The sequence below is a fragment of the Lactuca serriola genome, chromosome 3 (genome assembly GCF_051521515.1).
Source record: "Lactuca serriola cultivar US96UC23 chromosome 3, Lser_US96UC23_V15, whole genome shotgun sequence".
In the NCBI taxonomy this organism is placed as follows: Eukaryota; Viridiplantae; Streptophyta; class Magnoliopsida; order Asterales; family Asteraceae; genus Lactuca; species Lactuca serriola.
Genome location: NC_136410.1, coordinates 266,546,438 through 266,618,526, shown reverse-complemented (window position 1 = coordinate 266,618,526; position 72,089 = coordinate 266,546,438). Strand labels below are relative to the sequence as shown.

General features: G+C 42.0%; 2 protein-coding genes across 2 annotated transcripts; both read right to left on the bottom strand.

The window, feature by feature from the left end:
* Positions 1–1,781: 1,781 nt before the first annotated feature.
* LOC145093972 (metalloendoproteinase 1-like) lies at positions 1,782–2,887 on the bottom strand. Its single transcript, XM_079032224.1, has one exon. The coding sequence runs from the start codon at positions 2,870–2,872 to the stop codon at positions 1,931–1,933; it is 942 nt and encodes a 313-aa protein (XP_078888350.1). The 5' UTR covers positions 2,873–2,887; the 3' UTR covers positions 1,782–1,930.
* Positions 2,888–49,185: 46,298 nt separating this feature from the next.
* Positions 49,186–50,085, bottom strand: LOC145096232 (uncharacterized). The gene has a single exon (XM_079033989.1). The coding sequence runs from the start codon at positions 50,083–50,085 to the stop codon at positions 49,186–49,188; it is 900 nt and encodes a 299-aa protein (XP_078890115.1).
* Positions 50,086–72,089: the final 22,004 nt, after the last annotated feature.

Sequence of the window (72,089 nt, the reverse complement as noted above, 5' to 3'; positions counted from 1 at the left end):
GACGAGTTGAGCCCCCCCCCCCCCCCCCCAACTTGTCGAGTCCAAGAGTAAAATATGATATTTGACTTGAAATTAAATGCGTACCTGAGACATGGTGTTAGGCACTGATAAATCTTATTTATTGGTTCATACTAACGACTATGAAAATAAATATAAGTTAAACTTGAAATAAAATAAGTGTAGCTTAACTTATAGAGCGAAAACTAATAAATTGCACGGGCAAAACCCCCAACAGAAAGCTTCTATTAACCGAGCCTAGATGCCCAGGGTGCTGCTAAACTAAAATATTCTTGAAATCCTGAAGGAAGACCTCAAAAAATGATCTACGTAGTTGAGAGAGTAATTAGAAAAATTATAGGGAGTGAATAAGTTGAAGAAAGCAACTTGTAGGCAAAACCCAGGAAGCATGACGCACACATGATCGGGTGCGCATCATGCACTTGGTTAGGGGTGCTGACATGGGTCCTCTCAGGTGCTGACACATAGCGAATTCTTGTGGTATGTCAGAGGGGCGCCACACACGCTTATTTTCAGTTTATTCAAAAAATCATATCTTTTTCAAACGATCTTCGTTTTTGACGTTCTTTATATCCACACATAGCTATCGACGAGGCCTACAACTTTCATTTGGACTCTGTCGGATAGTTTCCACTTTATTTTTCAAGCTATACCTTTAACAGGCTTAAACTGTTAAAGCCCATATAAAAATCATAACTCTCACATACGACATATGTTCTTGGTTGTCTTTATAACGATGAACTCCTATTAAGGAGTTCTTTGACACTCATTTAGATTTTTTTTCCAAGAATCGATCGACCTTGATTTCATTTTCTGTGTCGTAGACTGCTATGCTGAAACTTAAAAATTTCCTTTTTACGATGCGCAAAGTCGTGTCGGTTTAATCCGAAAACTATAAATAAACATAACTTATTCATACGAAGTTAAATTTCAGAGTTTTTTTATATGTGCAGAATCTTTGTTACATACATTGTAACTTTCGTTAAAATTATTTATCTTAAATAATCTTCTATAAAAATGTCGTTTTTATAGCTTTTTATATTTTAATTGTCTAGCACGAATCTTCGGACGTTACACACACATACACACACACACACACTCTCTCTCTCTCTCTCTCTCTCTCTCTCTCTCTCTCTCTCTCTCTCTCTCTCTCTCTCTCTCTCTCTCCTTCAAGTCACACCTCCGCAGTCACCATATTTTTTTCGGTGACTACTTTTCTATCTCCTTCCTTCCTTCCTTCAAGTCACACCTCCGCAGTCGCCATATTTTTTTTTCGGTGACTACTTTTTCTATTGATCATCTCCAACAACCACCATTAGTCATCTCTAACAACCACCATTAGTCATCTCTAACAACTAGCGTTAGCCACCACCGGCACCAACTCAAATAAAAAAAAAACAAAAAAACCTGCAATCAAAATCAAACTTGATACACACTTTTGGGCAATCAAAATCGAACTGTAAAAACTTGATCCACTATCTGCATCTAAAACAACAACACTAATACAAATTAAGTCCGAAGTCTTCAACAACAATAACAACAAAAAAAATCATGACACAAAAAATCTCTCTTCTTCGTGATTCATTTTCTTGGAGGCCGGCCAACCCCATCGAATAGGGTTCCTATCATTGCATATCCTCAATACTAATAGAAAATATATATTAGTTGAGGTTATGGGTAAAATATAAAATACGTTACCGATATAGTGATATAAAAAAGTAAATTTGTATGTTCCTATTTTCCACAATTGCATCTCACAAAAATAGACAAAAAAAATACATATATAAAACAAACATAAATATATTGCAAACAAGACAACATTAATCCAAATTAAGGCCGAGGTATTCAACAATAAAAAGCCAAAAAAGAAAACCATCACACAAAAACCTCATTTTCAGAAATTGTTATATCCTTAAAACCCATATAGAGCCCTAAGCCCTCTAACGTCATCCGAACTCAAACCTTTCGTTACTCCTGACCTAAACGTAGCCCACATTATCGCATTCTGAAATTGGCTATGACCAAGCCCAAGTAAGTGGCCTATTTCATGCAATGCCAAAGTCTCCACGTCATAAGCATTCCGAACAGCTCCCACTGCCCAACGATCATCGGCATCATAATGGAGTCTTCCATCTGTAGGTGCAAAAGCATGAGCCAACACACCACCAGGTCCATCAAATGGATTCCCATCTCCATGAGATCCACGTGCAAAACTAATCTTTAAGTCAGCGCTACGATAACTTCTAGCTCTTGAGAACGTGAAGTATCGAGTAGCAGTAGCCCATTTTCTAAATGCTCGATCAACAGGAGGCATGAATCTGGTTGGGAAACGTGATCCGAAAGCATAAGTTAGATGCTTTTTACCCCTTGGCCATTTTGGTCTTCCTGGAAAGAATCTGTAATGGGAAACTGTGTGTAAAGAGTTATTTGTGTTATGGTTATGATGAGTTTCTTTATCGGGAAACCCACAACGAGGCATCACCATCTTTGATACCGTGGGCTCGTCGAGTGTCCCAGTGGCATTCAGATGGTAGTAAGCTTGGTACGACTTGAGGGCTGCCTCAAGCTCTTCGTCAAAATGATCTTCATCAAGATCTGGGAGATTAGGGTTTTTCTGGTAGTTTAGGTATCCAAAACGCGCAAGATAGACTTTAAGGTCACGAACACCGGTCACTTTCTCTCCCTTACGACACCCTTGCATGGATTTAAGAAACCCAAAAGGTGATGGGTTAGTGTTATTACCCAATAACCCATTTGGTTGTAGATGAGGGTAGTGCAAATGTGAAAGAACTGGAAGCAAGAAGGTAGCAAGAAAGAAGATACATGAAAAGGAAAGAAAGAGCTTAGACGCCATTAGAAATTAAGACTATGTTTTGAGACACATTTACAAGATCATAGTTGAGCTTTATTTATAGTGAGTTTGTCTTATGCTTTTTACTTCTTTATTATTGTTTTTTAATCCATTACAAGGGGTTGGAAATTCCTTGATGTTGGACACCTGGGTTCTTTTTATTTTTGGATATGATTAAAATTTGATATTATAAGTTAATCTTCCGATGATTGAGAAAAAAAGTCAATAAGTTGACTTCCACGATCAAGTGACATGCCCGCATGAACATAAAGCTTCGAGGTCACGTATTATAATCTTTATTAATCTATCTATTCTATGATAAAACTATTAATTCTAAATATCAATTTATCTATCATAAAACAACGATGTAATTTATAGTATTCGATATTCATCATAATTACCATTTAATCGGACACATATTCCAAGTATTTTATCAAATAGTTTTATTAGATATATAGTATGATCCTTAAATTATATATGTTATGGTGGTCGTGAGGGTCATGCACTCATGCAGAACAAATATATTTCTATTAAGTCTATAATAAATAGAAAACAATGTGGTTTACTAACCTTTGGGTTCGATTTTCGTGGTGGTAAACGTAGTTGATGGGTGTTTGCGGTGGTGGTGGTGAATTGTGTTTGAAGTGGTTGGAGGTTTTTCTAACGGTTTAAATAGTTTGTTACGCATATATGACATTAACCTTCCGATGTACCTACAAACTAGGGTTATAGGAGATTATAATGGTATTTTTTAAATAAAAATTAGAGTACATATCCTACGATTTGATAACATGGTTTTGAATGCAAGGGAATTATATTTTTAAATAGTTTATGACATTAACCCTTCTTATAAATGGGTTGAAGGAATTCGCATATCATTCTTTCTTTTTCCTTTTTTTGTTAAATGATCAAATATACTGCCATTGTTATATATTTGAAATAAATTTAAAATTAAAAAACTAACTATTATTGAGAAATTAAAGATTATTCGAATTTAATTATTGTATTTCATTTCATTTCATTTCCCAACAACTAAATATATTTCCAAACACTTTTGACAGTCTTATAACAAACCAAACCTCCCCAACTATCTTTCATTTCAGTTAAAATATAATTTGCTTCACTATCTTTCATTTCTAGTATCCTAATAATATCTTAAAAAGCACGTGTACAAATACCATAAAAACATTGATCTCATGAAGACGATGTTACAAATACCATAAGAACTAGATATGGTTACAACCCGTCATATTTTTTTGATTATACAAAGTTTTAATTTCTTTGTTGTAAGGAACACTAGTTACAATCTGAAAAATTCCTTCATTTCATTCTTGCTGGCTAAAAACATTTGAGAAAATTACTAAACTAGCAATTTTCCTTAATGACTTATCCACGCATGAGACGTGACACCCCCCGCGTGATCTTGAGTTAGGAGCAGTAATGTTCGCCCTCAAGATTTGGAGACATTATCTTTACGAGGTCCGTTGTACTATCTACACGGACCACAAAAGCTTGAGACACATTATGCATCAGGCAAACCTAAACATGATGTAACGTCTGTGTTTCTGGGCTTGCCATTTTTAGCAATATAATAGTCTAGGTTAACCTTTGTAACCCGTTTTGAAATAATAGAAGAGTATTATTTGAGTATTATGTGTTTTGTCCTTAATTGCATAATTATGTGATTTGATTAATTAAGAATAAAAATAAGCGTCAAAAACTAAGTGTAAAATAAACTCGATATCTTTACATAAAGATGTAGTGGCCGAAACGAGGTTTCCGAATATATATAGAACGCCCAAATCTGACTTCGTATGAGGAAGTTATGATTTTCTGAAGTTTCGACTTAGCGGTATGCAGCCCGAATACTCGATTTGAGATCGAGCGGGTTTTAGCCAAAACAATCTAAACGAGAATCGAAGATCTCGTTGTTAGTAGCGAACGATGGAAAGTTAGGCGAGAACGGACGCCGGACGAACAAGTTATTAATTTATAACGAAGTTTTCCTGTCCCAGTCTACTAAAAATAAATTCAAAATTTGCCGACGGAGTCTAAACGAAAGTCATAAAGCGTAGTCTCACCTACGCGTGGATATAAAGAACGTCGAAAACGGAGTTCGTATGAAGTAGATATGAATTTTCGAAGTATATTAAATAATTAATATATATATATATATATATATATATATATATATATATATATATATATATATATATATATATATATATATATATATATAATTTTTAAATCCGACATTATCCGAAAGGGAGTCCTCGGACCTATCCGAAGTACGCCCAACGTACAGCGAAGCATGACGACCTTCGCACTCGAGTTCTTCGGATGACGCATGCCATGACGATTCGGAGGAGTACGCCCAACGTACGTGCGAGACTCAGCCTCTATAAAAGGCATGCGAGGGCAGCCGACTCCAATTGCCAAATTTTCTTCTCTTTCTCCAGTTTTGCATCGTTTTGCGTACTAGAAGTACCCCGAAGCCCCGGTATTATTCCCGAGCCCCGAAGCAAGTTTCGAAGCCCCGAGGATCCCGAGAAGTGCGATTCCCGAGCCGAAGCTCTGCCCACGAGAAGTTCGATTTTTGTGAAGATCTTCTAGATCTACCGAAGAATACTACTTCTGCAAGTCGTAGTGTTGTCCGATCATCTTCTGATCAAGTGAGTGTGTAGTTACTTTCTTCTAACGCATAATTATGAAGTATTTTATACGAAATACGTGTTATGTGTATAATTTTGTTGTTATGTGTATGAATGTATATTCACTCTCTTCTATCTCATAGATCTGATTTATTTTCTATGAAATACGTGTTATGTGGGTGTGCATCATCTGTTATGTGGAATATATATTGATTGAACATGCTATACAGGTTTTAAACTATGTATAAAAATATATATTTTTATCTACTAATATGTTGGGTATAAAATGGGTAGATAGTTGATGTGTGTTAAACAGACGAGAGGTCTCGATGTTGTTGTTGTTGATCTAGTTATTCAGCGGAGTATGGATAACGACCACGGACTCTTTCTAGACAATCCAGTGAAACGCTAGCAGGTTCATAACCTGTAGGTGTTGTGAACTAGGGATGAAAGTGGGTCCAAACCCGGACCGGATGGACCCGGACCCGGAAAACCCGGAACCGGTTAATGGGATTTTATAGAACCGGAAACCGGACCGGTATATAGGAACCGGTTCCGGTTCGGTTCCGGGTATGGTTCCGGGTAAAGTGGGTCTAGAACCGGAAAACCCAGAAACATCAAAGTGGGTAGGTTGGAACCGGATAAAGTGGGTTTAGACCCGGAAAACCCGAAAAAACCGGAATTTTTTGGTAATTACTTACTACTTAGTGGGTTGAACTTTGAAAATTTTCATATTGATATCCCGACTTTGGGAGGCTGTAACTTATTGAATACGAAACCACAATTAACAAAATTAGAGTCTAAAATCATGTACAAACTCTAAAATACACTCTGGAAAAACCCGCATGTCAATCCGAATTTAAACGAATGAGATATACTTGTGTTAATATTTTCACATAATACAAAGTACAAAAACAAATAGCTGAAAAGTTGAAAATTTTCAGTTTTGATATCCCGACTTCGGAGGACTGTAAATCATTGAATGTTAAACCAAAAATGACAAAATTATAGTCTAAAATCATGTACAAACTGTAAAATAGAAGTTGGAAAAAACGACATGTCAATCCGACTTCAAACGAATTAGATATGCATGTTTTAAAACTTTCACCAAATACAAAAAAACTAAAAAACTAAAAACTTTCAGCTTTGGTATCTCAACTTTTGAGGACTGTAAGTCAATGAATATAAAACTAAAAATGACAAATTTATAGTCTAGAATCATGTACAAACTCTAAACTACATGTTGGAAAAAACCGTATGTCAATTGGAGTTGAAACAAATAAGATATGCATCTTGTAAACGTTTCACAAAAAGTGGTTCCGGCCCTAAAAGTGGTTCCGGTTCCAAAAACCGGTTCCGGATTTTAGACCCGGTTTACCCGGACCCAATGGACCCAAACCCGGATTACCCGGAACCCCGATAAAGCCAATTTTTAAACCCAGAACCGGACCCGGTTCTATATATTCCGGTTCTAACGGGTCCGGTTCCGGTTCGGCTCCGGTTCCGGTCCGGTTTTCCGGTTCTAAATCTCATCCCTATTGTGAACGATGTGTTCACCGGTGTACTCTATCCCCCTCATGGTTGCCTTTAGGATATCTATTTTTGAGGCAACCCCTTAGCAGTAATGTCCGTCCCGATGAAAATCCTAGATTAGGTCCCTTGAGATAGATGTTGTTTTAGGGACGTAAAGTGAGGATAACGGGAATGGGTAATCGGGACATTGTTGGTTGGTGAAATTAAATATAATTATTTATTGTGGGTTGAAAACCCTATATGCTCACCAGGCTCCCAAGTCTGACCCACTCAGTTTTACTTGTATTACAGGAAGTGGCGCAAGGGCATAAGATGGATAAATCATTGAGTTGTTTTGCTTACAACTCTGTATATGTATATATTTGTTGAATGACTTGTAATGTTATCATTTATGTTTTATGGTCTGTATTGGAACATGACATCCCAAGTTTTGATTATATAATGAAAATGCATCTCTAGATGAAATGCTTTGATAAATATTATTTTATCATATTTTGTTTTGGAAACAAATTCCGCAAATCTTTTAAATCAAAAGGATTTACTCTGAAATTATTTAAAAAACATTAATGAAACCGGTCTTTTCTGGCCGTGATTTTGGGGATGTCACAGTTGGTATCAGAGCATTAGTTTAAGCGAACTAGGAATTTGTAGGATTTCTAGACTTAAACTTAGAATGCTAAGTGAAGGTTGTTAGATGTGTGTCTGTTATATTTCAGACACGAGCACTAGTTTATTTTAGGAAAGTTGCCTAAAATGCTTTTATGTGCTAAATGTTATATGTTTCCATATATGATATTATTTGTTCGGATCTATGGTCTGTTGCCGACCGGATCTGGAAACCTTATGTGTGTAGGATTCTAAGCGTATGGTTACGATATTATAACTAACATGTAAACGTTTCGGAGTGATAAGGATGATTTGAATATCTATCATGAATGAGGATCTAATTTCACCTTATTCGGTGTGTAGATCAAAAATGGTGAGAACAAGGAGTGGCGTTGGAAATGCGGATGAAAACAGGAATCAACCGCCAGTAATTGAGCAAATACTTGTTGTAGCAGCAGCTCCAGAACCAATAACGATGGTTGGGGTGCAAGCCATGATTCAGGCTATGTTATCCGAACAAAGGGATGAAATGCGACAGATGTTGCATGATAATAGGGATGAACCTATCATACCTATTGAGGAACCCGAACTGATTCCCGAGCAATCGGAGGAAGGGAACAATAGTCGCATGGTGAGTCAAGTTGGGACTCAAGGAGAATGAAGAAACGATCCAGAAAGGAGAAACAACAAGGATGGGTGTATGTACAAGAATTTCTTGGGCGCCAAGCCGCCAAGTCTTTCTGGAAGCCCGAAGCCTATTGAGATTATGGATTGGATCTCCGAAATTGAGATGGTCTTTGAAAGTTGCGACTGTAGCAACAAACAGAAGACTGTCTTTGCAGTTAGACAACTGAAGACTGGAGTCTTGAGTTGGTGGAAGTTGTTGGCAGATGCTATGCCACGAGGAGAAGCCCTGAAAATGTCATGGGAGGAGTTCTTGGAACAGTTAAGGGTACAATATTGTTCAGAGATTGATCTGATTGATCTGAACAATGAGTTCCAAAACTTGAAGAAGGGGAGGATGAGCATAGATGACTATGCTACTGCATTCACTGAGAAAATGAAGTTATTTCCATACCTAGTGCCAACGGAACTCTCCAAGATTGAGAGGTTCACCAATGGATTGCCTGCCGACTTTGGTCCGACAGTCAAAATGGCAACTACTCTGAAAACAGCTGTTCGAGCAGCTAAGAATGTGGAGGCCCAACAGAAGGAAAAGGGTCAAGAAAGAATAGATGTTGGTGAAAAGAGGAAGTTTGATGGAACTTCAGGGTCCAACAAGAAAAACAAGTTCTCGAAGTCTAGTTCTAGAGGAAGAGGAGGGGAAGCGAAATGGTGCGACAAATGTAAGAAGAAGCATCATGGAAAATGTGAGGTAGTGACCACGTGCTACAAGTGTGGAAAGCTAGGGCACTATGCCAATGAATGTACCCTCACTAAGAAAGTTTGTTATGGTTGTGGTGAGGAGGGACATATGTCGAGGGACTGCCCGAAGAAGAAGGAGGCAACTAGAACCAACATTCCGCCAAAGCCGAAGGCGAGAGCATTCAAGATGACACTGGAAGCTGCTAAAGATGAAGCTGATGTCGCTTCAGGTACCTTTCTCGTAAACAAATTCCCTGCCCAAATTTTATTTGATTCTGGAGCCAACTACTCCTTTATATCGCATGAATTTGCTAGAAAGCTAGCTTTTCCTGTTGATAGACTAGATAATGCTTTATTAGTCAAAGTTGCTAGTGGCAAGTTTGTACCAGTTAGTCATCGTATGAAAAACATCTTAATTGACTTGAATGGAAATAAGTTCCACGAGGAATTATTGCCTATAGAACTTAATGGTTTCAACATCGTGTTGGGAATGGATTGGCTTAGCGCCAATGACATCGAAATTTTATGCAAGAAGAAAATAGTCAAAGTAAACCCACCTGGGAAGAATCGTTTATGGTGTATGGAGATAAAAGCAGAGTAAATTTTGGAATCATTTCATTGATGAAAGCCAGAAAGTGTTTGGCTAAAGGATGTACGTCATATCTAGCATTCGTGATCGATGCTAAAAAGGAGAAAAAGGTGATGCAGAGCATTCCTGTCGTGTGTGATTATCCGGAAGTATTTCCCGAAGATCTTCCCGGATTACCGCCTTATAGACAAGTGGAGTTTAGTATAGACTTGTTGCCAGGGATGAAGCCAATAGCAAAACCACCTTATCGATTAGCACCAACAGAGATGAAGGAGCTGATGATGCAACTTCAGGAGTTATTGGACAAAGGTTTCATTAGACCTAGTTCATCGCCCTGGGGAGCTCCAGTGTTATTCGTAAAGAAGAAAGATGGAAATATGAGGATGTGCATTGATTACAGAGAGCTGAATAAAGCAACGATAAAGAATAGATACCCGTTGCCGAGGATTGATGACATGTTCGATCAACTACAAGGTTCAAGTTATTTTTCAAAGATCGACCTGAGGTCAGTATATCATCAGCTGAATGTAAGAGAGCAGGATATAGAGAAGACTGCATTCAGAACATGATATGGACACTACGAGTTTTTGGTTATGTCGTTTGGACTAACCAATGCTCCAGCAGCATTCATGGATTTGATGAATAGGGTTTGTAATCCGTTCCTTGATAAATCCGTGATAGTGTTCATTGACGACATTCTGATTTATTCAAAGAGCCAAGAAGAGCATGGCAGACACTTTCGAGAAGTGTTAGAAGTTTTGAAGAAGGAGAAGCTGTATGCAAAGTTCTCCAAGTGTAATTTTTGGATTCGAGAAGTCCAATTCATGGGTCACGTGGTCAACCAAGAAGGTATAATGGTTTATCCAGCAAAGATTGAAACTGTAATGAAGTGGGAACAACCAAAAAGTCCCACGGAGATTCGAAGCTTTTTAGGATTAGCCGGATATTACCGAAGGTTTATCCAAGGCTTTTCTTCGATCGCTAGTCCATTAACAGCTTTGACCCACAAAGGAGCTGCTTATGCTTGGAGTGATAAGCATAAAGAAGCGTTCGAGAAGCTAAAGAAAAAGCTATGTGAGGCACCGATACTTTCTCTACCCGATGGATTTGAAGACTTCGCTGTTTATAGCGATGCGTCTGGGGTTGGATTCAGTTGTGTTTTAACCCGGAGAGATAAGGTGGTCGCATATGCGTCTCGACAATTGAAAGAGCATGAAAAGAACTACCCGACTCATGATTTGGAGTTGGCAGCGGTAGTTTTCACTCTGAAAATATGGAGGCATTACCTCTATGGCACGAAATGCAAACTTTTCACTGATCATAAGAGTCTCCAATATCTCTTTAATCAGAAAGAATTGAATATGAGGCAACGACGCTGGCTAGAGTTACTTAAGGACTACGACTGTGAGATACTTTACCATCCCGGTAAAGCTAATGTTGTTGCTGACGCTCTCAGTCAGAAAGTCAATCTTGAAAGGAAAAGGCCAAGAGCATTGAGAATTAAAGTTGTCTCGACAATTGTGGAAAGTATAAAGAAAGCTCAAGAGGAAGCTTCTGAGAAGAATGACCGAAAGGAAGAACGATTGGGCAAAACGTTGGTGTTCGGTATAAACAGTCATGGACTGAAGGTGTTCCAAGATTGGATTTGGATACCTAAGACAGGAGGAGTCAGAGATCTTATGATGGAAGAAGCTCATAAGACCATGTACTCGATTCATCCGGGTAGCACTAAAATGTATAGGGACCTGAAACCATACTACTGGTGGCCGACGATGAAGCTTGATGTTGCAAAGTATGTGGCTGAGTGTGTGACTTGTGCGAGAGTAAAGACACAACATCAGAAACCGTATGGGAGTTTAGAACCATTGCCTGTGCCTATGGGTAAGTGGGAAGACATTGCTATGGATTTTGTCACTAAACTGCCCAGAACAAAAAGTGGTCACGACATGATTTGGGTGGTCGTTGATCGATTCACTAAGAGTGCGCATTTCATAGCAGCCAAGGAGAAATAGTCTATGGAAAAGCTTGCGAATTCTTATGTGAAGGAAATTGTGAGGCTTCACGGTGTTCCGTTAACGATTGTATCGGATCGTGACAGCCGTTTCACCTCGCGATTTTGGAAAAGTCTACAAGAGGAATTGGGTACCAAGTTGTGTTTAAGTACAGCTTACCATCCGCAGACAGATGGTCAGAGTGAACGGGCGATACAAACGCTTGAAGATATATTGAGAGCATGTACCCTGGAATTCCAAGGTAACTGGGATGAACATTTACCTTTGGTAGAATTTTCCTACAATAATAGTTTCCACTCGAGCATAAAGATGGCACCTTATCAAGCTTTGTATGGACAGAAGTGTCGTACGCCGTCTTGTTGGCTTGAGGCTGGGGAAAAGCAGTTTATGGGACCGGAGATAGTCCATCAAACTGCTAAAAAGTTGAAAATAATTAGGGAAAGAATGTTAGCAGCTCTGGATCGTCAAAAGAGATATGCTGACAACAAGCGAAGACCAATGACTTTTGAAGTTGGAGATTCGGTTTTGCTTAAAGTCTCATCGTGGATGGGACTTATAAGATTTGGTAAAAGGGTAAAATTAAGTCCAAGGTTTATTGGACTGTTTAAAGTTCTTCAGAGGATTGGGAACCAAGCTTACAAGCTCGAACTACCAGAAGAACTGAATGGAATTCATAACACTTTTCATGTGTGTTGTTTAAGGAAGTTCACGGGAGAAGTTCCCGACATGATTCCACTTTCGGAGTTGAGAATCGATGAGAACAAAAGGTTGATTGAAGAACCAGAGGCAATCGTTGACCGAAAGACTAAGAAGTTACGACGCAAGATGGTCGAGTTAGTGCTTGTCCAATTGGAAACACACGAATGGGCCAAATCTCACCTGGGAGATGGAGAGTGACATGATGGGTCGCTATCCACATTTGTTTGTTGATGGGTGATTTCGGGGATGGAATCATTCTAAGGTGGAGAGAATTGTAACGCCTGTGTTTCAGAGCTTGCCATTTTTAGCAATGTAATAGTCTAGGTTAACCTTTGTAACCCGTTTTAAAATAATAGAAGTGTATTATTTGAGTATTATGTGTTTTGTGCTTAATTGTTTAATTATGTGATTTGATTAATTAAGAATAAAAATAAGCGTCAAAATTTAAGTGTAAAATAAACTCGATATCTTTACATAAAGTTGTAGTGGTCGAAACGAGGTTTCCGAATATATATAGAACGCCCAAATCTGACTTCGTATGAGGAAGTTATGATTTGCTGAAGTTTTGACTTAGCGGTATGCAGCCCGAATACTCGATTTGAGATCGAGCGGGTTTTATCCGAAACAATCTAAACGAGAATCAAAGATCTCGTTGTTAGTAGCGAAACGATGAAAAGTTAGGCGAGAACGGACGCCGGACGAAGAAGTTATAAATTTCTAACGAAGTTTTCCTGTCCCGGCTACTAAAAATAAATAATAAAAATAAATTCAAAATTTGCCGACGGAGTCTAAACCAGAGTCGTAGAGCATAGTCTCACCTACGCGTGGATATAAAGAACGTCGAAAACGGAGTTTATATGAAGTAGATATGAATTTTCGAAATTTATTAAATAATTAATATATATATATATATATATATATATATATATATATATATATATATATATATATATATATATATAATTATTAAATCTGACATTATCCGAAGGGGAGTCATCGGACCTATACGAAGTACGCCCAGCGTACAGCGAAGCATGATGACCTTCACACTCGAGTTCTTCGGATGACGCATGCCATGACGATTCGGAGGAGTACGCCCAGCGTACGTGCGAGGCTCAGCCTCTATAAAAGGCATACGAGGGCAGCCGACTCCAATTGCCAAATTTTCTTCTCTTTCTCCTGTTTTGCGTGCCAGAAGTACCCCGAAGCCCCGGTATTATACCCGAGCCCCGAAACAAGTTTCGAAGCCCCGAGGATCCCGAGAAGTGCGATTCCCGAGCCGAAGCTCTGCCCGCAAGAAGTTCGATTTTTGTGAAGATCTTCTAGATCTACCGAAGAATACTACTTCTGCAAGTCGTAGTGCTGTCCGATCATCTTCTGATCAGGTGAGTGTGTAGTTACTTTCTTCTAACGCATAATTATGAAGTATTTTATACGAAATACGTGTTATGTGTATAATTTTGTTGTTATGTGTGTGAATGTATATTCACTCTCTTCTATCTCATAGATCTGATTTATTTTCTATGAAATACGTGTTATGTGGGTGTGCCTCATCTGTTATGTGGAATATATATTGATTGAACATGCTATACAGGTTTTAAACTATGTATAAAAATATATATTTTTATCTACTAATATGTTGGGTAGAAAATGGGTAGATGGTTGATGTGTGTTAAACAAATGAGAGGCCTCGATGTTGTTGTTGTTGATCTAGTTATTCAGCGGAGTATGGATAACAACCACGGACTCTTTCTAAACAGTCCAGTGGAACGCTAGCAGGTTCATAACCTGTAGGTGTTGTGAATGATGTGTTCACCGGTGTACTCTATCCCCCTCATGGTTGCCTTTAGGATATCTATTGTTGAGGAAACCACTTAGCAGTAATGTCTGTCCCGATGAAAATCCTAGATTAGGTCCCTTGAGATAGATGTTGTTTTAGGGACGTAAAGTGAGGATAACGGGAATGGGTAATCGGGATATTGTTGGTTGGTGAAATTAAATATAATTATTTATTGTGGGTTGAAAACCCTATAATTTCACCAGGCTCCCAAGCCTGACCAACTAAGTTTGATTTGTATTACAGGAAGTGGCGCAAGGGCATAAGATGGATGAATCATCGAGTTGTTTTGTTTACAAGTCTGTAGATGTATATATTTGTTGAATGACTGGTAATGTTATCGTTTATGCTTTATGGTCTGTATCGGAACATGACATCCCGAGTTTTGATTATATAATGAAAATGCATCTCTTGATGAAATGCTTTGATAAATATTATTTTATCATATTTTGTTTTGGGAACAAATTCCACAACTCTTTTAAATCAAAATGATTTACTTTGAAATTATTTAAAAAGTATAAATGAAACCGGTCTTTTCTGGCCGTGATTTTGGGGATGTCACACATGAAGCAGTGCTGTAACACCCGGTTCCTGGTATGTATTTTAAATTAAACTTTCATTTTTGCAAAGGAACTCGACGAGTCGGAGGCCCGGAATCGTCAAGTAGGAACGAAGGATTGGACGTGGAATTGACGCCTACTTGACGAGTCGAGAGGCCTCGACTTGATGAGTAGGGCTGCCAGAGTGAAACTCTAAATTCGAGGGTTTGCATCCTATTTAAACACCGCCTCAACTACAACCCCCATCACCTCCAAGCCTTATTCACAAACCCTAATCCATTTTGAGTGTTCTTGAGCCTTTGTTGTGTGTCCTTTGTGACTTGAAGCTTGAGAAGGAAGAGGAAAGCTTGGGGATTCAAGATGAGGCAAGTAGATCCAGAGTTTAGGATGCATTTCTAGCTCATTTGAAGTATAAAGTCTATACCTTGTCTATTCATCTATTAGATCCCTTCATGGAGTAGTTTAGGGCTTTAAGGAACCATTTTTGGAACCATTCATGGATGCAACCACGTTTGGGTTCAAGACTTCAGGTCCAGAGTCCTTGAGGGACTCCATGGCATAAGGGTGCCAACTTTATGGCTATGGTTGTCCCATGCATCATAAGAACCAGTTTTTAGATCAATTTGAGCTAAATAGCCTATGCATGAACATAAAGTTTGTAACTTTATGTGTTATATTGACCCTAGGAGGCCAGATCTATGTTTTGGATGCATTAAGCCCTACTAAAATCGGTTGTATGGAATTAGACTTTGGGGGACTCAACAAATCGTTCTTAGGACTCGTCGAGTTGGGTCGTGGTTCCCCAACCTTTTCTGTTACTGAACAAACTTGTTGAATCTGGAAGAGAACTCGACTAATTATACGTGTTTATGAACTTAAGGATCAAAGAACTCGACGAGTCCAAGGATGAACTCGGCGAGTTGACGGCAAAATGTCCCAACTGATATGAAGAGGAACTCGACGAGTTCAAGGATGAAACTGGCGAGTTATGAGTGAAATACCCCGAATCTATATGAAAGAGAACTCGACGACTCAAGGGAAGGACTAGACGAGTTCAAACAAAAAGTCCTGAATCGGTCATGAGGAGAAACTCGACGAGTTAAATCGCGAGTTCGAGATTCTCTGAATCATGGAACTCGATGAGTTGACAGACCAACTTGGCGAGTTGAATCAACCATAAAGTTGACTTGGATCAGAAGGTTGACTTTGACTAGAGTGTTACCTTTAACCAGAGTTGACCCTTAAAGGGGTTGTAAGTATGAAAGGGTAATTAAAAGAGATTGTTATGTGTATGAGTTTGAGGAGAGTTAAACCCAGCACCGAGGACAATTTAGCTACTTCACGACATTGAGGTGAGTTACCTTCCAGTAGGAGTGATTCGAAGGCACCAATGTCGGCCCACTAGTAAGTGATTATAGTTGGGATGATTGTCTTTGTGATAATTGTCTAGTATGCCACTATCTGTTATGCTTTATGTGCTAGTATGCTATGTTATTATATGGTAGTGGTAGGGGTGAAATAGTCCCCAGTTACCGGTTGAAAGAGACCGAAGGGGAGCCCAGCACCCAGATACGCTAGGTTGTATATGATTTATATGTTTATGCTATGGTATTATGTGGTAGTAGTAGGAGGTGAAATAGTCCTTGGTTACTAGTTGAAAGAGACTGAATGGGGAGCCAGCACCCAGATATGCTAGGCAGCTACCGGTTGAAATAGACCAAAGGGGAGGCCAGCACCCAAATATGCTTAGTAGTTATCGGTTGAAAGAGACTAAAGGGGAGGCCAACACCCATATATGTTAGACATTATGTGATTATATGGTATGTGGTATGATGAGGGAACTCACTAAGCTTTGTGTTTAAAGTTTTTAGTTTTGGTTTCAGGTACTTCTTCCGCGAAGGGAAAGGGGTCGGTGTGGTAGTAGTGCATCTGCATATGAGATCCTTGGGATTGTACTCTGACATTGTAAATATGTTATGATATATTTTTAAGATTTATGATCTATGGCTTTTGATGAAATGAATTAACTTGATGATATTTTCTATAAATTGTTTTATGAATTGTTATATCAAAAATAAAAATTTTGGTCCGTATTTTTGGGATGTTACAAGTTGGTATCTGAGCCTTGATTTAAGTGATCCAAAAACACCTTTGGGGGTGTCTGGACTCAAATCGAGGGTTTGAAAGGTTTTTACAAGAAAATAGTTTTCTAAAAAAATAATATAAGAGTTTTAAGAAAGAACAAGGTGTGTGATGCGTGCAATCGGGCGAGCTCAAGTAAGTTTTCACTAAGATACCCATACATTTTTGTTATGATATATGATATGAATATGAGAACAACATGCTAGATTAGGGTTAAGGATCTAGAAAGGATGCCTTATATGCCTATTATATGTATGAGAACTGCATGCTAGATTAGAGCTAAGGATCTAGGAAGATGCCTTATGTGCTTGCTACATGTGCTTATGGAATTACATGCTAGAACTTATTAGTCAGTGATATGATGGCCTGAATACGATATGATTGGTTTGGGTTACTCAATGCCCGAATGTTGCTTGCTTTGTGCTTTTAAGAGTTCTAGTTATCTTTAACTAATTAGTAAACGAATACGTTAAGTTACATATTGCGAGGACTGAATAATTTCAAAAGGTTAGGTCTAGCCCTATTTCGCAGCTCTTATTTGAGTCCAACCGTTGTAGGGTAGGACCTCCCATTCAAAGAATTATCTGGTCTTAGTGATATGTAATGGTATTCACAAGTTAGTTAGGTAAAGGTAGCAGGGACTTCTTACGCAGCTGATGGCGGAGAATGGGTTGGAGAGTTACCCTAGGGTAAGCCTAGGATGAGATTAGTGCAACAGTTAGTAGTAGTAAAGGGACTTGGTGAAGTTAAGGCAATCTTTGAGGAAAGTATGTATAATCGTGGAAGGTAGTATCGGCCCGTACTACTGAAAGCAGAGGATTTGTACTAGAATCAAGGACGGCTGAGATAGAACTAGGGAACTTGTAGAGTGTGTGAGACCTCTCAAAATTATGTATGACCCTGATGGCTATGTTTTTTTCTTCAGAATGGTGGTGACACGTTTCGGAGCAGGAGGTTCAGGGTCAGGATCAAGTTCAGGTTCAGGTTCGGGTGTTGGTTCTGATCTGGTTGATGACGGACTACGCGAGTTTATCACATCGGAGATTACGACATGCATCCTTGAGGCGACCCAGGTGATTTTTGGGTCGATCAAGGAAGGGATCATCGAGCTGATGGAGGATCGCCTCAGGGTGTTCAGGAGTGACATGGCATCTGGCCAAATAGGGACATGCACACTCTCTTTCAAAGACTTCTGGGGATGTGGTGCTCCAGAATTTCATGCGGTGAAGGACCCCATTGTGGCCAGGAGGTGGATTCTCGACATCGAGTCTGCCCAGCTGACGAGCTTCTGCCCTGATGGGTCGAAGGTCTGGTATGCTTCAGGTTGTTTGAGAGATAGAGCTAGGGACTGGTGGGAGGCAGTCAGTGAATCGTTGGGAGCCCCAACCATCAAGGTTATGACTTGGTCGGACTTTGTGACCAGGGTTAGGGCTGATTTTGTTCCGGTTATGGAGCTGCAGCAGTTGTCCAGGGAGTTTCTGGATAGGAGGTAGACGACTGAGTTGGTGGCGGAGATTACCGCCAAGTTCAGGGAGAGGGCCTTACTGGTGCCTAAGTATGTAGGGGACGAGGAGATGAAGAAGACCAGGTATCACAACATGTTGAGGGCTGACATCAGAAAACATTTCAGCTACTCAACATGGCAGACTTTGCAGGACATGATTGTGAGTGCGAGGGCGAGGGAGATTGACATAGAGCACATTGGGAGAAGGAAGGAAGAGGTCGGGTAGGTTACTGAGGTTTCGGGGAAAAACCCAAGGGATCTGACTCTAGGTCGAAGGGCCAGCAGGGACGAGACCAATGTGGGAAATGTGGCAAGGCACATGAGGGAGCATGCAGATCAGGGGGATCGGGCTGCTATAAGCGCGGCAAGCTCAGGCACTCTGGTAGGGATTGTACTACCCCTACCCCCACCCTCCAAACATCAGACCTGATTTGCTTTCATTGCAATCAGAAGGGCCATAGAAGACCGACTGCCCGAGGCTGACATCAGGAGCGCCAGTGGTGGCGCCAGCTCCAGCGACCCTACAGATCACAGAGGGTCGATCGGGAGAGACGGATGCTCCAGCAGTGAGAAGCTTAGCATTCCAACTGACCGTCGAGGAGGCATGTGCCGCACCGGATGTGGGTGACGGGTATGTTTTCTTCTCCCTAACTATTTTTACATGATAGTTATGATATTTATGTGTTTTGTTTAGGATCGTTCCAAATGAACGACATCCTAGTACATGTGTTATTTGACTCGGGGGCTACTCGGTCATTTGTCTCTATTGCTCTTAGAAAGAGGTTTCCTGAGTCTTTGGGGATGTTGGATTTTCCTCTATAGGTCGAGATTGATGATGACCAATATGTCTGGGCATCAGAGGATTTCAGAGACTGCGTTTTGAGGTTGTATGACGAGCATTACCTGGTGGATTTGGTTAACATTCTGTTGCGTGGGAATAAGGTTATCATCCGCATGGATTGGTTGAGCCCTAATGGGGCGGTGATCGACTGTGCACAACAGTTGGTACGTGTCAGGACCCTAAATGGGCAAGAGCTGGTGATCCACGGTGAAAGGCCACCACATGGACTGGCTATGTGTTCGGCAGCGAGGGCTAGGGGCTACCTTCAGCAGGGTTGCGCAGGGTATGTAGCTTATGTTATGGATACCCAAGGGGCGAGTGAGGCGACTGTGAGCGATGTACCAGTGGAGCGAGAGTACCTGGACGTATTTCTAGAGGAGCTGCCTAGGATAATTCCAGAGAGACTGATGGAGTTCAGGATTGACCTAGTCCCTGGTGTGACTTCGATAGCCAAGGCACCATATCGGTTGGCTCCTAGCGAGATGCATGAGTTGTCTACACACTGCGGGAGCTATTAGACAACGGATTTATTAGACCGAGTAGTTCACCCTGGGGAGCCTTGATACTGTTTGTGAAGAAGAAGGACAGGTCACACTAGATGTGTATAGATTATCGAGAGTGGAACAAGGTAACGGTGAAGAACCGTTACCCACTCCCGAGGATTGATGATCTCTTCGACCAGCTACAGGGGGCATCTCGGTTTTCCAAGATAGATTTGCATTCAGGCTACCACCAGATGCGAGTAAGAGATGAGGATGTATAGAAGACTGCTTTCCGGACGTGATATGGCCACTATGATTTTGTGGGGATACCCTTTGGGCTCACCAATGCTCCTGTCGCATTCATGGACCTCATGAACCACGTATGCAGACCGATGTTGGATCGGTATGTAATCGACTTTATTAATGACATCTTGGTTTACTCCAAGATACAGGAGAAGCATCAGGAGCACTTGCGAGAGGTGTTGGATACCCTGAGGAGGGAAAGCTTATACGCCAAGTTCTCCAAGTGCAATTTCTGGTTGCGCGAGGTGCTGTTTCTTGGGCACCTTGTAAATCCGAATGGTATTTTGGTCGATCCGGCCAAAGTAGAGGTCATGATGAGATGGGAGGTTCCAAACTCTCCATCTGAGATTCGGAGTTTCCTTGGGTTAGCAGGCTATTACCGGAGGTCCATACAGGACTTCTCCAAGATAGTCGTACCCTTGACCAGGTTGACGAAGAAGTCTGTGGTCTTTTGTTGGGGGCCTGAGCAGCAGGCAGCGTTTGAGATGTTAAGACAGAGGTTGTGCGAGGCGCCAATATTTTCCCTACCAGAGGGCGTGGAGGATTTTGTATTCTACTATGAAGCGTCCATTTTGGGTTTGGGCGTAGTATTAATGCAGAGGGGTCACGTCATCGTCTACACCTCGAGGCAGCTAAAGCCTCACGAGGCGAACTACCCGACGCACGATCTGGAGTTGCGGGCGGTTGTTTTTGAATGGTTTTGAGCAAAAAAACATTCCTATGGTGTTCATGCAAACTCTAATGCTTGGATCTAATTTTTCTAATTGTACATGCATATTTGTCCAAGACTTGCAAAACTCTAGTCTGGCATACAACAAAAATCGAAATCATGTCTAATAAACTAGTTAAAACATTACCTTTGATTGTTGCTTGAAGATCTTGAGCTTTTGAGAACCTTAGAACCTCAAATGTTTTGCCTCTAATAGATCACAAAGACCAAAATAGTTGGAGAAGGCAAGAGAGAGAGGGGAGAGGTAATTTTCGGCTCTTGTATCTCTAGGGTTCAAGTGGTCGCTGAATTATGATCCCCAATGGTCCTTTACATAGGTGAGCTGCTAGGGTTTCAGTCAAAACCCTAATTGGATTGCTTAGGCCTTAAGCACTCCAAAGGAACCTTCTAGAATGAGGCCCTGTACGAATTCAAGGAGGGCTTCCATCCTTATTTCATCCACCCCCTTTATATGGGATCCTCAGCCCAAAATCCAATTATCTTATAATTGCAATTTCAGTCCCCTTAGTTTAATTAATCTCTTTTGATCACAAAATTAATTCTTAATTAATTATTGACTAATATTAATTAAACTAATTAGTATTGGGGATTACGCTCTGATATGGTTTTATGATACTATGTTTTGGATTACTGGCACTTGGGTTTTGACATGAGACGTTATTATCAATGTTTTTATACTGATGGTTTTAGGTAATAAAATAATTAGAATGAAATTTTTTTGGCCTGTATTTTTGGGATGTTACATGTTGGTATCAGAGCCTTGGTTTGAGGGATTCGGGCACACTCTCGGGTGTGTCTGAACTCAAACTAAGGACTTGGTATGAAAATTTTCAAAAGTAAAATCATTTTATTAAAGAAGATTGAAAAGAGAAAAGAACTTTGAAAAGAACAAGGTGTGTGATGCGTGCAATCAGCCGAGCTCAAGTAAGTCTTCCCCAGAGATGTTATGATATGATTTGCTTATGAGGATGCCTTATATGCCTATTATATGTGCTTGTAGACTTGCATGTTAGTACTAATCAGTTAGTGATAGGATAGCCTGTTTAGGTTATGCCTGATTTCATGAGCCTTTGAATTCCATGTACAGATTCCTGATTAGAGGATAAAATGATTTGATTGGAATATGATGGTTAGATTTTCTATTGTCTGAATGTTGCTTGCTTTGTGCTTTGTGGGACTCTTAGTAATGTGAGTTAGCTATTAAGTGAATATGCTAAGTCACATGTGGCTCAGGCTGGATAATCTCAGAGTGATAGATTTGACCCTATTACGCAACTCTCGTTTGAGTCTAACCGTTATAGGGATGAGTCTGTTACTTGAAGGATTATCTGATCTTTGTTGCATGTGGCTATATTCATGAGGTAGCTAGTTGAGATTACTGGGAATCTTTCAACAGCTGAGGACCGGGTGAGTTCGGGAATGTAGGAAGGCGTAGGATATATTTCAGTGAGTTAGTAGTGAGGTTCGTTGAGACTTGGGTGTACCAGTTTGAGGAAGTGAATTGGAGGATTCGGGAGGATTGCTGAGGAAAGTATGGATAGGTGTGGAAGGTAGTATTGGGCCCGTACTACTGAAAGCATAGGATCCATACTCGAATCAGTGAGAGTCTTGGAGAATCTAAGAAGCTTCAAGGAAGAATTTGTGACCCAGTTTAGGGATAGAGGTTGTTCCCGTTGTTGCAGCTTAGCCATTGGCAAGCGAGCTAGTGCGCGTGACAGGGTGTCAGACCCTGAAGGATATGATTTCCAAGGGTTGCAGATGCAGGATCGATTTGGGAGCACCCTAGAAAGAGAGGTGCGTGCCAGGTGCGTATAGTAAAGGGTCCCGGGAAGAGACCCATGACCTCTGATCATCAGGTGAAAGGCCAGCAGGGCCTGAGTCAGTGCAGCGCGTACGAGAAAGTACACAAGGGAGATTGTCACTCCAAGGGTTTAGGCTGCTACAGGGTAGCAGGATTGGTCATATCAGCAGAAGGGGGTCAGTATTCCTCTAGATGTTGTGGGTATGTCATCTTCTATGATATTAGGTGGATGTTAGGAATACGTACCGCTTTGGAATTGTGAGTGAGTTTGGATAAGTTAGACCTCGGGTCGTTTTTTCTGCTAGTGTTTGGGTTACCAAGGATCATATATGCCATCCTGCATGCCGAAAGGTCCTTGATGAACCCAAGGAGGGACGCGTCTGGCGGAGTGGGTTCCGTGCATACCGTTATCATTTCGGATCTTTGTCGGGATCTATGCAGGAGTGTTATTTAGAGGATACTCGATCAGGGTTGGAGTGATTGTTCTCTGATGAAGTTAGCATTCAGATGTTCTATCATTGTTCAGGTATGATCGGTAATTGTTTATGGATAAACTTTGGAGTTCAAGGCACTACCGTTGCTAGGACAGAACTGGTGACAGGAAGAGGGTAGTGTCAGTCGCGGGTATTAGATGCATAAGTAGTTGGTCATCGCATGTTTAGGATAACTGTGTGTTCGCATGGGCTGTTCGGTTAGAGTTCAATGGTACTGTAAGATTGGGAGTGGGAACGAGGATTTGTCAGCTAGAGTGAAGATTAAGGTCTTCAATCGACAGCATGTTAGATGGATTGAGGTGTCAAATTGGACCAGGTTTCAAGAGTACTCTTCAAAATTTCAGAGGATGGGCGATCTTAAGGTTTGTTTGGTGATGGATTGCTAGCATTGGTAAGCACAGGTTGTCGTCAGTGGGATACTAGAAAGCGAGAAGGATTCAGAATCCCTCAATTCTCGCATGCCGTGAACACTTAGTTGAATCTAAGTGGGGGAGAGACTTTTTTTAAAGTTCTCCAAATGAGAGTTCTGGTTGCACGGGGTGCAATCTCTTGGGCACCTTGCCAACCAGAAGGGTATTCTAGTTGATCCGGCCAAGATAGAGGTCGTGATGCAGTGGGAGATTCCGAAGTCTCCATCCGAGATTCGGAGTTTCCTAGGTTTGCCAAGGTGTTACAGGAGATTCATCCAGGATTTCTCCAAGATAGCAGTACCGCTCACCCGACTGCCAAGAAGTCGGTGGCCTTTCATTGGGGGCCTGAGCAGCAGGCAGCCTTCAAGACTCTCAGACAGCGGTTGTGCGAGGCACCGATTCTCACACTGCCAGAGGGTATAGATGATATTGTGATTTACTGTGACGCTTTGATCACGGGCACGAGTGCGGTACTGATACAATGGGATCACGTGATAGCAGGTTTCGGGAACCAGGTTAGAGTTCCGGTTAGTGCTCAAGTTCAGTTGCGTGTTAGGTCGAGTGCGTGTTCGACCCAGTATGGAAAGTGTTGTAAGACTACGGGGGTAGCCGTAGCATTCACTAGCAGACAGATAGTTTGGAAAGTGTTGTAAGACTACGGGGGTAGCCGTAGCATTCACTAGCAGTCAGATAGTTTGGAAAGTGTTGTAAGACTACGAGGGTAGCCGTAGCATTCACTAGCAGTCAGATAGTATGGAAAGTGTTGTAAGACTACGGGGGTAGCCGTAGCATTCACTAGTGATCAGGTAGTATGGAAAGTGTTGTAATTCTGCGGGTGTAGACGTAGCATTCACAAGCAGCCAGATAGTGATAGAGTGTTGTAAGTCTGCGGGTGTAGCCGTAGCATTCACTAGGTTGGTAGATAGCATGCGTGCGTTGTTAGGACGTGAAAGGAACAGTAGTACCAACCAGTTCAGGTGCAGCAGTGAGGATATGGAAATCCACGGATTGGATTTTGGGATTACCCAGTGGATTAGATCTGGTTGAGCCAACGATACGACAGTTAGAATGTCACTGCAGTTATGGGATCAGGAAAGCAATGGACTGTATAAGATTGCTTGTGGTATAAGGCTACCATCGGTTAGATGGCGATCACTTTTACCCTTGGATTTGATGATGACATTGTAACACCGTGAATTTCAAAATAATTTTTCGCATAATATAAAAACATTTTCATTTAATTTTCATAAAACATCAAGTTTAAAACTCCAATCCATATCATACAAAATCCCAAGATCACATATCATAAAAATCCCATGCGTGTGTACAGATCAAGTCGGCGCCTTCCCACGGTCATCACTAGTACCTGAAACAAACAACACTAACACTGTAAGCACAAAGCTTAGTGAGTTCCCCAAAATACCACACATAACACATATTAGCCACTCGAGGCTATAACTCTGTGGGTCCGTAGACCCTACTCTGTGAACCCACTGGTTCTAACTCTGGGAACCTTCCGGTTCCAACTCTGTAAACATGCACAACATAAATCACATAGAAATAATGCAGTACAACACATAACATACATATAGCATACAAATACTCTGTCACGTAACTCTGATTACCTACTCAAGGTAAAGTATAGTGAGAAGACTCACCTCGCATATCTCGATAACTCGCAAATCCCAGAAATCACTCGCGCTCGATCCTCCGAGCTATAATCCTCCTATAACACAATATACCTCTAATTAACATTTTCTCAACTAAGGTTGACTACCCCCATCAAGTCAACATTGGTCAACTTTGGTCAACGGTCAACGGTCAACTTTGACCGGAATCGGCGAGTGCACTAGAGCGACTCGGCGAGTCTATACATGTTCACTGACTCCCTAGGATCCTCTTTTGACACGTTGAGTACTCCACTGACTCGACAAGTTCCACCTGGCGAGAATCGCGGGGCCACCACGACTCAACTCGTCGAGTCTCAAGAACAACTCGGCGAGTTCCAGCTCGACTCAGTCCACCTGTCAACCCTCTCTAACTCTCCCTGACTCACTGAGTCAACCCTTAACTCGGCAAGACCACTCGCTGAGTGGTTAAGGACAATCTTCATGCTACTCGCCGAGTATGTTCTTCGGACTCGGCGAGTCCATGCCATGCATCAACTCAATCTCGCTTCTGAGGTCAGATCCACTCCAACAACTCATAGATCTGGCCCTCCCAAGCACATTCATCACGTAAAGTCACAGTCTTGGCTACCATGCAACGCCTACAAGGCTTATTTTAAAGAAATGACCTCTAAAATGGCAACCTAAGTCTCCAACTCAAAAGGAAAGGCATAAAGCATGGCATTTGGGACTCTCTGGACCTACTAAGGTCCAGATCTAGGTACCATATCCCCATGGGACCTCTCACACTCCAAATACAAGGCAAACAAGGCATGAAGAAACCCTAGATTTGACCATATCAAGAAAAACGCGAGAATAAGCTCTGAATGTTACCTCAAATAGCTTCTTCTGCCGAAATGGGAATAGATCCAAGCTCCCTAACTCTTCTAGTTTGGCCTTCCTCTTCCTTTCTTGCAATTACACACAAAAATGGTGAATAATGGCCTCTTATCTCACTCACAAGAACTCTCAGCTAGTCTGGTGCTCTCAAGGTCGAAGGTAGCCGCAATGGAGGGGTTTAAGGTCCTTTAAATAGGGCTCAAGGCCAGGAAATTAGGGTTTCATTAAAAAGCTTGGACTCGCCAAGTCCAGGCACGAACCCGCTTCCAAATCCGCGATCATACTCGGCGAGTCTAGGCTCCAACTCGCCGAGTCTCCTCACAAATTAATAAAACAAATAAATGAATAATACCTGGGAATCCGGGCTGTTACAATTCTCCCCCACTAGAACTAGACTTCGCCCTCGAAGTCTCGCTCTGCAAATAACTTTGGATGCTGCTCACGCATCTCACGCTCCGGTTCCCAAGTCATCTCGGACCCCTTCCGATGCTGCCACTGAACCACAACCAGGGGTACCTCCTTGTTCCTCAAAACCTTGATTTTCCGATCTCTGATGGCCACTGGTCTCTCAGCATAATTCAGGCTCGCATCCACCTGAATATCCTCTAATGGAAGCACTGCCGACTCGTCGGCTATACACTTCCTCAGCTGTGACACATGAAAAGTGTCGTAAATCTGCCCCAACTCTGATGGCAAATCCAAACGATAGGCTACCCGGCCTACCCTCGCGATCACACGGAAAGGACCAATATATCGGGGTCCCAACTTGCCCCTCTTCCTGAATCGAATCACTCCTTTCCAAGGAGAGACCTTCAGGAGTACAAGGTCGCCGACCTGAAACTCAAGCTCGGACCGGCGTCTGTCTGCATAACTCTTCTGTCGGCTCTGAGCGGTCAACAACCTCTGTCTGACCTGTTGGATCTGCTCTAACGTCTGAAGCACGATCTCTGTACTGCCCATCACCCGCTGTCCAACCTCTCCCCAACAAATGGGGGTCCGACACCTCCTCCCATACAACAGCTCAAAGGGTGGCATACCAATGCTCGAATGATGGCTGTTGTTGTAGGAAAACTCTGCCAAGGGCAAATATGCATCCCAGCTACCCCCAAAATCCAACACACATGCCCAGAGCATGTCCTCGAGCGTCTGAATCGTCCGCTCACTCTGACCGTCTGTCTAGGGATGATATGCGGTACTAAAATGCAGTCTAGTACCTAACTCCTCATGAAACTTCTTCCAGAATATGGAAGTGAAGCGCACATCACGGTCTGAAACAATCGAGATCGGCACCCCATGCCGAGATACCACTTCCCTCACATACACCTCCACCAATTTCTCTGCTGAAGAACTCTCGCTGATAGCAAGGAAGTGAGCGCTCTTCGTTAACCTGTCCACAATCACCCAAATCGCATCAACTCCTCTGGCAGTCCTCGGCAATTTGGTGATGAAATCCATAGTGATCTGTTCCCACTTCCATTCGGGAACCTCCAATGGCTGCAACTTACCATGCGGCCTCTGGTGCTCGGCCTTAACCCTACGGCAGGTCAAGCACCTCTCAACGAACCATGCGACATCCCTCTTCATACAGGGCCACCAATACTCCTTTCTCAGATCCGAATACATCTTAGTGGCCCCCGGATGGATCGAAAATTTCGACCGATGAGCCTCCTCCATCAAAATGGTACGCGTTCCTCCCACAAACGGCACCTAGATTCGCCCCTGAAATTTCATAAGCCCCCGACCATCGATAACGAACTCTGAAACCAAACCAACAACCCGTTCCCTCTTCTGCATCTCAGGTTACACAACCTCGGCCTATGCCCCACGAATGGAGTCCAACACTGGAGTTATCACGGTCAATCTCAAACATACATCCCGCAGCGGGGTGCTCTCCGCCCGACGGCTCAATGCATCGGCTACCACATTAGCCTTGCCTGGGTGGTACAGGATCTCACAATCATAATCCTTGACCACATCCAACCACCTTCTCTAACGCATATTTAGGTTGGGCTGATCCATCAAATACTTCAAGCTCTTATGGTCCGTGTATATCGTACACCAAACCCCATACAATTAGTGACGCCAAATCTTGAGGGCGAACACCACTGCCCCCAACTCTAGATCATGGGTGGGATATCTCGTCTCATGAGGCTTCAGCTGCCTCGATGCATATGCTATCACATGCCCTCTCTGCATCAGCACCGCTCCCAACCCCAAAATCGATGCATCACAGTATACCACAAAGTCCTCCATCCCTTCCGGGAGGGCTAACACCGGGGCTTCGCACAACCTTTGGCAAAGTGTCTCAAAGGAGGCCTGCTGCTCGGGGCCCCATGAAAAAGCAACACCCTTCCGGGTCAATCTAGTGAGTGGCACTTCGATCTTATAGAAATCCTTGATAAACCTTCGATAATACCTTGCCAACCCTAGGAAACTCCTGATCTCGGAGGGTGACCTCGGCACCTCCCAACTCAGCACCGCCTCAACCTTGGCCGGATCGACCAATATCCCTTCCTGGTTAACGAGATGTCCTAAGAACTGGACCTCCCGCAACCAGAAATCACACTTGGAGAATTTGCCATAAAGCCTCTCCGATCTCAGAACTCCGAGAACCTCTCTCAAATGCTCCTCATGCTGCTCTCTAGATCTCAAATATACCAGAATGTCGTCGATAAACACAATCACCGACCGATCCAGCATCGGCCTACACACTCGGTTCATGAGATCCAAGAACACTGCCGGGGCATTAGTGAGCCCGAAAGGCATCACCACAAACTCGTAATGCCCATAACGCGTCCTGAATGCTGTCTTCTGGACGTCCTCATCCCGTACCCTCACCTGATGATATCCAGACCTCAAATCGATCTTGGAGAACCAAGATGCTCCCTGTAACTGATCGAACAAATCGTCGATCCCCGGCAACGGGTAACGGTTCTTGACCGTCAGCTTGTTCAACTCCCGGTAATCAATGCACATCCGATGTGAACCATCCTTCTTCTTGACGAACAGGATAGGCGCTCCCCACGGCGAGCTGCTTGGCCGAATAAACCCCTTCCCCAGCAGCTCCTGAAGCTGCGAGGATAACTCTTGCATCTCTGGAGGTGCAAGGCGATAAGGCATCTTAGCGATAGGCGCGGCCCCCGGAACCAAATCGATACTGAACTCCACTTGCCTCACAGGAGGCACACCCGGCAACTCCTCGGGAAATACATCCGGAAACTCACGCACCACCGGAACCTCCTCAACTGAAGTCGGCCTCTCGGAATCCACCCGCGTAACCATCACATATGCCACAAAACCCTTACAGCCCTGCTGTAGACACTGCCTCGCCCTAGCGGCCGAACAAAATGCTGATCCTGAACGTGTACCCTCGCCATACACCGAAAGAACTCCCCCACTAGGGTCTCGTGTGGTCACCAGCTGTCGCTCGCAGTCGATAACCGCACCCAATCTGCTCAACCAGTCTATGCCAACAATGACACAGACATCACCCATCGCAATAGGAACCAGATCAATCGGGAACTCAACACCGAAAATCTCGACTACGCACCCTCGGAGAACCTCCGTGGCATATATCACCCTCTAATCAGCTATGGACACTCTCAGAGGCCGACTCAACGCCTCACGACTAACACTGATATGCTGACTAAAGGCCAAAGATACAAAAGACCGACTTGCACCCGAGTCAAATAACACCAAGGCATGTACAGAATTCACAAGAAAAGTACCTACGCATGACATAATATAAGCATAATATCTCAACATCAAAATAAATACACGAAAGAATACATACCAGCCACGACATTGGACGCTGCGCAGACCTCCTCCGCGGTCAGCTGAAAAGCTCTCCCTCGTGCCCTCGGCGCCTCGGCCTTCACTGGTCGACTCTCGGTAGCTCTGATGGCGGCAGGGGCAGATCCTTGAGGTTCTCCCTGAGATGATCCTCGCAATTGCGGACACTCTTCCTTCCGGTGTCCGGTCTGATTGCAGTGAAAACACACCGCAAACCCCTTGGGGCAGTCCTTGGCCATGTGCCCCTCCTTGCCACACTTGTAGCAAGATCCCGCTCTACAGACTCCATCATGACCCTTGCCACACTTCCCACAAGTGTAGCCCTTCTGGCTCCCTAGTTTGGGATCAGCGGGCTTGGCCCGCTTGGCTGCCGGCTGAGACTGTGCCGGTCGCCGATCCCTCCCCTGACACTCCGCCTCCTCCCTGGCCTGAGTCTCTAACTCAATCTCCCTCTTCCGGGCATTTGCCTGAAGCTCAGCAAATGTACGGTACGAGGAGTTCTCCGCGAACTCCCGAATGTCTCGCCTCAAGATACTCAGATATCGGCTCATACGTGCCTGCTCGGTGGACACGTGCTCAGGGCAGAACATCGCCCTCTCATGGAACATCCTGGTAATCGTTGTAACTGACTCAGTACCCTGCTTGAGGGTCAGAAACTCCTGGGCCAAACGCTCCCTCTCCACCTGGGGAACGTACTCATCTCGGAACATGGCAGTGAACCTCTCCCAGGTCACTGCCGCAAGCTCAGCAGGCGTAAAGTGCGCCGTCACAAACTTCCACCAGTCCTTCGCTCCCAAGCGAAGCTGGTTCAGCGCGAACTGAACCTTCAAATTCTCTGGAGATGAGCAAGTGAAGAAACACCCCTCTATGTCAGAAATCCACCCCATGGCTGCCACCGGGTCCTGGGTCCCATCAAACTCTGGCGGTTTTGTGTTGCTGAACTCCAAGAACAGCAACGCATCACCACCTTGCGGCCTCGCGGCAGCAATAGCCGCGGTGGCCGTTGCAACAGTAGCCTCAGAAAGAGTGGCATAACGCTCGTCAAAGGTCTCAATCAGCATGGTCTTAATAGACCCGAACATCTCTGGTATCTCTGCCCTGATGGCCGCAGCCACCTCCTCATGGATGATCCGGCGGATCTCCTCATCACTGGTATCACTGCTCTTAGGCATCAAACGTGTCCTCACCATGATCTTCCTCTGAAATACAACATACGATAAATTAGAACCCATTCGAGCATACTCACACTCGACAACTCATCCCTCCTTGATCCTTGGTATTCCGAAGATTCTTACTTGGGCTGTACACCGCTCCGGTGCTTTCAGTAGTACGGGCCCAATACTACTATCCGCACCGTATCAGAATACACCCCGAGTCCTCCTCTTCGGATGCCAAATTCCAAGTACTCTATCATGCATAAGCCACTCTCCAATAGATCTCTCATAAGCCCCTCGCTGCTACCTACTCACTCTCAAGCATCTCATAGCAGCTCACCTCTTCCTAGGCTAAGGCATCACAAATCAGGCCACTCTAGTCCTAATAGGAATACCTAGCCTACTCTAGCATGAGAATACATCATATCAATATCAATATCACATAACATGAGGGTATTTTGGGAAATCACCATTCGGGCGCGGACCGATCGTACACACCCTCTGCTCTGCGTTTTTTCCAAAATCTTTTACTCTTTTTGAAAATACTTCTCAAATCCTCAGTTTGAGTTCAAATACGCCCGAAGGTGTACTCGAATCCCTCAAACCAAGGCTCTGATACCAAATTGTAACACCGTGAATTTCAAAATAATTTTTCGCATAATATAAAAATATTTTCATTTAATTTTCATAAAACATCAAGTTTAAAACTCCAATCCATATCATACAAAATCCCAAGATCACATATCATAAAAATCGCATGCGTGTGTACAGATCAAGCCGGCGCCTTCCCACGGTCATCACTAGTACCTGAAACAAACAACACTAACACTGTAAGCACAAAGCTTAGTGAGTTCCCCAAAATACCACACATAACACATATTAGCCACTCGAGGCTATAACTCTGTGGGTCTGTAGACCCTACTCTATGAACCCACTAGTTCTAACTCTGGGAACCTTCCGGTTCCAACTCTGTAAACATGCACAGCATAAATCACATAGAAATAATGCAGTACAACACATAACATACATATAGCATACAAATACTCTGTCACATAACTCTGATTACCTACTCAAGGTAAAGTATAGTGAGAAGACTCACCTCGCGTATCTCGATAACTCGCAAATCCCGGAAATCACTCGTGCTCGATCCTCCGAGCTATAATCCTCCTATAACACAATATACCTCTAATTAAAATTTTCTCAACTAAGGTTGACTACCCCCATCAAGTCAACACTGGTCAACTCTGGTCAATGGTCAACAGTCAACTTTGACCGGACTCGGCGAGTGCACTAGAGCGACTCGGCGAGTCTATACGTGTTCACTGACTCCCTAGGATCCTCTTTTGACACGTCGAGTACTCCACTGACTCGACAAGTTCCACCTGGCATGAATCGCGGGGCCACCACGACTCAACTCGCCGAGTCTCAAGAACAACTCGGCGAGTTCCAGCTCGACTCAGTCCACCTGTCAACCCTCTCTAACTCTCCCTGACTCACTGAGTCAACCCTTAACTCGGCAAGACCACTCGCTGAGTGGTTAAGGACAATCTTCATGCTACTCGCCGAGTATGTTCTTCGGACTCGGTGAGTCCATGCCATGCATCAACTCAATCTCACTTCTGAGGTCAGATCCGCTCCAACAACTCATAGATCTGGCCCTCCCAAGCACATTCATCACGTAAAGTCATAGTCTTGGCTACCATGCAACGCCTACAAGGCTTCTTTTGAAGAAATGACCTCTAAAATGGCAACCTAAGTCTCCAACTCAAAAGGAAAGGCATAAAGCATGGCATTTGGGACTCTCTGGACCTACTAAGGTCTAGATCTAGGTACCATAGCCCCATGGGACCTCTCACACTCCAAATACAAGGCAAACAAGGCATGAAGAAACCCTAGATTTGACCATATCAAGAAAAACGCGAGAATAAGCTCTGAATGTTACCTTAAATAGCTTCTTTTGCCGAAATGGGAGTAGATCCAAGCTCCCCAACTCTTCTAGTTTGGCCTTCCTCTTCCTTTCTTGCAATTACACACAATAATGGTGAATAATGGCTTCTTATCTCACTCACAAGAACTCTCAGCTGCTCTGGTGCTCTCAAGGTCGAAGGTAGCCCCAATGGAGGGGTTTAAGGTCCTTTATATAGGGCTCAAGGCCGGGAAATTAGGGTTTCATTAAACAGCGCGGACTCGCCGAGTCTAGGCGCGAACCCGCGTCCAAATCCGCGATCATACTCGGCGAGTCTAGGCTCCAACTCGCCGAGTCTCCTCAAAAATTAACAAAATAAATAAATGAATAATACCTTGGAATCCGGGCTGTTACAGACATGATTCGATGCATGGACCCGATCGGTTGGGTCAGGAGACTGTTAGAACCACAGTGGCATGATAACTAGTCACAACTAGTTCCAGAGAAGGATTTCGTTTAGAAGCCGTGCGAGGCGACTAAGTGGGGGTCCTTTGGGTCCGCAGCCGGGCCGGAACCCGATATTCCAGATGATTGGCGAGCGAATTGAGACCCAGGAGGTCTCAGTAGCTTTTGGAAAGCAGCCATGTGGCAGCATACTGCTTCAGGCAGTTTAGTATTCGGGCAGTTTCAGCATCTTAGCAGTATTAGTATTTTTGTTTGGGATTGCAAGTTCGGACGAAATAATAGATTGTTTGGGGTATGCCAAGTCGCTCGCAACGGACTTAGTGGAGCTTTGTCTGAGTCTAGGTGTTATTGAAGGATAATTGGGTCTGTGAACCTATTTTATAGTGGTAACTGCGAGTGATCAGAAGTTGAGTGGTCAGTTGTGAGATAAACGGGCTAGATTCAACGATAATGATTCTTTATGAGTGGTCTGTTAGGGAATCAGACTATCTCAAGGCAACAAATTTCAGACGAAGTGGATGTGATCTTGTGGTGAGGAATTCGTTCACCTGCAGATCTTAGGGCTTTACAAGGATTGGTCATGGCTACCATGAGATGGCTAGGGTGTGCCCAGGTTAGTGACCCTACTACTAGAGTGGTTTGGCATATAAGGAATAACAAGGAGTGATTTCGAAGACGAAATCTAATTTAAGTGGGGGAGATTTGTAGCACCCGTTTATTTATTGAGTTAAATAAATTAATTAATGAACGATTAGTATCCCTAAAATAAATAATTATATATCAAAGGATGGTCTCGAAGGGCTAATTATCATAATTTTGGAAGTTGGGGTTAAAAGAGTAATTTTTGGATTTAATTTGAGAAGGAATTCAGAAATTAGGACGCGTGGGGTAATTAATGGACTTAAATTGAAGAGATTTGAGGGCTTAGGGGTTGGTTGGTAATTTCAGGACTTATTATGAAAGGAAATTATGGGAGCAAGGGCTAAAGGGTAAATATTGGATTAAGATTGAAAGAAAAAGGGAAGGAAGGGGCCAAACTCGTCATTATGGAGGTAAGTTTGGGGGATCGGGGTATATAACCCCTCACCCCTCCCGCTTCAAACCCTAAACCTAATCGTTTCTTCACCAGCCGCCATCCTTATGACCCCTTAGCCGGCGCCGCTACACCTCCCGTCGACCAAATGGTGTGCCACCAGAGATGTTTCCCCCCCCCCCTGACGAGTGCCGACGGACCCGAAGCATGCCAAAGACTGATCGACTGCCTCGTAGCCATGGACGGAGTCGCGAGCCAACTGCCAAGCAACATCAACTGTCGCCGTTGGTGGGTGTAATGATCGACGAGGTCGCAATCTCGCTTTCCTCCGGTGCCAACGTCGTTGATGAGGTTACCAATCAACCGCCACAGCCGTTGTAACTGTTCTAAATCGCTGCTATTATTCTTCTTCTTCTATTCATCTTGTCGCCGGCCGCCTTGTGGGTGGAGGGACTCATGGCGTTTCCTGTTATCACCGGAGAGTGATGGTTTAGTTCAAGGCTTGTGTGCGACGTGGGTGTGCTGTGGGGATAGTCCTGTCGAGTTGGTTCATGGAGACCCACCATGGCAGCCGGCCATGGTGGCTGTCATCGCAATATGCCGCCTACTGCCGCCACCGTACGCCGCTAGATCGACGGAAGGATCCGTTTTCAAGAAAGTATGTGTGTGTGGGTGTTTATTTGGTCGAAAAACACATCACCACCACCGCAAGGTGGTGGTTGCCACCATACACCTCCATGTATGTGTGTTTACATTAGTTAGGGTGTGTGTGTGTGATTTGGTATTTCATTGTAAATTGTAAAAGGAAATGGAATAATAACCACCACCGTAAGGTGGTGGCTGCCGCCACCGGCCGCCGTGTCGGGTGGCGGTGCATTTTGCCTCTTGTGATTGATTCGTTTGGGGTTCTAGAAACCCTAATGGGCCCAAAGAAGCCCTAATGGGCTTAGTGAAACCCTAATGGGCTCAAAAGAGCTCTAATGGGCCTAATGAAGCTTAATGGACTCTAATATGCCCAATAAAGCCCTAATTGACATAAAAGGCCAACAAATTGATTAATGGGCTAACAATTGGATTGGAAAATCCTAATGCCAATAAAACCCTAACTTTAAGAATTATTCGGTTCACATACAAGAATTATTTAATAACTTGAGATATTAAATAATAAACTTTGGCAAAGATTAATCTAAGCGATAATGGACTTAATGGATTATGTCCTTAATAGATTAAGTCCTTAATGGGTTAAGTGGGAAACATAACCCTAATCATCATTTTATGTGAAACCCTAATTTCACTTGGGTTTATTGTTGGGCCTTTCTATTGGGCCTTGATGACTTGGGTTATTAAATGGACTATCCAAGATCAAGCAAATGGTCTAGAGTAATTTAATGGGCCTAGGGTAAGGCCCATGTAAGGGGCTTGGGCCCAATTTGGAAAATTAGGCCATAGATGGGCCAAGGTTTGGGCCTTAATGAGTATATGATGTTGGGCCTTAAAATGAGACCATGTATAGGCCTAGGCGCAATTTGGAAAATTGGGCCATGTGTTGGGCTTTGATTCCTAGTTGACTTTGGGCCTACGGATTGGGCCTTGGGCTTGAATAAGCCAAGCTTGAGGTAATGTAATTATCTAAAGTAAGTGTTTATGGTTATATAGTGGGACCCAATTATTAATTAGGTGATGTTTTGATATTGACAGATCGGGAATCTGTCATCCAGCAGCTGGGGTTGAGTCAGCGGGACTTCAGCAGTGTGGGATTGTGTCTACGGAACTTCAGCAGTGTGAGGTGAGTTACCTTCCAGTAGCGGTGGGTCTACGGCCACCATGTCGGACCACTAGTAGGAGTTGTATGTTAGATGATTGTCTTTGTGATATCATCTAGGGTTGCTACTATCGTATATATTATATGTAATAGTAGTAGAGTTCGGTTGTTAGGACCGAAGGGTAGGTCAGACACCCCAGATATGTCTGACAGTATGTGATGATATGTTTATATGCTGGCATGATATGTTGTGATATATGTGATAGTTGCAGTAGGGGGTGAAATAGTCCCCGGTAGTCGGGTGAAATAGACCGACGGGTACGTCAAGCACCCCAGAATGGCTTGACCTGGGTAAGTCAGACACCCAAGAATTGTCTGACAGTACATTATGTTATGCTATGTGGTAGTAGTAGGGGGTGAAATAGTCCCCGGTAGTCGGGTAAAATAGACTGAAGGGTACGTCAAGCACCCCAGAATGGCTTGACCTGGGTAAGTCAGACACCCCAGAATTGTCTAACAATACATTATGTTATGCTATGTGGTAGTAGTAGGGGGTGAAATAGTCCCCGGTAGTCGGGTGAAATAGACCGACGGGTACGTCAAGCACCCCAGAATGGCTTGACCTGGGTATGTCAAACACCCCAGAATGGTTTGACCTGGGTACGTCAAACACCCCAGAATGGTTTGACCTGGGTAAGGCAGGTGCCCTAGAATTGTTTGACAGTATATTGTATGGTATGTGGTATGATGGGGGAACTCACTAAGCTTTGTGCTTACGGTTTTCAGTTTTGGTTCCAGGTACTTCGTTTTCAAAGGAAAGGAGCCGACACGATCGCAACGCATCACACTATGTTTTCCGCACATGAGATCCTTGGGGATTACGCTCTGATATGGTTTTATGATACTATGTTTTGGATTACTGACACTTGGGTTTTGACATGAGACGTTATTATCAATGTTTTTATACTGATGGTTTTATGTAATAACATAATTAGAATGAAATTTTTTTGGCATGTATTTTTGGGATGTTTCATGAGCGCCAGCATTAGAGGTTCCTTCATCGCTTGATTCTTGAAGCTCTTCAAGATCAATTTGCCTCCCACTGTCCTCTTGGCTTATGAGTTCTCGTTCTTGGAAAACCCCTCTCCTCACAACAAAGACAACATTGTAACTCGGTCTATAGAAGAGATAACCCAAGGACTTCTACGGATAGTCGATGAAAATACATCGCTCACTACGAGGTTTGAGCTTGTGGTGAGTCTCTCGTCTTACAAAATCCTCGCAGCCTAAAACCTTGATATGTGCCAACGAGGGAGCTTTCCCTGTCCACATCTCGTGAGGTGTTTTGGCAACCTTCTTAGTAAGGACTAGATTAAGGATATGGGTGGCAGTCTCTAAGGCATACCCCCAAAATGAGATAGATAATGAAGCACGACTCATCATAGAACGAACCATGTCCAACAAGGTTATATTGCGCCTCTCAGCCATACCATTCAACTATGGTGTCCTAGGTGGCGTTAATTGTGAAATAATTCTGCATTCCTTGAGGTAGTCGTGGAATTCAAGACTAAAGAATCCAAGCAATAAGAAAGGTATGTTCTTTTACTAGCTTTTATGTTTCATGTTCCCCATGCCATGCTAGTTAGGTTAAGAACCTTGGAAAAATCAAATTTGCATGTATCTTAGTAAAACATAGATCTAAGGTTTCTAGGGTTGCATGTACACCTTAAGAGAGTTAGAATGCTCAAAACCCTTCAGTGGTATTAGAGCCTAGGCTTGTTTTCTTGATACTTGATGCAAATTGTTGAAGAAAATCAAAATTTCATCATTCTACTGAGTGAAATCGCCGAGTCCATGGGGGGACTCGACGAGTTCATGCATATATTCATCCTACTTGTCGAGTAGGTTCATGTACTCGACGAGTAGGAGGCCCAGAGTGAAGTGTTTCGAGTTTTGCTGCTGGTAAGGGACTAGAATCATTACCCTAAACTGTTTTGGACTTATAAAACCTTTTTTGATGTGGTAATGATTATGCTAATCCATTTACAGTGATTATTATCAAAATTTCAAGTTTTATATGTGTTTATATGATTCTTGAAATTGTTGATATGAATGTTCATACACTTATGAGTTTGGTAGATCATAGGAATTATTTGGAAATTGTGTGTTAGGTTAATTCTTGATCTAAATGTTTTTAATGGAGTCCATAATTTAGACTCAAGTTATGGATTACCAAAAGTCTTTTCTTTTAAAGTCCATTAAAGAACACATAGGTTACATAAAATGAAGAGTCTTCATTTTAATAAACCATTAAGTCATAAGTTATGAAGTTGAAAAGTTTTGAATAGTTACAAAACTTGCCCTAAAGTTTTGAAACATGTAAAGTCACTTTAGAAAACTTTAGTTCCAACCCCTATAATTTTAAAAGTTAAAACTCAACCCTTATACTTTATAGTATTATAAGTTTATATATATATATATATATATATATATATATATATATATATATATATATATATATATGATCAATTCGTTTTACCGTTAGTAGGCCTCATTCACGAAGCTGGTCTATAAGGGGGTATAAGGTTGTTGCCTATAAAATGGCAGCTTAACTGGTGGAGGGTCGTTAGCCGAATGGGTAGGACAATGACTTTAATTCTCATTAAAAGTATAATGATTATTAGAAAGTAAATAAATGTTTTATAAATTCCCAATCTTAGTTACTTTAGGGAAATATGAATTTAGTGCTAACCCATGAAATTACACTTTGCACCTTGCTTAAGTCGTTAGTGGAGCGCATGTGGTTAACCAACACACTAACTTGGATTTAACAAGGTTAGCATTGGGTGGCTTAAGGTTTATCATAGATCGGTGGAGCACGTGTAGTTAACCAGAACATTGATTAGGTGATAAACATTAAGAGTACCAAGTCAATTTGCATGGTTATTCACACCTTGTTTTTTGATCATCGACATCCTAGTCACAAAACTTGAAGGGGAACAATCAAGATTGAAACATGCCATTAAAAAGTTTAATGAATCTCAAAAGATTCTAGGAGTTTCAAAACCAATCAAAACCTAATAATACATTTCGTTTTCTTGGTGGAAATTGGTGAATCATCATTCACCTACCTTCAAATATTTTATAGCTTGGATTACGGCATCCCTCTTCTAAGTTATAAAATATTGTGTTGGGTCCTAGCCTTAATATTACATTTGGGTGTCTTATTAAGGACTATCTTTATATCTAATCTAAACCTGTCTTTCTTCTTTTGCAGATGTCTTCCAACAATGTTGCTTCTTGCCCAAACCCTACCGGCTCCTTCTCTCTCATGAACCTTTGTGGGAGAGTCATCTTTGATTGGACTAATTTCAATGATTGGATTAGGAACATAAGTATGGTCACTCACTATGAGGAAAGGGAATATGTCCTTGACAAGGAGCTGAAGGCACTTGATGAGTCTTCTGCTACTCCTGAGGAGATCGTTGACTTTAGGACTCATGAGAGAGATGCCACTAAAGTGGCATGTATCATCCTGGCCACGATGACAGCCAAGCTCCAAAAGTCCTATGAGGACTTTTATCCTTTTAAGATGCACCAGGATCTGATGAAAAGATACCATCAGAGTGCTCATCAAGATCGATATGAATTTTAAAGCATTACCTTGTGATGGTGTATATGAAACTGTGTCGGTTGTAGATAACCTAGGAAATAATGTGTTGTGTATTGATTCTTCCACTAGTTTGGATAAAGCATCATTATGGAATTGTCGTCTTTCACATGTGAGCAAGAAATGCATAGGCCAACTCCAAAAGGATGGACTCTTGGAGTCATTTGACCTAAAGTCAGATGATAGTTGTGAATCTTGTTTACTTGAAAAAATGACAATGTCGCCCTTTATTGGTACTTGTGCTAGGGGTGAAAGTTTGTTAGATCTTGTACACACAGATGTGTGTGGACCGTTCAGAGCCGCCACAAGGGATGCTAACCACTTCTATGTAATTTTTACTGATGATTAAACTAGATATGGTTATGTCTACTTAATCAAGCATAAGTCAGAAACTTAACCTTTGAAAAGTTCAAAGAGTTCAAATAGGAAGTAGAGAATCAGCTGGGCAGGAACATTAAGATGCTTCGATCCAATCGAGGTGGTGAGTATCTTAGTACAAAGTTCCTTGACTATCTTAAGGAATGTGGTATTTTCTCACAATTGATACCTCCCAGAACACCACAGCTTAACGGTGTGGCTGAGAGGCGTAATCGAACCTTGTTGGATATGGTTCGTTCCATGATGACTCGAGCTTCGCTTCCAATATCATTTTGGGGGTATGCCTTAGAGACTGGCACCCATATCCGTAATCTAGTCCCTACCAAAAAGGTTGCCGAAACACCTCATGAGATGTGGATTGGAAAGTTCCCAATTTGGACGACATCAAGATTTGGGGTTGCAAGGCTTCCGTGAGGTGCGAGACTCACAATATGCTCAAACCTCGGAGTGAGTGGTGTATTTTCATCGGCTACCAACAGAAATCCTTTGGTTACCTCTTCTATAGACCCAGTGATAATGTGGTCTTTGTGGGACGGAGAGGAGTCTATCGCGAGAGAGAGTTCATAAGCCAAGGAAACAGTGGGAGGCAAATTGACCTTGAAGAAATTCAAGAGTCAAGTGGTGTAAGAACCTCAATCCCTATCAATCAACTTGAGGAGGAAACTCTTGTTGATCCAACTGACGAATTTGTACTTCTGAGGCATTCCATGAGAGTTAGGAATGCACCTAAGCATTACTATGGTTTCCATATTACTGCGGAAGGTGATACACTTATCAGTGATAGTACACTGGTATGTTTGGATGAACCTAACAGCTACACGGAAGCCATGGTAGGCCCCGAGTCTGGTAAATGGAAAGAGGCTATGGACAGCAAGATACAGTCCATGTATGACAATCAAGTTTGGAACTTCGTTGACAATGTACCAGGTCGTAAGACAGTCAGGTACAAATGGATCTTCAAGAAAAGACCGACATGGATGGTAATCTACACACTTATAAAGCGCGACTAGTTGCAAAGGGCTTTTCTCAAACTCCGGGAGTTGATTATGATGAGACCTTTTCACCAGTAGCGAAGATTAAGTCTATTAGGGTTATGCTAGCCATTGATGCATTTCTTGATTATGAAATATGGCAAATGGATGTCAAAATCGCTTTCCTTAATGGAAAGTTGGCTGAGGATGTTTACATGATTCAGCCAGAGGGTTTTGTCAGTATAGAGTACCCAAATAGAGTGTGTAAGCTTGAGAAATCCATCTATGGATTGAAACAAGCACCTCGCAGATGGAATCTTTGTTTCGATGAGAAAGTCAAAGTGTTTGGCTTTTCGAGGAGCGAAGATGATTCCTTTGTATATGTCAAGGCTAGTGGAAGTATATTTAGCTATTTGGCATTGTATGTGGATGACATACTACTCATAGGAAATGACATCCCTACTTTGCAGGAGGTGAAGTCCTGGCTTGGGAAGTGTTTCGCTATGAAGGACCTTGGAGAAGCTGCCTATATCCTAGGGATAAGAATTTTGAGAGACAGGAGTAAGAGACTAATTAGACTTAGTCAGAGTATCTACTTGGATAAGGTACTGAATAGGTTCAGCATGCAGGATTCCAAGAAAGGAGAGTTACCGATCCAAAGCAACGCCAGACTGAGTAAGACTCAAAGTCCGAGTACAGAGGTTGAGATAGCTAAGATGAGTCGAGTACCGTATGCTTCCGTTATAGGCTCGATCATGTATGATATGACTTGTACTCGACCTGATGTGGCCTTTTCTTTAAGCATGTTCAGCAGATATCAGGGGAACCCTAGCAAGGCTCACTGGACTGCAGTAAAGAACATTCTCAAGTACCTATGGTGGACTAAGGACTAGGTCCTTACCTTCGGTGGGAGTGATGACTTGAGAGTAGTAGGGTATAGTGATGCTAGCTTCCAAACTGATAGAGATAATTTCTGCTCTCAGTCAGGCTAGGTCTTTACCTTAAACGGAGGAGCAACTACTTGGAAAGGTTCCAAGCAGGAGATAGTGGTTGATTCAACTTGCGAATCAGAGTACATAGCAGCAAAGGAGGTGATATGGTTGAAGAACTTCATTGGAGACCTTGGAGTAGTACCACCTATAAAGGAGCCTATCTAGATTTTCTGTGATAGTGAAAGTACAGTTGCCTTAGCCGAGGAACCAAGGGATCACGGAAGATCCAGACACATCGACAGAAAATACCACTTCATTAGACATCGAATAAAAGAAGGACTCCTCGTGGCAAAGTGGGTATCATCGGATGAGAACCCAGCAGATCCCCTCACAAAGGGACTGGGTAGGGTTAACCATCTTCAACATGCGAGGCGCATTGGGCTAAAGGATGATATTAGTTTTAGAAATTAGATAGCTTTTGAAATTTGTAAAGTGTAATTGACATTTGATGATAAATAAAAGTTGTTGTTTATTTATAAGTAAAGTGTTTCTATCTTCTGTCAATCGTTTACTATCATTTCAATTTTTGCATGTTTTGACTTCCAGAATAATTATATTGTGGTATATCATATTATTCAAACCATCCACAGTCAATCATACTTTGGAAGTAGGTAATGAGGCAAGACTGTCATGAATGGGTCTACAGTTTTTCTGGGACAAAGGGGTTGTAGTGTTTACGAGTACTCCTGGAATAGTGATTCGAGTATTGGATTCAACCCACGCTCACTTGTATCACTTCATGGAATTCGTCTCGAGTGATCGTGAGATGGTAATATCATATAAGTCTTCAAACCTAGAGATATGAGTTGTTGACTATGAGTTGGTTACACATTTATTGTATGAAAACGCATTGGTAAATCGATGTTATAAAACATACCTTCGTGTATGATTCAACAAGTAGTAGAACAAGCGTATGAGTAAAATTTTATCTGCTCCTTTTAGTCCTTAGAGGATTAAAAGCAATATTTGGGGCCCTCGATGATTTTGTTTTGAACTATGTACTGGGCCCGGTCAGAACTAAATTAATGTGTTCGATTAAGTTCTATGTCAAACAAATCGGAAATCGGGAAACCAACTGCTAGACAATAAGTACGACATTGTTCCATGTATTTATCCGGCTGATATCTTGAGAGTAGAGGATTATATGATCACTTATCTTCAATGGCAGGTCATCTTAGTTCTGCGAGGCTTTGAAAGAGTTATAATTGTTGATCAGTTCCTGAAGTCATACTTGCAGTTATAGTTATTAGACTTACCCAAGTGGGAGACTGTTGGAGTAGGTGTCTAAGTTCATAACTATTTTTGGTATGTACTTGACCCGATTGGCATGGTACATTTAGGTTGCATGGCATCATTGATGTGTGATAAATGAACTAGTTTTAAGCCTACTTTTAATTATAAAATGAACACACAAAAGCAGTGGACCTATCAATTGTGGTAAAGCTAAATAAGTAGGGTATCGAACACAGGGAACGGTAAATTAAAACTAAAGACTAATTTTATCTAAAATTAAATAATAAAAAGGGTTTTTCTCTAGTTTTACAAAACTAGAAACTTACTAACTATTACTTTGACTGAAAACTAGAAAAAAAAAAAGATTCAAATAAATTCAATGACGAAGGGAACTTCTGTTTAGTTCAACTCAATTGATCCTATGGTTCATATTATGGTAGTAGTGCAATGGATCATTTCTTCTATTGGCTACCGATTCAAGTGATTAGATTCACGTTCGCTGCACTAATCCTTAGAGAACAAACTAACTCAAACAGTGGTTAGTGGTCTAATTTAATTCAATTCACTAGGTTATTTATTCAAGTTAATTAAGACTTGTAATGGCTAACTAATTTGGTCCTTTAGTTAACCTCTTATTGATGGTCATCACACAAGCTCACACATGAATTTACCTATTTTTCTATTAATTCTAGTTTCACAGTCGCTAATCCTAGTCATATAATAAAGTGGTCACATAAATTATATGAGGTAGCAATTAAGAGATGTTCATGCAGCTTAATTGTCTTCCTATTAACTGAAAATTAGTTATTATTCACACATAAGGTTCTTTAACAAGCTAGAATCAAGAAAATCACCAATATTAAATTAATCCTACCATAAATCAAACCATAGTATCAATGTTGTCTCCCCAAACAGAAGTTTAAAAGTTTTAGCTCATGATTGAGGTATTTAACAGCACAAAAACGAAATCTAAAAATCTAAACATAATTAAGAACAATAGATTAAAGTAAGAATGATGTAATTTTCCCTCAAATTTCCTTCGGAATTGATTTTAGAGTTGTATCTTCGTTCTTCAGATCTCTCCTGACTCTAATTCGCAGCTTGCTCCTCCCCAAGGGTTCTAGAATACCTTGTGTCGATCTGGACAGTTGTTTTTATAGATTCGAACCGACTCGCCGAGTTCAAGACCGACTCGTCGAGTCCATCCCTTAATTCTCGTACATTGTAAGTCACAGAGTCTTTATCTTCTCAAATCTTCGATGAGACTAACCAAGTAGTCGACCCTACTCGCCTAGTACTTTTCTTTTTAGCATTTTTCTTCTTTATTCAATTCCCGAGCTTCCAACCGCTTCTCCTGCTTCCTTTTGCTTCAGAGCTTCGCTTTTAGACTGAAAACACAATTCAAACACTTTTAAGTATCTTTTGTCCATGATATGGAATAAATTAGCTAATAAATGATAAAAATCTATACTTAATATAAGTCTAAATATGCCACTATCAAAATACCCCACACTTGACTTTTGCTTGCCCCCGAGCTAAATTGAATTTTAGCACATTAGAATCACATATGACAACTCCAATCCAACCCAGCCATTATGCAAAGACCGCAACGCATGCATTTGTGTCTAAAATTTTCCTAAAACCCCCCAATATTCCAAATACATAAAATCCTCATAAACATTCACCCACTTATCCCGAACAATGCTCATTTTATGCATCCCTCCGAATCCATCCGCAAAAAATCTCCTATCCTCAAGGTATTTTTGGTTGAGCAACCCAAGCATACATAACCTAGGATTACAATTTATGATACCACTATGGAGCTCTTTTGAATTCTTCACTTCCTTGATAATTTGATCTTCAATTTCTTTGAATTCACCACCTTGTTTGATTTGATTTTTGGTATCTTCAATTTTTGAACTCTTGGAATTTTGATCTTTTGATCTTCACTTTAGTTGCTCCAAAATTCTTACAACTTTTCTTGTAATTCTATCATTTTTTTATATGTACCTCACTTTTTTCACTCAAAACCCTACATGCTTAAGCAGGGGCGCTCAACTTCAACCTTTATTTGTTAAGGATAATAATTTTCCTGGATACATTTATGGTACACGATGCTAAACATATTGAATCCTTCGGGCTAAGTGAGGTCGTGTTTTTGTCCCATGATTTCATAGGAATAAGGAAGCCATAAATGCACTAGAACGTATATAGGCTCAACTAAACATTTGAGTTTTCATGCAATCATCAACATAACTCTAACATGAAATCCTAATTTCATTTTACCAAAATTTTCTAAATTAAGCCCTAAGCAACATTTTTTTGTATACAAAAATTTAAAAGTAACCTAAATTAGGACATGAGGATTCTACATTTACTAAGATGACATCAACCCCTACCCCACACTTAATTTATGCAATGTCCTCATTGCATGTTATGCATGAAAAAATAAAAACAAGAAATGTAGAGGGAATTAGAACAAACTCCCCTAGGGTAGCAGTTGCTAGGCTGATCATCTTTTATTAAGCTCCTACTTCAATCGATGTTTAGACATGGGAACAGCTTATCCATGTCTTGGGCATCAAATCGCATGTGGGTAGCTCCAAATGTGCAAGAAAAATACCGTAGAATCTCCAGGAATTGATTGCAAAGAATAAGTGGTCAAGTGATGTGGCTATCAGCATCAAATCAGCAGCCCTTGTGGTAGATAAATGAAGGACTCGTCGAGTCACGCAAACGACTCGTCGAGTAATAGCGCGAAATTATTGAAATCATGAAAAGGTATTGAGACTCGTCGAGTAGGTTAATTGTACTCGGCCAGTCATCGCTGGGTGAAAAATAAAGAAATTCTGTCTTGAATCCAGCTTGTAATGCACTTCAAAACTTCCCATAGCTCCAGTAAACGCTCACTCATAAACCCTTTCGGACCGGACTCGACACTTAGACTCAATACGTCGACCTTTCTTGACTCATTTCCATGTTTTTCTCACATACTCTAGACTCCTTATGCAAGCATTTCCTAAACCAAATTTTGAAATAGACCAAGGCAAATAGATCATCAAGCACATAAGAGTTTAAGTCCTAATTAAGAATTTAAAACACACCAAACAAAATAAAAACAAATAAAAATTGTTCAATAAGACATAAAAGAAACTAATCATCATCTTCTTCCTCATCATGGTCATGCACCTCCCCGCTCCCACCAGCTCCACTCCGCCTTGCGTTAATGATCTCGTCCCAAGAAGGAATGTAGGGGAAGTTACCCTCATCAATGTGTGGAATATGAAAATGGTCAAAAAGTCACATGTGGGATTCGTTGCTAAAATTAATACCCCTCGCCATTTGGTCGTGGAGCCTCTTCATTTTGACATTGTACTAATCCATTGGTACTTCGTCATTGTCCACCGGAATCACCAGCGGTTCCTCCTCCACTTCCCGCTCATGTCTTGATCTAACCCTCCTTCCCGGTGCCTCGGGCCCGACCATCGGATCGTCATGCGGGATAGCATAATGACCTCCCCCATAATCTTCAATAATGCGTGCCCTGCGAAAAAGAATGGGATTAAAGGGAGATGTCGGGATCTCCGTCAGCAAGTTCCAAGAACCACTAGTCATTAGCCCATAAGAGTGAGCTAAACGTGTCATGAACATGCCACCATTAATTCTTGAAGTTTTGCGGTCCTTGACCGCTCCCTCCGCCAAGTATGAAGCAATGCACCATGGAATGTTGCAAAAAGTGTTGGGCGTAATGATGCTCCAAAGAAAAAAAACATCAAGGTTAGAAACCTTGTCATCATCTTTCCTTTGGTTAATGGTATTTGAAATCAGTCGGTGAATAAGGCGGTGTGTAGGCGATCGTATGCTCCCTTCTTGAGCCGACTTCGGAATATAAACTTTATTAGCAATGGTGTTCCACCAACTTGAACTTGTGATCCCATCCGGAAATGCGTTGTGGCAATGCTCCAAAAATGTTTGAAATGTATCTGTGTTGACCACTTGTTGGTCATATATCCCCAATCTCCAAGCTAGTTCGACCATGGAACAATGACGAAGCTCGCCCCCAAGACAAAAAGTAACACTTCCGGGGTTATAATAATCATCCACACCCTGGAAGTGTATTGTGGAAAAGAACTCCAGACACAACACACGATAAATCGGCTCTTGAATACGGAAGACCCGACTCCATCCATCACATGTAACGGACACTCCATTGTGCACAAAGGTTTTGATGATATAAGGGGCCAAGTCTTCTTCATAACTGACTCTCCCCAACCATTCCCAATCAATTGTATTGGGAGCACATATCTCCTTTTTCTGGAGCTCCGCATGCTTCTTCTTCCACTTGGTTCTTGTTGAATTTGAATTGATTTGTGGAAAATCCAACCAAGGGAAATCTCCTTGACTTCCTTGAGAGCTTTGTCCTCTTGAAAACATGGTTCATGTAAAACAATTAACAAAACAATCCAAAAGACACAGAAACACATTAAAACAAAAAAATTTATGGGCTCTCGACTGGACTCGTCGAGTCCATGAACGACTCGGCGAGTCTGATGAACTGCGCGAGTCAGTCGATGGGTCAGTTCCAATGCACCCATAAAAACTCAAAATTTTCCAAGGGTTTGTCTAGGGATGTACATAAGGTGTATTAGAGCAAGAATATCCATCCAAAACACCACAATTAATCCAAAATCTAAAACCCTAAAAATTCACTAAACTTCAAAAACGGGTGTTCTATAAAATTGATACTTTATAACATCTAAAAATCATGACTTTAACAAAATTATTGAAGAAATTAAGTACTTTGGTTGATGGAATTCGAAAATTTTGAAGAAAAAGTGAAGAACTTGATGAGTGCTTGAGAGAGAATACGAGTAGGCGCACGGCGAGTATGAATGGAATATGAGCACATTAGGGTAAAAACCCTAATTTTACCAGATGTAAAAATATAATTATTAATTTTTTTTTGTAAATAAAATCGACTCGTTGAGTCAGTGTCAGACTCGGCGAGTCTGGCCGCGAATTGAAACTCATCTGGAACCTGAATAGACTCGTCGAGTCAGGGTCAGACTCGGCGATTCACTTGTAAACAATTCAAAAATTGTATCATTTTGTCATTTATTCATAAAAAAATTCAATCCACCCAACACTCAGCCCATACGCATTCTCAAGCAGTCATGTTTGATGATTTAGAAGATGAAAATAGAAAAATAAAATCCTAAAAATGAAAATCAAACAAAAACTAAAACGAGAAAGATAAAAGAAAGCAAACTCTAATAACGGGTTGCCTCCCGCCAAGCGCTTCTTTTTAAGGAGTCATTAGCTGGACTCATTCCCATCTACGTGTCTTCATTTTCCTGCATCGGGAATGCACGTCTAATCTTTTGCGGTTTATACTTCGTTTTATAGGCATGTATCTTCCTCTTGTAAGCCCGTCTCAATTCTTCTCTCTTTTTCCTTGTGGCATCTTCTTCAATTTCATGCATGTTCCTTTTCCCCACCTTCTTCTTCTTCACCCCCTTTTGTCCTTCTCCTTCTTTAAACTTCATTACTTCATAATTGGTCAAAACTCGGGCTCGAGGTTTGGTTATACGTGGCTCAATGAATGGTTTATCAGTATCATCTTTCCTAACCGTTGCATTCTCCTCCTCCCGAAAACTTGCCTCCTTGTCGATTCGAATGTCTTCATCTTCTTGCATCATTGTATCGAGACAAGCTACTTGAACGTATTGGAAGTCACCATATGCTTTAACAATTCAGCCTTCTGCTGCTTGATCTTCTAAAGAATTAGGAAAAATATTCATGTCCAAATCAGGCAAGGGACTGGTAACAAGCAGATCAAGATAATCCAAGTTGTTGAGATTTTCGACTGGACTCGTCGAGTCCGTCGGCTTGACTCAGCGAGTCGGTGCGAATTCCTCACAATCCACTGTGTTTTCTGAATCAGTTCCCTTCAGCATCTTCTCTATCTCCTCTAAGTCTTTTTCAACATCACCATTTCCTCCAGAAGATAGTAGAAATTTACTTGGGTCTTCTTCTTGTAGGAGTGCAAGTTCTTTTTGGAGTATTTCATCATCCAAATCAATGGAGGAAACTTCTTCTTTTCTTGTTTCTTCTTGCTTAATCTCTGGTATAGCTTTGAACACAGCTGACTCATCACCTACCCTCAATGTTAGTGTGGACTCGCATACATCTATCAATGTGCATGCGGTATTCAAAAATGGTCTCCCCAAAATAATTGGAATTTTGGGGTCTTCTTCCATGTCAAGCACTACAAAGTCCACGGGGAATACAAATTTGTCCACTTTTATGAGAAGATCTTCACAAACACCTCTTGGACGAATTATTGTCTTGTCCGCCAAATGGATCTTCATATTAATAAACCTCGGCTCCGGTAAATTCAGCTTCTTGAAGAAAGAAAAAGGTATTAAGTTAATACTTGCACCCGAATCGGTCAATGCTTGAGTAGAAAGTATATTCCCAAATTCGCAAGGAATCGAGATGCTTCCCGAATCGCCCTTCTTTTCTTGTAGTTCATTCAATACTAATTCCGTGACTTCTGCCATATCTTTTCTAGCAACAAAGAGACCCTTAAGCAAGTTTAAGTATTTGGGAGTTTGAAGCATCGTTTCCACAAATGGAATGTTGACTTGAAAGGCTTTAACATGTTCCATGAAAGCTCTGTACGCTATGACCTTTTCATCAGGTATGGATCGAGTTGGATATGGCAAAGGAGGCCTGTAAGGCTTTAAGGAAACAACAGATTTGTCATCAGGGCATGGACTCGTCGAGTCCATTAGAGGGACTCGGTGAGTCGGGTCGGGTTTAGCTGAACTTGACTCTTCTATCTTTTCTTCTTGCACCTTAGTTGAGACCTTCTATGCAGAGGTCAGAGGAGTGAAAATTTCCCTATAACTAGATGTTATAGCATTCACATTCTCCATTCTCGGATTATTCTCGGTTTTACTTGGAAGTTCACCCGGTCTTCTCTTGTTCACTTGATGTGCTAGTTGCCCAAGCTGTTTCTCAATGTTAATTATAAATGCTTGTTGATTCCTAAGTATACTCCTGGTCTCTTGTATTGCAGCATCATGATCATTCTGCCTCTTCTCGGACGCCGGAATAAATCTTGTGAACATTTCTTCTAAATAGGCTCTTCTTTCCACAACCGGTTCTTCCTTTTGATAGAAACCTCTCTCTTTTTGCTTGTATTTCTCTTCCTTTGCCTTTTTGTATTCTTCATACAGGAGCCATTCCTTCTTGGGTTTCCACCAATTCTCATCGTATCTGTCGCCACTTGAATAGAAAACTTGCGCCTTTTTGTTTCCATTCTCATCCAAGTCACACTCTTTAGTTAAGTAAGGTCCCCTACAATTTTCACATCCCACCCGGATAGCATCGATTGTTTGATCCATCTTCGTCATTCTTCTATCTAAACTGTCTAGTTTAGACATCATCGCCGCCATGCCATCGTTGACTGTGTTCACTAACCCACTAGTTACTTCATTTCGTGGGTTATGATATTCTCTAGAATGCTTAGAGAACACTTCACTTAATTCTTTGATCACCGGGGGTGCCTTCTTTGTGAGCGGGCCTTGCGAGTCAAGTAACTGCCTTGTTGTAACATTGACTCCGTCATAGAAGATGGAGACTTCTTGTTGACTATTAAGGTCATGGTGTGGGAAATTCCTTAGCAGGCTCGTGTACCTCTCCCAAGCTTCATATAGTGACTCTCTAGCTTGTTGTTCAAAGTTGGCAATGGCCTTCTTCAATTTAGCTATTTTAGAAGGTGGGAAAAGTGGTCAATAAATTCTTCTTTCATCTTAGCCCACGTGGTGACCGACCCGGGAGGGAGTGACTTGAGCCAATCTTTTGCAGCACCCTTCAATGTAACTGGAAGCATGCAAAGTAGTTGTGTCACGCGAGGCACATTTGGAACATTGAATTAATCAGCTACATCATTGACTTCATCCAAGTGCTTGTAGGCATCTTCGTGGTCTTTTCCATAGAAGGGAATATCCTTGAGTTGAGCGAGTATGTGGCCCTTTAGCTCGAAAGTAGCAGTAGCGGGAATTGCGGGTTGCACAAGTCCCGGCCCTGTATCGTCACGCATCCTCTTCTTCCATTCCCCCATGGGGACTTCATCGATGTTAGCCATGATAATTTCTAATTCATCGTCAAAGTCGGATTCGTGCCCGAAAGTGGGGTCTTCTTCTCCTTCGGTTTCGTACTCGGTGTCCTCTTTGATCGGGTCTTCTATTGCTATAGAGGTGCTGGAAGCTCCTGATTTGCTTCTCTTCTTCTTTCTAAAAACGGATTTTAGATTCTTTAGTGGCGAGTTCTTTGAAGAAATGAATTCTCCAACGGATTTTCCCTTTCTCTTCCTTAGGGCGGACTCCGGGTCTTCTAGTGGAGGGACTAAAGGTGTCTCAGATCCTCGGGTCATGAAACAACTACAAATAAACCAAGAAAAACGCATAAAAAGAACAAAAATAAAATAAAAACTAAAACTGTGAATCAGCGATGGACTCACCGAGTTGCTTCGAGTGCACTCGGCGAGTTCAAGGAAAAAACAGAAAAGTTGACAGATCTAAAATAAAAACCAATAAATATTAAAACCTAACTTATTTACTAAATTACCTAAGAGTTAACTTTGTGTAAGATAAATCTCACACAAAGGATCGATAAAAATAGAAATTAGTGCTAATTTAGAACTGTTCCCCGGCAACGACACCAAAAACTTGTGTGTGATAAACGAACTAGTTTTAAGCCTACTTTTAATTATAAAATGAACACACAAAGGCAATGGACCTATCAATTGTGCTAAAGCTAAATAAGTAGGGTATCAAACACAGGGAACGGTAAATTAAAACTAAAGACTAATTTTATCTAAAATTAAATAATAAAAAGGGTTTTTCTCTAGTTTTACAAAACTAGAAACTTACTAACTATTACTTTGACTGAAAACTAGAAAAGAAAAGATTCAAATAAATTCAATGACGAAGGGAACTTCTGTTTAGTTCAACTCAATTGATCCTATGGTTCATATTATGGTAGTAGTGCAATGGATTATTTCTTCTATTGGCTACCTATTCAAGTGATTAGATTCACGTTCGCTGCACTAATCCTTAGAGAACAAACTAACTCAAACAGTGGCCAGTTGTCTAATTTAATTCAATTCACTAGGTTATTTATTCGGGTTAATTAAGACATGTAATGGCTAACTAATTTGGTCCTTTAGTTAACCTCTTGTTGATGGTCATCACACAAGCTCACACATGAATTTACCTATTTTTCTACTAATTCTAGTTTCACAGTCGCTAATCCTAGTCATATAATAAACTGGTCACATAAATTATATGAGGTAGCAATTAAGAGATGTTCATGCAGCTTAATTATCTTCCTATTAACAGAAAATTAGTTATTATTCACACATAAGGTTCTTTAACAAGCTAGAATCAACAAAATCACCAATATTAAATTTACCCTACCATAAATCACACCATAGTATCAATGTTGTCTCCCCAAACAGAAGTTTAAAAGTTTTAGCTCATGATTGAGGTATTTAACAGCACAAAAACGAAATCTAAAATCTAAACATTATTAAGAACACTAGATTAAAGTAAGAATGATGTAATTTTACCTCAAATTTCCTTCGGAATTGATTTTAGAGTTGTATGTTCGTTCTTCAGATCTCTCCTGACTATAATTCGCAGCTTGCTCCTCCCTAAGGGTTCCAGAATACCTTGTGTCGATCTGGACAGCTGTTTTTATAGATTCAAACCGACTCGCCGAGTCCAAGACCGACTCATCGAGTCCATCCCTTAATTCCCGTACATGGTAAGTCACGGAGTCTTTATCTTCTCGAATCTTCAATGAGACTCGCCGAGTAGTCAACCCTACTCGCCGAGAACCTTGTCTTTTTAGCATTTTTCTTCTTAGTTCAATTCCCGAGCTCCCAACCGCTTCTCCTGCTTCCTTTTTCTTTCGAGCTTCACTTTTAGACTGGAAACACAATTCAAACACTTTTAAGTATCTTTTACCCATGATATGCAATAAATTAGCTAATAAATGACAAAAATCTATACTTAATATAAGGCTAAATATGCCACTATCAATCATAACACTTGGATAGACAAAATGAGAAAAGGACACTTATGGTTTATTAATATACTATAAGTTCTAATATATTAATAATATTATTTATTTAATTAGTATTGATCAAGAATTAATTTGGAATTAATTTTTGTGATAAAAAAGATACTAATTAAATATATGGGGTTGATTGTGTAAATCATCTATTCTTATATAGTGGGCTAATGATCCATGGTTTGTTGGATTGAGATAAAACCCATTGGGTACTCCATGGATGCTCCATGTAGGTTATAACCCATGGACCATGGAGGAAATGAAAAATCCATGTCAATTAGGGTTTACATGGTCTAACCCTACTTGTGACACACTATATAAAGACCCCTTAGGCTAGAAAAATTGGCACTAAGACGATAACAAGGAGGGCTAGCTAATTTTGAGTGATAGTGTACTTCTCTCAAAGTTATTCCAAGAGTTGTGGTGTTGTGTGAAACACTTGAGGCATCACATTTAGGGTGCTAGGCTCAAAAAGTTCTTAAGGAATCCAAGTAACAAAAAAGGTATGTTCTTCGACTAGCTTTTATGTTTCAAGTTCCCCATGCCATGCTAGTTAGGTTAAGAACCTTGGAAAAATCAAATTTGCATGTATCTTAGTAAAACATAGATCCAATGTTTCTAGGGTTGCTTGTACACCTTAGGAGTGTTAGAATGCTCAAAACCCTTCAAAAAAGCACATCATGTATCAAGGACCCAAGACATAGCATGTGATTAGCTATTAGAATGAATAGTATAAATACATGTGAAGCACGACTTTATCTTTCTATCCCATGATGTCTAGCAAGTACTTCGGGCAGCTTCGTTTCCAATGCCCTTTCTCGTGGTAGTAGTAGCACTCTGCATTCTTAGGGTTGGAGGAGGGTGCAGTAGGACCAGCCTTGGTTCCACTAGAAGACGTACCATCGTGGGACTTTCACTTGTGGCTCTTAGAAGGAGCCGTCCTCTTCTTACTTTTCCCTTGCCCAATAGCTAAGATGGGGGGTGGTAGTAGGAGTTGATGCAACAGATTTATCTGTCAGACTATTCTCAGCAGTCCTTAGCAGGCCTTCACGCTTGCTTAGAGTGACCTCCTCCTTTTTCATGTGGTAGGTCATATGAACCTGGTTATAACAAGGAGGTAAGGAGTGCAGAATGATATCTATGGCCAGCTCCCCATCGAAGTTAACATTCAACTTCAGCAAGCGGTCCACATATCTCTGCATTTTCTACAGATGGGCCATGATGGACTCTCCAACCTTCATCTTGGTAGTGATCATCATAGCGATGATCTCGTACCATTCCTGTCATGCGCTTTGATGGTACCTATCCATCAAATCTTGATGCATCTCATAGGGTTAGTAGTCCTCGTAGGAATTTAGGAGTTACGTGGTCATTGTCATGAGCATGATGCGATGGGATTTCGTAGCATCTCGCTCATGAGCCTCGTAGGCATCGATCTCTTCGGGAGTAGCAGTGTTGACATTGACTTCTTTCAGCTCCTTGTCGAGAACATACTCCTTGTCCTCGTAACGGGTGACCATTCAGATATTATGGATCCAATCATTGAAGTTGGACCCATCGAAAATCACCCTCCCACACAAATTCATGAGTGAGAACAAGCCGGAAGGAGTCGAGCCTGAAGCTTTGTTGTTGTTCGAGGTAGACATCTGAAATAGAATAGAGAAAAAGTTTAATTATATAAGAATCCCCAATCAAACGCCCAAATGAGAAATTAGGGCTAGGATCGAACAACATTATTTACAATTTAGAAGAGGGATGTCGTAAATGTTAGGTCATAAATTGTGGTTTATACTTTGCTTTTCATAAGCTATTAGAGTTTTCGCTCTAGGATCGAAAACACCATGTTTTGGTGTTGTTTGGACCAAAATCACATGTGATTTTGGTTAGGCTTCATATTTTTTTTTTAGGTTTTGGGCTTGGGCTTTGTTATTAGGTCTAGGTATAAATAGTGTTATTTTAGCCTAGAAGTGAGTAAGGGACGTTGTAAGGGCTGCCATAATCTTAGAACACGTTTTTGAGAGAAACAGAGAGAAAACAAGTGAAATCAAGCAATCTTATGTACCCAACTATTGAATGATAATAGTGTGAATTGAAGATTAATTATCTTGTTATTATTCATCTTCTATCTTGCATCATTCACTTGATTGGGATTCTGCACCATCAAGTGAATCCGATTGATCCATCATAGCATTTTAGGGACTTACAGTAATCCAAACTACAAATAATTTGAAGGTAAGTGAATGATGATTCACTAATTTCCACCATGAAAAACGAAAAAAAAAAATTAAGCTTTAAATATATTGAAACTCCTAGATCTTTTAAGATTCATTGAGATTTTCAATGGCATGTTTAAATCTCGATATCCCCTTCAAGTTTGTGACTGGGATCTGAGGATCACAAACAAGGTGTGAATAACCATGCAAATATACTTGGTACCCTCGATGTCATTTATCACCTAATCAATGTTTCGGTTAACCACACATGCTCCATTGATCTATGATAAACATCGAGTCTCCCTTTGTCACCATTGCTAGTCCATATTAGTGTTCCAGTTATCCACGCACGCTCCACTAATGACTTAACAGGGTGCAAACTGTAATTTCATGGAATAGCATCATTTCACATTTTTCCTAAAGTAACTAAGATTGGGAATTTTATAAAAAAAAAAGCATTTAGTTACTTTATTAATCATTATACTTTTAACGAGGAATTAGTTTCCCTATCCAACCCATTCGGCTAACGACCTTCCACCAATCAAGGAAGCGGTGGGTGAGAGTGTATAACCATTAACCTGCCATTTTATAGGCAGCGACCTTATACCCCCCTTATAGACCGGCTTCGTGAATGAGGCTTACTAAAGGTAAGACTAGCTTAATCTTAAGCATATATATATATATATATATATATATATATATATATATATATATATATATATATATATATATATATATATATATATATATATATATATATATATATATATTAATCTTATAATATTATAATAGTATAAGGGTTGAATTTTAAACTTGTAAAATTCTAGGGTTTGGAATTTAAATACTTCAAAATTAAAAATTTTAAATACCAATACTTGAGGGAAAGTTTTGAAACTTTTCAAAACATCTTTTAGATCAAATTTTAAAAATTATTAATTAATCATATTATTAATATTTATCACATAATTTGACATAATTCTTTCCATACAAGATAATTCAAATCAATTTACAAATAATCAATATTTATCTTATAAAACAAGTAATTATCTTAAATTGACAATTATCCATTAATTTGATTTGGATATCAATTACCATAACAAAAATCTGATTTTTAATTTGAAAAAAAAAAAATTATGGTAATCATCCAAAGAAAATCAAGGCAGAAAATTCGGAATCCAGCAAACAGCTGTGCTCACGCCGTGACCTTCTCTGGTCATGTCATGAGTCAGGTCTAAAATAGAAAAACGGATTTTACAGCTATGAACAATAAACTTTGCATCAAATACATTAGAATAAACATCCTAGGGTCTGATACCACTAAAGGGTTTTGAGCAAAACAACATTCCTATGGTGTTCATGCAAACCCTAATTCTTGGATCTAGTTTTTCTAATTGTACATGCATATTTGTCCAAGACTTGCAAAACCCTAGTCTAGCATACAACAAAAATCGAAATCATGTCTAATAAACTAGTTAGAACATTACCTTTGATTGTTGCTTGAAGATCTTGTGCTTTTGAGAACCTTGGTACCTCAAGTGTTATGCCTCCAATAGATCACAAACACCAAAACAATTAGAGAAGGCAAGAGAGAGAGGGGAGAGATAATTTTTGGCTCATGTATCTCTAGGGTTCAAGTGGACGCCAAATTATAATGCCCAAGGGTCATTTATATAGGTAAGCTGCTAGGGTTTCGGTCAAAATCTTAATTGGATTGCTTAGGCCTTAAGCAGTCCAAAGGAACCTTCCAGAAAGAGGCCTTGGACGAATTCAAGGTGGGCTTCCCTCCTTAATTTCGTCCACCCCCTTTCTAAGGGATCCTCAACCCAAAATCAAATTATCTTATAATTGCAATTCCAGTCCCTTTAGTTTAATTAATCTCTTTTGACCACAAAATTAATTCTTAATTAATCCTTGACCAATATTAATTCAACAAATATGATTTCTCCTTTAACATATTATTCATATAATATATTAATAACCATAATAACCTCTTTCTCTATTATTCATCCAGTCAAGTTGCTTTGGTGAAGGCAACCCAAAAGGACCATGCTACAACCTGGTCAAGTACATATCAAATATAGTTATGGATTTAGACACTAATCCAACAGTTTTCTCCCTCAAGATTTGGCGGAACTACCTCTATGGGGTCTGTTGTACCATATATACGAACCACAAGAGTTTGAGGTACCTCATGGATCAGCCGAATCCAAACATGAGGCAGCGTCGGTGGCTGGATGTGGTGAAGGATTACGATTGTGAGATCCTCTACCACTCGGGGAAGGCCAACGTTGTGGCCTATGCATTCAGTCACAAGGCAACCCCAATCAGAGACATTTGCTTGAGGATGATGGTAGTGACTCCACTTTGGGAGCGGATCAGAGAGGCACAAGTTGAGGGTATGAAGGAGGAGCGTTGTAAGTGCGAACGGATCATAGGCCAGGTGGCCTCGTTTGACTATGACATTCATAGGCTACTGACCCTACATGGGAGGGTTTGGGTTCCATAATTGGGCGGATTGCAGCAGATTTTGATGGATGAGGCCCATAAGTCCAGATTTTCCAACCATCCCGAGGCGACAAAGATGTATAGGGATCTTCGCCCTGACTATTGGTTGTAACACCGTGAATTTCAAAATAATTTTTCGCAAAATATAAAAACATTTTTCATTTAATTTTCATAAACATCAAGTTTAAAACTTCAATTCACATCATACAAAATCCCAAGATCATATCACATAAAAATCCCTTGCGTGTGTACAGATCAAGCCGGCGCCTTCCCACGGTCATCACTTGTACCTAAAACAAACAACACTAACACTGTAAGCACAAAGCTTAGTGAGTTCCCCAAAATACCACACATAACACATATTAGCCACTCGTGGCTATAACTCTGTGGGTCCGTAGACCCTACTCTGTGAACCCACTGGTTCTAACTCTGGGAACCTTACGGTTCCAACTCTATAAATATGCACAGCATAAATCACATAGACATCATGTAGTACAACACATAACATACACATAACATACACATACTCTGTCACATAACTCTGATTACCTACTCAAGGTAAAGTATAGTGAGAAGACTCACCTCGTATATCTCGATAACCCATAACTCGGCAGAGTACCACTCGCTGAGTGGTTAAGGACAATCTTCATGCTACTCGCCGAGTCTGTTCTTCAGACTCGGCGAGTCCATGCCATGCATCAACTCAAACTAGCTTCTGAGGTCAAATCCTCTCCATCCACTCATAGATTTGGCCCTCCTAAGCTCATTCATCACGTAAAGTTCATGTCTTGGTTACCATACAACACCTACAAGGCTCTTTTTGGATAAATGACCTCTAAAATGGCAACCCTAGCCTCCAACCCAAAAGGAAGGACATAAAGCATGACATTAGGGACTCTCTGGACCTACTAAGGTCCAGATCTAAGCACCATATCCCCATGGGACCTCTCACACTTCAAATACAAAGCAAATAAGGCATGAAGAAACCCTAGATTTGACCATATCAACAAAAATATGGAAATAAGCTCTGAATGATACCTCAAGAAGCCTCCTCTGATGAAATGAAAGTAGATCCAAGCTCCCCAACTCTTCTAGCTTGACTTTCCTCTTCCTTTCTTGCAAAAAAACACAAATTTGGTGAACAATGGCCTCTTATCTCACTCACAAGAACCCTCAGCGGCTTTGGTGCTCTCAAGATCAAGGTAGCCGCAATGAAGGGCCATAAGGTCCTTTAAACAGGGCTTAGGACCGGGAAATTAGGGTTTCATTAAACAACAAGGACTCGCCGAGTCCATTCCTTGGACTCGTCGAGTCCAGGCGCGAACCCGCGTCCTGAATCGCGATCCTACTCGGCGAGTTTGAGCTCCAACTCGCCGAGTCCCCTCATAAAACTCCAAAAATATAAGCACAAAAGATACCTGGAAATCCGGGCTGTTACAATTCTCCCCCACTAGAACTAGACTTCGCCCTCGAAGTCTTGCTCTACAAACAGCTCCGGATGCTGCTCACGCATCTCACGCTCCGGCTCCCAGGTCATCTCCGATCCCTTTCGATGTTGCCATTGAACCAACACCAGGGGTACCTCCTTGTTCCTCAAAACCTTGATCTTCCGATCTCTGATGGCCACTGGTCTCTCGGCATAATTCAGGCACGCATCCACCTGAATATCCTCTAATGGAACCACTGCCGACTCGTCGGCTATACACTTCCTCAGCTGCGACACATGAAAAGTGTCGTGAATCTGCCCCAACTCTGCTGGCAAATCCAAACGATAGGCTACCCGGCCTACCCTCGAGGTCACACGGAAAGGACCAATATATCGGGGCCCCAACTAGCCCCTCTTCCTGAATCGAATCACTCTTTTCCAAGGAGAGACCTTCAGGAGTACAAGGTCGCCAACCTGAAACTCAAGCTCGGACCGGCGTCTGTCTGCATAACTCTTCTGTCGGCTCTGAGCAGTCAACAACCTCTATCTGACCTGCAGAATCTGCTCTGTCGTCTGAAGCTCGATCTCTGTACTGCCCATCACCTGCTGACCAACCTCTCCCCAACAAATGGGGGTCCGCCACCTCCTCCCATACAACAGCTCAAAGGGTGGCATACCAATGCTCGAATGATGGCTCTTGTTGTAGGAAAACTCTGCCAAGGGCAAATATGCATCCCAGCTACCCCCCAAAATCCAACACACATGCTCGGAGCATGTCCTCGAGCGTCTGAATCGTCCGCTCACTCTGACCGTCTTTCTGGGGATGATATGCGGTACTAAAATGCAGTCTAGTACCCAACTCCTCATGAAACTTCTTCCAGAATCTGGAAGTGAAACGCACATCATGGTCTGAAATAATCGAGATCGGCACCCCATGCCGAGATACCACTTCCCTCACATACACCTCCGCCAATTTCTCTACTGAAGAACTCTCGCTGATAGCAAGGAAGTGAGCGCTCTTCGTCAATCTGTCCACAATCACCCAAATTGCATCAACTCCTCTGGCAGTCCTTGGCAATTTGGTGATGAAATCCATAGTGATCTGTTCCCATTTCCATTCGGGAACCTCCAATGGCTGCAACTTACCATGCGGCCTCTGGTGCTCAGCCTTAACCCTACGACAGGTCAAGCACCTCTCAACGAACCACGTGACATCCCTCTTCATACAGGGCCACCAATACTCCTTTCTCAAATCCAAATACATCTTAGTAGCCCCCGGATGGATCGAAAATTTCGACTGATGTGCCTCCTCCATCAAAATGGTACGCGTTCCTCCCACAAACGGTACCCAGATACGCCCCTGAAATGTCATAAGCCCCCGACCATCGGTAACGAACTCTGAAACCAAACCAACAACCCGTTCCCTCTTCTGCATCTCAGGTCGCATAGCCTCGGCCTGTGCCCCACGAATGGTGTCCAATACTAGAGCTATCACGGTCAATCTCAAACATACCTCCCGCAGCGGGGTGCTCTCCGCCCTGCGGCTCAATGCATCGGCTACCACATTAGCCTTGCCTGGGTGGTACAGGATCTCACAATCATAATCCTTGACCATATCCAACCACCTTCTCTGATGCATATTTAGGTTGGGCTGATCCATCAAATACTTCAAACTCTTCTGGTCCGTGTATATCGTACACCGAACCCCATACAAGTAGTGACGCCAAATCTTGAGGGCGAACACCACTGCCCCCAACTCTAGATCATGGGTGGGATATCTCGTCTCATGAGGCTTCAGCTGCCTCAATGCATATGCTATCACATGCTCCCTCTGCATCAGCACCGCTCCCAATCCCAAAATCGATGCATCACAGTATACCACAAAGTCCTCTATCCCTTCCGGGAGGGCTAACACCAGGACTTCGCACAACCTTTGGCGAAGTGTCTCAAAGGAGGCCTGCTGCTCGGGTCCCCATGAAAAAGCAACACCCTTCCGGGTCAATCTGATGAGTGGCACTGCGATCTTGGAGAAATCCTTAATAAACCTCCGATAATACCCTGCCAACCCTAGGAAACTCCTGATCTCGGAGGGTGACTTCGGCACCTCCCAACTCATCACCACCTCAACCTTGGCCGGATCGACCAATATCCCTTCCTGGTTAACGAGATGTCCTAAGAACTGGACCTCCCGCAACCAGAAATCACACTTGGAGAATTTGGCATAAAGCCTCTCCGATCTCAGAACTCCGAAAACCTCTCTCAAATGCTCCTCATGCTGCTCTCTAGATCTCGAATATACCAGAATGTCATCGATAAATACAATCACCGACCGATCCAACATCGGCCTACACCCTTGGTTCATGAGATCCATGAACACTGTCGGGGCATTGGTGAGCCCGAAAGGCATCACCACAAACTCGTAATGCCCATAACGCGTCCTAAACGCTGTCTTCTGGACGTCCTCATCCCGCACCCTCACCTGATGATATCTAGACCTCAAATCGATCTTGGAAAACCAAGATGCTCCCTGCAACTGATCGAACAAATCGTCGATCCTCGGCAACGGGTAATGGTTCTTGACCGTCATCTTGTTCAACTCCCGGTAATCAATACACATCCGGTGTGAACCATCCTTCTTTTTGACGAACAGGATAGGCGCTCCCCACGGCGAGCTGCTCGGCCGAATAAACCCCTTCCCCAGCAGCTCCTGAAGCTGCGAGGATAACTCTTGCATCTCTGGAGGTGCAAGGCGATAAGGCACCTTGGCAATAGGCGTGGCCCCCGGAACCAAATCGATACTGAACTCCACTTGCCTCACAGGAGGCACACCCGGCAACTCCTCGGGAAATACATCCGGGAACTCACACACCACCGGAACCTCCTCAACTGAACTCGGCCTCTCTGAATCCACTCGGGTATCCATCACCTACGCCACAAAACCCTTGAAGCCCTGCTGTAGACACTGCCTCGCTCTAGCGGCCGAACAAAACGCTGATCCTGAACGTGTACCCTCGCCATACACCGAAAGAACTCCCCCACTAGGGTCTCGTATGGTCACCAGCTGTCGCTCACAGTCGATAACTGCACCGAATCTGCTCAACCAATCCATGCCCACAATGACACAGACATCACCCATCGCAATAGGAACCAGATCAATCGGGAACTCAACACCGAAAATCTCGACTACGCAACCTCGGAGAACCTCCGTGGCATATATCACCCTCTCATCAGCTATGGAAACTCTCAGAGGCCGACTCAACGCCTCACGACTAACACTGATATGCTGACTAAAAGCCAAAGATACAAAAGACCGACTCGCACCCGAGTCAAATAACACCAAGGCAGGTATAGAATTCACAAGAAAAGTACCTACGCATAACATAACATAAGCATAATATCTCAACATCAAAATAAATACATGAAAGAATACATACCAGCCATGACATCGGGCGCTGCGCGGACCTCCTCCGCGGTCAGCTGAAAGGCTCTCCCTCGTGCCCTCGGCACCTCGGCCTTCACTAGCCAACTCTCTGTACCTATGATGGCGGCAGGGGCAGATCCCTGAGGTGCTCCCTGAGATGACCCTCGCAACTGCGGACACTCTGCCGTCCGGTGTTCGGTCTGATTGCAGTGGAAGCACATTGCAAACCCCTTGGGGCAATCCTTGGCCTTATGCCCCTCCTTGCCACATTTGTAGCAAGATCCTGCTCTGCAGACTCCATCGTGACCCTTGCCACACTTCCCACAAGTGCGGCCCTTCTGGCTCCCTGGTTTGGGATCAGCGGGCTTAGCCCGCTTGGCTGCCGGCTGAGACTGTGTCGGTCGCCGATCCCTCCCCTGAGACTCCGCCTCCTCCCTGGCCTGAGTCTCCAGCTCAATCTCCCTCTTCCGAGCATTTGCCTGAAGCTCAGCAAATGTACGGTACGAGGAGTTCTCCGCGAACTCCCGAATGTCTCGCCTCAAGATACTCAGATATCGGCTCATACGTGCCTGCTCGGTGGACACGTGCTCAGGGCAGAACATCGCCCTCTCATGGAACATCCTGGTAATCGTTGTAACTGACTCAGTACCCTGCTTGAGGGTCAGAAACTCCTGGGCCAAACGCTCCCTCTCCACCTGGGGAACGTACTCATCTCGGAACATGGCAGTGAACCTCTCCCAGGTCACTGCCGCAAGCTCAGCAAGCGTAAAGTGCGCCGTCACAAACTTCCACCAGTCCTTCGCTCCCAAGCGAAGCTGGTTTAGCGCGAACCAAACCTTCAAATGCTCAGGAGATGAGCAAGTGAAGAAACACCCCCTCCATATCAGAAATCCACCTCATAGCTGCCACCGGGTCCTAGGTCCCATCAAACTCTGGTGGTTTTGTGTTGCTGAACTCCCGGAACAGCAACGCATCACCACCTTGCGGCCTCGCGGCAGCAATAGCTGCGGTGGCCGCTACAACAGCAGCCTCAGAAAGAGTGGCATAACGCTCATCAAAGGTCTCAATCAGCGTGGTCTTAATAGACCCGAACATATCTCGTATCTCCGCCCTGATGGCCGCAGCCACCTCCTCGTGGATGATCCAGTGGATCTCCTCATCACTGGTATCACTGCTCTCAGGCATCAAACGTGTCCTCACCATGATCTACCTCTGAAATACAACATACGAAAAATTAGAACCCCTTCGAGCATACTCACACTCGACAACTCATTCCTCCTTGATCCTTGGTATTCCAAAGATTCTTACTTGGGCTGTACACCGATCCGGTGCTTTCAGTAGTACTGGCCCAATACTACTGTCCGCACCGTCTCAGAATACACCCCAAGTCCTCCTCTTCGGATCCCAATTTCCAAGTACTCTATCATGCACATGCTATTCTCTAATAGATCCCTCATAAGCCTCTCGCTGCTACCTACTCACTCTCAAGCATCTCATAGCAGCTCACCACTTCCTAGGCTAAGGCATCACAAATCAGGCTACGCTAGTCCTAATAGGAATACTTAGCCTACTCTAGCATGCGAATACATCATATCAATATCAATAGCACATAACATGAGGGTATTTTGGGAAATCACCGTTCGGGTGCGGACTGATCGTACACACAACTCTGCTCTGCGTTTCTTTTCAAAATCTTTTACTCTTTTTGAAAATACTTCTCAAATCCTCAGTTTGAGTTCAAATACACCCGAAGGTGTACTCGAATCCCTCAAACCAAGGCTCTGATACCAACTTGTAACACCGTGAATTTCAAAATAATTTTTCGCAAAATATAAAAACATTTTTCATTTAATTTTCATAAACATCAAGTTTAAAACTTCAATTCACATCATACAAAATCCCAAGATCATATCACATAAAAATCCCTTGCATGTGTACAGATCAAGCCGGCGCCTTCCCACGGTCATCACTAGTAACTGAAAAAAATAACACTAACACTGTAAGCACAAAGCTTAGTGAGTTCCCCAAAATACCACACATAACACATATTAGCCACTCGAGGCTATAACTCTGTGGGTCCGTAGACCCTACTCTATGAACCCACTGGTTCTAACTATGGGAACCTTACAGTTCCAACTCTATAAATATGCACAGCATAAATCACATAGACATCATGCAGTACAACACATAACATACACATACTCTGTCACATAACTCTGATTACCTACTCAAGATAAAGTATAGTGAGAAGACTCACCTCGTATATCTCGATAACCCGCGAATCCTGGAAATCACTCGTCCTCGATCCTCCGAACTATAATCCTCCTATAACATCATACATCTCTAATTAACACTTTTACCACTAAGGTTGACTACTCCTATCAAGTCAACACTGGTCAACTCTGTTCAACGGTCAACGGTCAATTTTGACCGGACTCGGCGAGTGCACTAGGGCGACTCGGCGAGTCTATAAGTATTCACCAACTCTCTAGGATTCTCTTTTGACACGTCGAGTACTCCCCTGACTCGACGAGTTCCACCTGGCATGAATCGCTGGGCCACCACGACTCAACTCGCCGAGTCTCAAGAACAACTCGGCGAGTTCCAGCTCGACTCAGTCCATCTGTCAACCCTCTCTAACTCTCCCTGACTCACTGAGTCAACCCATAACTCGGCAGGACCACTCGCTGAGTGGTTAAGGACAATCTTCATGCTACTCGCCGAGTCTGTTCTTCAGACTCGGCGAGTCCATGCCATGCATCAACTCAAACTAGCTTCTTAGGTCAGATCCGCTCCATCCACTCATAGATCTAGCCCTCCTAAGCTCATTCATCACGTAAAGTTCATGTCTTGGTTACCATACAACACCTACAAGGCTCTTTTTGGAGAAATGACCTCTAAAATGGCAACCTTAGCCTCCAACCCAAAAGGAAGGACATAAAGCATGACATTAAGGACTCTCTAGACCTACTAAGGTCCAGATCTAAGCACCATATCCCCATGGGACCTCTCACACTTCAAATACAAAGCAAATAAGGCATGAAGAAACCCTAGATTTGACCATATCAACAAAAATACGGAAATAAGCTCTGAATGATACCTCAAGAAGCCTCCTCTGATGAAATGAAAGTAGATCCAAGCTCCCCAACTCTTCTAGCTTGACTTTCCTCTTCCTTTCTTGCAAAAACACACAAATTTGGTGAACAATGGCCTCTTATCTCACTCACAAGAACCCTCAGCGGCTTTGGTTCTCTCAAGATCAAGGTAGCCGCAATGAGGGGCCATAATGTCCTTTAAATAGGGCTTAGGACCGGGAAATTAGGGTTTCATTAAACAGCGAGGACTCGCCGAGTCCATTCCTTGGACTCGTCGAGTCCAGGCGCGAACCCGCGTCCTGAACCGCGATCCTACTCGGCGAGTTTGAGCTCCAACTCGTCGAGTCCCCTCACAAAACTCCAAAAATATAAGCATAAAAGATACCTGGAAATCCGGGTTGTTATATTGGTGGCCTTGCATAAACCGGGATGTAGCCTGGTACGTCGAGAGATGTCTAACCTATAGGAAGGTCAAGGCGGAGCACTAGAGACCTCACGGCAAGACACAATCGTTGGATGTCCCTATGTGGAAGTGGGAGGATATTACTATGGATTTCATCACGAAGCTTCCAAGGACCACACGAGGAGTGGATTCGATTTGGGCCATCATGGATCGATTGACCAAGAGTGCCTATTTCATTCTGATCCAGGAGAGCATTTCGGCCGAGAAGTTGGCTGACATGTACATTAGAGAGGTAGTAGCTCCACATGGAGTGCCAATCTCCGTGATTTCTGACAGGGATGTACGATTTACTTCCAGATTCTTGAAGAAATTTCATGAAGAGTTAGGTACTCGTCTGCACTTTAGCATAGCGTTCCACCCGCGGACAGATGGTCAGAGCGAGCAAACCATCCAAACTCTAGAGGATATGTTACGGGCATACGTCCTAGACTTTGGTGGTAGTTGGGATACCTACCTTCCCTTGGCAGATTTTTCCTACGATAATAGCTACCACACAAGTATATGATGGGTTTTGAGCATTCTAACACTCCTATGGTGTACATGCAACCCTAGAAACCTTGGATCTATGTTTGACTAAGATACATGCAAATAATTATTTTTCCAAGGTTCTTATCCTATCTAGCATGGCATGGGGAACTTGAATAATATAAAACTAGTAGAATTACTTACCTTGAAGTTGTAGTTGATTGCTTGGAGTTTTAGAGCCTAGCACCAATAGTGTGGATGCCTCAAATGGAAATCACAAATCACCACAAACTTTGGAACCTTGAGAGAATAGTTAAAACAATCTTGAAATCGGCCCTCTTACTTTACTCACCACAACTAGTGTGATTTCAAGAACAAAAGCCTCATTTATATAGTGTGGTGGATTAGGGTTACATCCATGTAAACCCTAAATACCCATGTCTCTTCATTTCCATGAGATCCATGTGTTAAAGCTCCATGGAGTATCCATGGACTTTCCAAGCAAGCCTAGCCCACTCCAAATAAGCATTAGCCCACACTATATAAATATAAGAGCCCATATTTAATTAGTAATACTTTTGATCTCTAAATTAATCCAAGATTAATTATAGATCAATACTAACTAAATAATATGATTTTATATTAATATATTAGAACTTATAATATATTAATAAATCATAACTTATACTATTCTCAAAAGATTATCCATAAATTGTTCGGGTGAAGTGCAACCCAAATGGACCATGTCGGGTCGGGTCAAGTACATACCAAATATAGTTATGGACTTAGACACTATATCCAACAGTATCGACCGTCCTCCCTTCGATATGTTGTATGTAAGGAAGTGCAGAACCCCGATATGTTAGGGTAAAGTTAGACAGAGGGTCATGGGGAGTACCGAAGTGGTACTCAAGACGACAGAGAGGATCCAGCAGGTCCAGAGCTGTCTTTAGACTTCTCAGAGTCGGCAAAAAAGTTATGCCGACAAGCCTCCTTCGGAACCAAAGTTCTAGGTCGGGGATATGGTCCTTATGAAGTTGTCGCCATGGAAAGGTGTAATCCATTTCAGAAAACGGGGCAAGTTGGGGCCCAGGTACATCGGACCTTTCAGGGTTGTAGCCCGGGTGGGCAAGGTAGCATATAGACTGGATCTGTCGTCCGAGCTTAGTTAGATCCACAGTACCTTTCATTTCTCCCAGCTGCCAAAGTGCCTGGTAGATGACTCTACGGTGGTACCTCTAGAGGATATTCAGGTGGACGACAGCCTGAACTACATCGAGCGACCGATAGCCATCCTTGATAGGAAGATGAAAGATTTGAGGAACATGAAGGTCGAGTTGGTGAAGGTGCAATGGCAGCACCGCAAGGGCTCAGAATGGACTTGGGAACCGGAGGACGAGATGAGGTAGCACCACCCTGAGCTATTTCTAGGTACAGCAGACTTCGAGGACGAAGTCTAAAATAAGCAGCAAATATTTGTAACGCTCGGTTCCTGGTATGTATTTTAAATTAAACTTTCATTTTTGCAAAGGGACTTGATGATTCGGAGGCCCCAGACTCGTCGAGTAGGAACGAAAAGCACCAAATAGTCGGAGGCCCATGCGAGGGGTACCACACCTTCTAGCATGCTCAGTAGATAGAAAACTTGAAGCGAAAAGCACTAAAGAAGTCTCAGAAGTCAGTAACCACCGAAGTATTCCCAGTAGATCTCATAGGAAGATCACTTGTACCGTAGGTCAAGTTCAAGAATAGAGACTAATAACTCATTAGGTTAATCTATCGCTGCTAAGTGTATATGCAAGAGTGGTATATAATTTAGACTCAACAAGATTTAGGATGTGTGATTCCCCCCTATCTCCTGTTCCTTGTCTAGTTATGGACTTAGGGCAGAGCCACCCATTTGAACGTTTTGTCAATCTAAAGTATATACGACTCATATACACGATGTGATAGTGGATGAGCCAAGTATGAGTCTTATCATGAACTTCAGAGCAAAAGCTCGTAGGCTTACTACAACAACCGGAGATACCTAAGTGGAAGTGGTAGCGGATTACAATGCGCTTCATAATCAAGTAACCCAAGGCAACAGGTGGACTTAATACCATTTTGGGTGATCGTCGGCAAATTAGCCAAGTCTGCGCACTTCCTACAATTTTAAAGAAACAAGCAAAATAGAGAAGTTAACCAAAACGTGTGCCCGAGAGATTAGTTGGATTGCATGGTGTTCCAATATCTATTATCTCCGTTAGAGATAGTAGAATCATCTCCCAGTTCAGGCAGTCACTTCAGAAATCTTTGGGAACTAGGCTAGTCATGATGCATAACCTACCATCCTTAAACCAACAAACAAAATGAGAGAACGATTCAAGCATTAGAAGCCATGCTAAGTGCATATGTGATCGACTTTGGTAGAGCATGGATACCTATTTGTCAACTAGTCGATTCTTTTACCATACTAGTATCTAAAGTTGTTCCATTCGAAACCTTCTATGGTCAGAAGTCCAGGCCCTTTCTGCACTGGACTAAAGTAGGTGACACGCAACCAGCTAGAGACCCAATTTCCAGACAACACCTTCATTGGTTCGGAAATCATACGAGAAACTACCGAGAAGAGAGTACAAATCCAGGAGCGACGTGAAGCTTCTCATAGTCAGACAGAAAAGCTACGCGTTCGATAAGAGAAAACCTTTGGAATTCCATGTTGGTGACCTCTTCATGTGAAGGTCTCACCCCGGAAGGGCATGATATGCTTCGGAAAGCATGGAATACTAAATCCAAGGTTCATAAAAACCATTCGATATTTTTACTAGATTTGATCTAGTGGCTTATAAACCCTGACTACCCCGAGAATTCAATAACATACACCTTGCCTTTCATGTCTTTAACTTGAAAAGTGTTTGTCTGTCGAGACTTTTGTTATCCCACTCGATTAGATCGGGGTAATCGAGAACCTCAACTTTGTGGAAAAATCCGTAGAAATCCTAGACATTGAATTCAATAGGACTAATCAAAATCCCTATCCTGATAGTGAGGGTCCACTTAAGTGCATAGAGAGGACCCAAATTCACTTAGGAGCATGAGGATCATCAGAAACATAAGTATCTACCTCTTTTCCCTTCGTCCATGTGTATACCTTAGACTTCATTTCAGGACGAAATTCCGTCTAACCGGGGGGGGGGGGGGGGGGGTGATGTAACAACCCGAAAATTTTATTCTTGTAAAGTCAAAAATAGCAACCAAAGGTCAAATTTATAGGTTTCTAATCCTAGTATAAGTCAGGGTTGTGTGTTAGGAAGTGAACCAACTAGGAAAACGAGTTTGGAGTATTGCATTCGAGCCATAAATCTCATCAAATGAGGTTCACGACCGCAAACTAGGTTCACGACCGTGAACCCATGCTATATATAAGGGCTTGGGCTCATTTTCTCATCACTTCTTCATATCCTACCCATGAACATCAAGTTTTCTCTCAACTATCATCAACCAAAAACTCTCTTTTCTCCTCAAAATCGTTAGTAACTCACTCCCTTGCTTGTTGTTCTTGTGAAACCCACTTATTCCATCCTTGATTCAACACTTCTTTTCATGATCTTCAAGAGTTCACGGCCGTGAACCCTTCATAGGGTCGTGAGCCCTTAACACTTGGCTGTGAACCCTTCAAATGTTCTTGGGCCGTGAACACCGTACAGGGCCATGAACTCCATTTCAGCCTCCTATCTTGCTTCTAACACTCCTTTGGTGAGTTATTCTTTCATCCTAGGTTGTTTGCTAAACACCTTTGTGGTTAGATTCATTACTTTCATGCCTATATGTATCATTATATGTTATTTAGGAATCGTTGTGCTTCGGGACTTCACTCGTGAAACTTATCATCCTATATCATATTTTCAAACGAATCACCAACATAAGGTGACTTCATGCCCCTATAATCTATCTTTTAATGATTTCTACATGCTTTTAAGGGGGGAATACAAGTTGAACACAATCTAATTATGTTAACATTTACATGTGATATCAATCACATCAAATATTATCTTATGTTTTTAAAAACACTGTTAAACTCTTCAAAAACTATTAAACTCTTTTATGATGTTTTATAAACTCTATAAATTTATATGAATATAAAAGGTTATTTCAGTCGGTGTCGTTACCTTTATATCACGATGAGCAAAGGGCTACATTCATGAGAGATCATGCTAATCAGATAGAATATATAAATTATAATAGGTATAATTTATGAAACAAACGAGAAATCTATCTTCTAAATAAGTATACGAGGTTTAAACGACTTTGTCAAGAACAAAGTATAATTCGATCTTTACTTAAACCAAAATGTGATGGTATGTCTTCAGGACATAGCAATATACTTGCTATGTCACACTCTTGTAACCAGAGTCTCCAGGAAGGAGAGCGGACATTGTGTGTATAGATCTATACGGGACCGACAATCCCACCTCCCGACTGTTAGCTATAGTTTAGCTGGCAGGCCAAGGGGTGACAAATTTCACATATTTAGTTTCGACACCAAAAGGTTGTCGTGTTTATTCTAGTCTATCAGCATGGTTACAACTTTATCATATTTTAAACCCTAATTAACTAGTTTAATACTAGGGTAGTTATTACACTAGTAGTGTATTTTTAAGAAATATTACTGCACCAATCACTTTCCACAAGAAAAATGGAAAACATTATCCTTATAATTTTATGGTGAGATAAAATTATGTCAAACTATGTTATAAGTACAATAACACTTAAACGGAACGGTTTTACGGGATTAAAACTACTTTTCAGTTGTAAAGCGAAAAGTATAGGATTTCCTATGGTAAATATCATTATCTTAAGGTAATCAGTCTCCGATAGAACTTTCCTAAAACAATAACATTTATTACCGAAAACAATGTTTCACAATAGAGTTAGTGAAACTAGAAACTTATTTATTAAAGGTTTAATACTTCTTATTAAACTAATATAACATAAAGGACCTTAAATGGTTAAATGCTATAATTCCTTAGTTTATATATATATATATATATATATATATATATATATATATATATATATATA

Excerpts from the sequence above, each read along its gene's own strand:
- LOC145096232 (XM_079033989.1), bottom strand. The coding sequence starts at position 50,085 with ATGGACTCGACGAGTCCATGCCCTGATGACAAATCTGTTGTTTCCTTA.
- LOC145093972 (XM_079032224.1), bottom strand. The coding sequence starts at position 2,872 with ATGGCGTCTAAGCTCTTTCTTTCCTTTTCATGTATCTTCTTTCTTGCT.